Genomic DNA, 53,838 nt, shown 5'->3' with positions numbered 1-53,838 from the left:
TATGCTCATGATATGGCTTGGTGCTATTGAACATCACACAAGCATTGGAAGCTGACATAATATAGTGATTAAGATCTTCAACTGTAGGCTGGAAGTCCTTGCAAAGCACAGTCTTAAGCACACTGGTTGGCTTTAGGGAAACAGCTTAATTTGTAGTGAAGGGATGGTAATGCCACCTAATCTGAAACAATTTCTAGAAAATGAACTGAGAGACTGTATGCAAAGTGTTTCTAGTTTTTATAAGGAAATGGATCCAGAGGAGTTAACTGTGTTAGTCTGTTGCATCTGACAGCTGTGTTTCTCAAAAGCTTATGCTACAATAAGATTTGTTAGCTTTAAAGATGCTGCTGGTCTCTACTATTTTATAAGGAAAGGCTATGTATGAGATGTACCATAACAACATGATTGTCACGGTGGTTCAATAGCATGACAGAAGTGATTTCTTTTCATGGATTCAGGCTTCACTTGTGAAAACAGATCATTTTAATAGAATGGTTGTTTATACATTTCTGTCTTTCTTAAATGGATAGGTTAAAACTGATCCAAAATTTGAAAATGAGGCTAACCATTTTTCAGAACTCTGTAAGAACTGGCAGATTCAAGATATATGGTCAACTGCATATATTCTTTGTCTGAGTTTATTCTTCTTCAATGGAAAATGTGTTTAGGATGAGAGTGGTTATGTGAAGTAGATCTTTATTTCTCTTTCAGACATGTAATGTGGGTACTTTCACATGGCGACTGTTTGCAAGTAGATTTTGCTGTTCTTACACAGTAAAAATCCAGTTGCAAAGCACATTATTTAGTGTGTGTGTGAATGCACCCATTGTCTCCCCTTGAAATGCAGTTTACCCCAATACCTTCTTTATGATGCTGCCAAAAGGGGGAGAGAGAAATTGGAGGGAGGGCAAAGGGTTCAGGTTCTATCCCTCCTGCCATTATTCCTCAGGAACACTTTTATTTTAGAGTTGTCTGAAATATACTGCTTGGGGTTGAATCTTTTTCCTTTTGGGCAACTTAATGTTGAGTAAAAGGGTAGGCATTTGAAAGGTCTTGTGTATCTTTCTTCTCCCCACAGCACCAAAAGTCACCTCAAGTGCAGGTATATACACAGAAGAGCTTCCATGAAAATAATACCGTCAGCTCAGACAGTTTTTTCCGTTATAATTCCCTAAAGACCATTTTCTTCAAAGGAATTCACATTTCTCAGCGCAATGCACAGAATTTTGCATATATGGTTTTCCTTCTCTCCTGAGTCCCCTTCCTCCAATGTTGTGTAGCAAGTCAATTACTTTCTTTTACTGATTTGCATTTGTTTCATGGACAGATGAACATTCACCTTGAAAGGGAGGAAGGAGCTCAAAATCTTAACTCTACTGAGGCATTATAGTAGGATGCAGTCCAGAAAAATGCTATCCAAATCACGCATGATGGATCCCTTTGCATGTATACTTCTATGCATGGTGGGGAGGACTGCACAAATCAAAGAGCACATGGGACATCAGTGTAAAACTGGGTGACCCAATGTTGTTGGGATGGCCTTAGACAGGGCCCCCCAACCTTTTGAACCTGCAGGTACATTTGGAATTCTGACATAGTGTGATGGGCAGAATGGGTGGCATGTAGCACCTCTTCAACATTTCAGGTAGAAGCTTTGTTTAACAGGAAGCCTTTTAATCTGCAAAGCCAAAGCCCTGCCCACTTTTTAAAAGCGGGTATCAAGAAAGGTGTCAGCAGGTACCATGGCATCCACAGGCATTGCACTGCAGACCCCTGCCCTTAGATATCACCACACAGCTGGAATACATACATACTGATTCCTCACTAGCAGTTGCTCCACCCCTGGGCTTCTGCTTTCCCCAGCTCAAGTGATCAATTCCCCACCAGCTGCTGCACAGGTGGATTTTTACCCACAGCTCCCTCCAGTTTCCCCCAGGCTTTCCTGATCTTGTTTTTTAGCGATCCGGAAGCTGTGAGGGAAATTGGAGGGAACCACATGTCAAAATGCACCCACGCAGCAACTGGTGGAGAATCTGTCACTTGAGCCAGGGAAAGCAGAAGCCCAGGGCCATACCCCTGATGTTGCCATTGATTCACACAGAGCTTTTTGGGTAGAAAAAGCCCAGCAGGAACTCATTTGCACATTAGGCTACACCCCTGGTGCCAAGCCAGCTGGAACTGCATTCCTGCTCAAAAAAAGCCCTGGTTCCTTCTCTTAGGGAATTATGAAGTTAATCATGGTACAGAGTGGGTAAGTGGGAAAAGTGAACACATAAATGCTTTCAGGATCAGGACCATGTATGAAACATTTCCAGTAGCAGACTGACAGGCATGCAACCCCAGCCCTCTTAACATATACACATAATTGGTGTACTTGAGAGGAAGCTGATTTGTTCCAGATTTTGCAGAAGCCAGAATCCTCTAGGTTGATTTGCCAGCTGAACTTAGCTTTGCCTAAGGCACTGTGCTTACCCTTCTTGCCCACTGGCAGTTGCAGACTGGCAAAAGTGGAGGTGGTGGCAGACAATGATGGATGGCCTTTTTAATTTTGAATGTTCAAATCCAGATGCCAGCTTCTTAAAAACAAGTTTGTTATTAATCACTTTCCTTGAAGTGTTCTTTTAATGGCTGAATCATTAGAAGTTACATTGTCAAGATCATATCCACAAGCATTGGAGCTAAAAACATAACTTTTTTAAAGCAAAAGCACAGTGCTCCAGATGTTTCTCACAACTTTGCCAGCATACCTTCTGCACTGTTGCAGTTCCAGAAGCTCTCCAGCCCCACCTTCCTTTGACAATCATTTATCATGTTGAAAGATCAGAATCGGGATTTACAGTTGGATGGCCAAAGATTTTGCACTGATATTCTCCGCAGCTTCTTTAAAAAGAAATCTGCAAGAGACAGCAGTCCTTACCTGATCCATTCCCACTTTGGATCTTAAACAATGGTGGCACTGGAAAGGCAAGGGATCCAGCTGCAAACAGCTGGCAGGGGATCCTGGAAGGCAAACAAAGACTTTTCCCCATGGTTGTCTACACTTAGCACCCAAATGGTGTACTGTAGGAGGGGTGCACCCATCTAGCCCAGATACTGCCTTTTACAGTTAGCAGGTACTTTCTGTAGTCCCATCCCTGACACCCAAGACCCTTTTAACTCGAGACCAAAATGTTGAATATTTTGCATGCAAAGGGTGTGCTGTGCCACTAAGCTATGTGCCTCTCTCTGCCAGTTTCTGCTGCCTCCTCTTTTTGCCATGAGATGGAAAGGGAGAGAATCTCTCCATCACCCCAACCAAGAGTAGCAATAAGTGCATCATCACCACCTTTGCTATCACCATCACCTTGAAGGCCAATTCCCAAGACAAGAGAAGAGCACTGAATACAAATAGGGAGTGTTCAAAGGGCAGAAGGAAGTGGGAGGAGACTGGGCAAGGCAGTTGGAGGCAAGAAGAAAAGCCGCACCCTCTTCCAAATGGTGGACAGTATAATACAACAGGAAACAGAGATATGTGCATATACACGGCGACTCAGCATCTCAGCCCCCAGCTGTTTCATGGAGCACATGAAGAACTCATGTGGTGACGTTCACTCCTCTGAGAATCTCTAGTGCCTGTTTTGCAACAACAATTAACTTTAAAACATGATCTGTTCTGGAGAGAAGCTGTACTCAGATCCTGTAATAGGCAGCCAGTGAAAGAGGAGGGGAGAAAACAAGCCAACAAGAAGTGATTAAGACCAGTGAGGAAAGTAGAGGCAAGAATGGATGGGTGTGGACTCAGCCTACAAGATCCACTGATAAAGGAAGATGCTTTCAGTGGTACTTGGGGCAAGAGCTCACAAATGGGAGGGTTTTGGACGGTAGGTTGAAAAGCTTGTCACTCTTCCTGCTGCTTCCTCCTTTTAACCTAAACATGTATTCCTATCCTTACTACCCCACTGTTCCCTGTGTCTCTCTCAAGTTATCGCCCATCATCAGTGGTCTTTTAGATGATCCTATTATGGTCAATGCAAAGTCTCAGATTCTTTCCACAAATTATGGTTCTGTCTGCAACTGTCAGCTGCAGCCCGCTGCAGTTCCCTGTTCACTAACAAAGGAGGGTTTGGGCCCATCTGTTTACCCCTGGAGCCAGCAGCAGCTACCCAAACTGATTGCTGCAGTCATCTGGTGCCAGCCGTAAGACAAGCTCACCTGTCATCTCCTTTATGTAAAACTGCATTTGTGCCTCTCTTTCCTGCTGCTCGAACTCAATAGAATGGTTACAGATCCTTCAGAAATAAAAATTGGTGAGACCAGGGGCAGCCCCCTATAGCCAGGCAGGGCCAGGGGGCATATCTGCACATGGACACAGTTTCAGCTGTAGTACAGACCCGGCAAGGTCAATGCAAATTCATGCAAATTCAACAGCACAGATATGGCTTTTGTGTGGCAGCTAGTTAGTTACTTTCTAATTGCTGCAGTACGCAAGTACACACACACATACAGACTCTCCCTTCAGCTAGTCCACCCCTTCCAGAGAGAAGATGGCTGTTTAAACATGTGACTTACAGGCGATCCTGGAGATCTTCCTTCCATAAAACTCACTGTAACCAGTGGTCCCTCTAAGCTGAGTTAGTATGAGCTAGCTCACAGTTTTTTAGCCTCCAGCTCACACATTTTTGTCTTAGTTCAGGAAAAATGGCCCCAGAGCAAACTAATTTATGCAGTAGCACATGAACTTTAATGCCAGTAGCTCACAAAGTAGAATTTTTGCTAACAAGACTCCACAGCTTAGAGGGAGCACTGACTGTTAAAAATTCTGCATTGTGTCTTTAAGACACAGTTGTCTTTAGCAGAAAGCTGAAGGCAAGTGGCTCTCCAAGAGTCATCATGTCATTTTGCTGGCTGTTTCATCCTTGATTGTGCTTTCTTTTGGAGACCAAGGGTGCTCCAGTCCACTGGGCTTTCTGCCACCTACCGTTGCTTCCTTACCAGACCTCTCCCAGTCCCTGATGCCTCTGTCTCCTGCCTTGCCCCGTTTCCACCTGTCCTGCTGCTCTAAATATCCCCATGTCCCCCACTAACCCCCTCCTCCTTCCCCAGCCCCAGTGGTCACCGTTATAACTTGCACATCCATGCAAATAGCCCCGGGTTGCTGCTCGCTTGGCTTCCATCCTTGGCCCCAGCTGGGCACTTCTTGTTCAGCCCGAGGGCTGCATGCAGTGTGCCAGGCCCCTGGGCAATGGGCCCCAGTTAGTCTCTGTCTTTCTCTCCCTCCGTTGCTGGGCAATAAATAGTTTCATCTGCTTCACTGGGGCTGCCCCGGCTCCTTCAGTGACGGTATCTTCTACAAGTGGTCATATGTGGCGGTGGGGGGCACTGGAGCCCGTGATGGCGAACTGTAATAATACGGGGAACCTGGAGAAAGAGAAATGCCCATTAGCAAAGGACCTGCCAGAGTGAAGCATTCAAAGTGGCTTAACACCTGTGTGTCTGCCACTCTCTGCATCCCTCAATAGGCCTCACATTTCACTTCTCTCAAAATGCTCCTGGGAATGATACCCACCTTGGCCTCCTTCCTTAGGGAACGAGGGGGAAAGGGGTAGCAGCAGCATCCAGCTCAAGGAAAACTGGTTTCCAGTCAGTGTCTCTGCTCAGAGGGCTGGCTTCCCATTCTCCTGCTCCAGCTGAACTAGCCAGGCATCAGCTGAGTTGCATTCTTCCAGCAGGTCACAGCAGGTTGTTCGTTCTTTACATTCTCTGGGGCTGGAGCGGTGGTATAGCCTGGTGACTCGACTGTTGGGGCTTAAACCATGGACACTCTTGTTTCAGTCCATGTGCAGTAAGCCCAAAAGCTCACTAGGTGACCTTGAGCCAGTCTCTCTCTCTCTCTCTCTCTCTCTCTCTCTCTCTCTCTCTCGGCTAAACTACCTCACCAGCAATACTTCCTCTAAGCTGTGGAGTCTTGTGAGCAAAAATTCTACTTCACGGGTAACTGACATTAAAGCTGTGAGCTACTGGTTTGTTCCGGGGCCATTTTTCCTGAGCTAAGACAAAAATGTGTGAGCTGGAGGCTAAAAAATTGTGAACTAGCTCACATTAACTTAGCTTAGAGCAGGGGTGGCCAAACTGTGGCTCGGAAGCCACATGTGGTTCTTTCACACATACCGTGTGGCTCTTGAAGCCCCAACCATCCTGTCGGCCAGCTTGGAGAAGGCATTTGTCTCTTTAAATCACTTCTTCAAGCCAAGACAGTGGCTTGGAGAATGCATTTAAAGTTGCTTTTTTCCCACCTCTTCCTTCCTTGTGGCTCTCAAACATCTGACGTTTATTTTACGTGGCTCTTACGTTAAGCAAGTCTGGCCACCCCTGGCTTAGAGGGAACGCTGCTCCCAAGGTTCTTGTGAAGATGAAAGAGGGGAGCTCTTTAGAAGACAGGCAAAATATAATGTGCAGAAGGTAGCAACATGTCCACTCAGCTTGGGACCAGGATTGATGCCCCTCAAATAATTAGCAAGGGCAGGCAGGATGTTTCAGCTCACACAAGGATAGGCAGAGGTCACATGCTGCTGTCTTCTAGGTAAGAGGTGTCAGACTCTTCAGTGATCATGGTAATTGTGGGAGAGGAAATGAGGCTGAACTCTGAAATCTGGAATCCTACATAAGCAGAATCTCAGGCCATGCAAATCAGGAAGATTTATTTCCTCTGCATATTCCAGAAAAATTGTAGGATGGAAAAAAATGTTTAATATTCAAACTCCTTTGTCATGTTCTAGTGATCTGTTTTTTTTTTTTAACCAACTAGCTGCCAGTGGAATGTTAATTTTCTCCATTTTTCTCTTCCCAAACTTAGGCCCACTGACAGGAAAGGGGAGGGGTTTTATTCTCTTCTCCCTCCAGATTGCAGCCCCCCTCCCATTCCACAAGGTTGATTGTTTAAAAGGGGCTACAGAAGCGTAGAGAAACATGGGAGAAATCTGCATACTTTCCATGGGCAGGTGATTGGCTGAGGGTCCCCCCACCCTAAGCTCCAGCCCTGAGGTAGAAACACATCAGCAGCTGGAGGCAGTTGCTGGATTTCCCTACATGACCTGCTCTAGTGGAGGGCTCAGCACCTGGAAACCTTCCTTCCTTAAGGTCTGACTACCAGTCTGTGATGCGACATCACCCCAGAGTCGGAAATGACTGGTGCTTGCACAGGGGACTACCTTTACCTTTTAACCAGTCTGTAGGGGCCAGACTGAGTCAATGTACTTCACTAGAGAGTGAAGAGACTTGCAGCTTTCAAAAAACAGAAATGGAAGATAATGGGAATAGCCATTTTTGTGTGTCTTTGCATCTGTACATAGGAGGGAAGGTGGTTCAACTGATATAAAAAATGAGGTAATTCTGCTTTCCTGTACCCTATTCAACAAAAAAAATGCTCCTATATTTTCAAGCCAGGGTATCTGAGAAGCCAGTATTTATTCTGGATTCTGATATATATTTGGATATTAATACTGAGTATCCAGTATGTGAGTGGTGTAGCTGTTAGAGTGCTGGTCTAAAATTAGGGAGACCAGAGTTCAAATCCCTGCTTAGTCACAAAGCATATCTGATCTTGGACCAGTCATACACTTTCAGCCTGAGTTAGGAAAAAAAGATCGGGGTGGGTGGGTGGTGGAGTATTTCATACACAAAGGAAATATTCACTCAAATTGTCTCAGTGAAGGATTTCATGACATCTTTCTTCTCCTTTTACAGAGTCCTCTTTCTTTGACTGTAAATTAGACTATTACCATTTTCGCACACAGCTCACCTTGCAGTCACAATCCTGTTCCCTCTGCAGCGTCTGGTCAGATTTCCCACCATCATCTGCGCCGAAGTTACAGGAAGTGCCGCAGCTTTTGCGTAGCAAACGTAAACCACTAAAACCCAGTTTATGTTTGCTACGCAAAAGCCGCGGCACTTCCTGTAACTCCAGTGCAGATGGTGGGAAATCTGACAGATGCTGCGGAGAGAACAGGATTGTGACTGCTTGGTAAGCTGTGTGCGAAAAAGGTTTATTACTAGTGGAAAATATATTTTTCAAACCACACAATTAATTGTTGACGGTATTTTTTTGAAATATAAATAATTTCACATTTAAATAATTTAATATAGTGATCTATTTTACTGGGCCTGGACCAGGTTCAGCCCCATTCCCACCTCCAGGAAACTGAGAAGTCTACACCCCTGCATCAGAACAGCTGAAGTTGGAGCCAGTAGGCAGAAGTTGTTGCTCCTTTGGCCAGGCAAGAGCACCAGCTGAGCTCTCAGTATTTCCTTCAGGCCTTGCTAACCCAAAGGCTTTATATTGGTGAGGAACACAGTGTTTCCCATCCCTATTCCTCTGTGCCTGTGAGGCTTGATCAAAGATACTCAGGAAGTTGATCTGGCTGTCCCAGGGTCATTCGTGAAGTGCCCCAGAGGGGCTGAAACAGTCCTTTTTCTTCCCAGAGCTCTCAGGCAAATCTAGAAATCAAGATTCTCCAATGCCTGTACATTGCACTTCAAGGACACTTACCCAGTAGGCCTGAGTTGGGGAAGCGCCAGGTATCCCCATAGCTTGAATATGGGGTGTGGCTGTATGCAGTCCCAGAATAATCACTTCCTGCTAGTGACAGAGAAAATGCTGAATGAATGCCAGGGTGCAGACTGTTAAAACACTGTTCAGTTTTTGTGCCTTCTTTTGTGATACATATGAGAGCAAGCTTTTCAAAGCAGGACAGAAAGCAAGCAAAGCACTTTAGCTACTTGCTTGAGGTACAGTCACTATATATGCGTATTTTTTAGTAATTGCATACCCTTTTCTTTACAGTACATCACACAAATCAAGTTCTCAAACATTCTAATGTTAACATATCCAGAAATCTTTTGAAACTCAGTGCCAACTTTGCAACCGTAAATCTTGCAAGGTAAATTTGTATGTACTTCAAAGCTGAGTTTCTTTCAAAAGGGTTTTATCCAGGAAACAATAAGCACATGTTCTAGTAGCCAAAGCAGTACAATTGAATGGTGCTTTCCAGTATTAAGTATATGTCAGATGAAGTGCAGGTGGTGAGTGAGATGACCTCATGGAAGTCCAAAGGTCTGTCTGACCCCCAAACTGACCCCAGTCCTGGGCCTCCATGATGGTGGCAGTTGAACCCCCATAGCAGTTAAGAGTTACTAGATCATAACATTTAAACCAAGAGACACTCTGGAACTCTGCTGTCTGAGAAAACGGCTCTCTATCCTGTTCTGTGGAGTACTCAGGCTTTGGACAAAATGGTTCTCTTGCCTTAGGCGATCGAGGAAGGCAACAACCATGCATGTTGATTTTGATGCCTCAGTTCTAGATGTTGCCAGGAGCTTTGGGCAGAAAGTGGCAATCTGAAAGTTTGGAATGCCACAGATCCCAAACTTCTGATTTGGAGTGCTTGGGGTATATTTCTGTCCCTGGTCATACTGCAGCAGCAGCAGTGTTACGCCAACAACTGGATTAGCCTTGGGACGTAAGGGGAAATAGGCAAGGGTCGTTCAAGGTACTGTGTCCCTTCAAGTAAGATACAAGTTTTCAGCCTCCAGTAGAGGTTCATAGAAAATAACTTACAGCATCCTGGGAGGTAATTTTCTTTTCTTTTTAGTGTTTTAAACATTAAATATATAATATTTATAGACATCTAGCAATGAATTAATAGTACCTTGGCAGCGTATATTTTAATGGCTGTTGCAATTGCTCTCCTTCATTATGAACAATCAAAGAGTTTTGTGGTACCTTAAAGACTAGCTGATTTGCTATAGTGTAAATAACTGTTGAATTGGAATTTATCCATATAATTGTATTAACAAGGCATTCAACATAGGCAAAGCATTTTGTACCCTTACAAATATTAGATTAGCTTAACTCTCTCTCTCTCTTCCCCTCCCTCCCTCTTCACCAGCACTATTCCCACATGGAGGTTTTGTTCTGCCTTTGCTTCCTTACTTTAGTGCAGTTTTCAGGAACATCCACGTGATGTTGTCCCCTTGTCCAGCTCCTGTGTTTCCCCCTGCCTTGATTCAGTCTGTCTAAAATCTGATTTGGTTTGATCTTTTTGGAAAGATTGCAGTCAAAACACCTTTGGACACTGTACGGACAACACACACAATGGCATTTTCTTAAACTCCATCCCTGAAGCTGCTGTTTCCACCACACCTCCCCACCCTCACCACCAGAGGTTTTTCTTGGGCTTAAAAAAAAATCAGGAATAGCTAGATCGCAATAATGTTATAACAGTCTATTACAATAATGCACTAGTTCTCAGCTTTCATTTTTAAAAGTCTTCATCCCTTTAAAGGGGATAAAGTTAAAGGGGAAATGTATTGGCTGCACAATTCTCACAACTGCACAACCAAAAGGGCTAGAGATTTAATTTTTAAAGAAATGAAAACTGGAAACGTGTACAGCACTGCAGTAGATTATTATAGCATTATAGCAATAGAGCTGCTACATTTTTTTAAAGTCTAAAAATGGCCTCTGGTGGCAGAAGAAGGGGTAATGACAGCCAAGGAGAGGCGAAGCAAGAACTGTGCTGTGAAAACTTCTGTGTAGATGCTTCATTGCCCCTTTGGGTGCAAAGGCATGTGCAGCTATCATGAGAGCTATGTGGGAATCATCTCTATGTGGAAGAGCCCAGCATTCGGCTGCTAAATCTTAAGGCCAGTCTGCTGTCCCAGAGTAACAACCACAGGCAGATACAGAATACAGACCCAGTTCTGGAGCCTACTACATCCTGGATAACATCCAGTTTTCTCATGTTAGGAATTTGGGGAGAGCAGCAAGTTTCCTTGGCAGAGAATATGACTTCAAGCTCTAGCACCTTCTCATTTGAGAAACTAAGTACAGTATGGACATTTAAACAGTCATTAGCTCCAGTGCAGCTGTTTTGGCCTGCAAGAAAGACCTGGAGGATACACTCAGTCATATCAGGGCAGAGGAGAAAGAAACAAGAGGGAGAAAAATGCATAGAATCAAGAGAAACGCAAAATTACAACTACATCTTTTCACACTTGCTGCTGACCTCAATGTGACTTCCTTACAAGTAAGAATGCACAGGCTTTGGCTACAGGAGAGAAGAGGAAAGGAAGGGGAAATAGGAGTGAATAAAGTGAAAAAAACGTAGGAGAAAAGAGGAAAGGAAGGGGAAATAGGAATGAACGCAGTGAAAAAAACCAAGGGAGATGGAAAGATTTCCTAGGGTAGAGAGAGGGGCTGCTTAGAGTGGAATGTGGGCAGTATGCCTCTGCTTCCTTGCTCCTTCCTTGCGGATGGGCTGAGCAACTTTGGTTGGCATGGGCTCACACCTACACAGCAGCTTCCCATCAGGGAGCAAAATGTTTTGCAGAGAACAGAGCAGGAGAAGCCTTAGGGTGGCCAGACCGTCCCGGTCTCCCGGGAAAGTCCCGGTTCTGGCCCCCAATTCCCGGCTCCCGGGCTGGCTATACCGGGACCATTAGAGGTCCCGGTTTAGCCAGCCAGAGAGCCGGTGGGCCGCGCGGGCGGGGAAGGCGGCGAGTGAGGGAGGGAGCGTCCCTGCGTGTGCGCAGGGCGATTGTGGCGGGCTTTGCGCATGCGCGGGGATGCTCCCTCCCTCACTCGCCGCCTTCCCCGCCCGCGCGCTGGGCCCGGCGGCGGTGGCGGAGGCCGGGGAGGCGGCGGAGAGACCGGCGCTGGTCGCTGGAGGCCCTCCAGAGACTCCGGAGGGCCTCCAGCGACCAGCGCCGACCAGCGGAGGCCAGCGCCGACCAGCCCGCCCGCCCGGAGGGGAGGCCGCCACCCGCCCTGGAAGAAGGTAAGCAGGCAGGGAGGGAGGGGGCCGAAAGCGGGGGGAGGCGGCTGGCGGGAGGGGGCGGCCTTCCTTCCCTCCCTCCCTTCCCTCCCTCCTCCCTTCCTTCCCTCCCTCCTTCCTTCCTCCCTCCTTCCTTTCTTCCTTCCTCCCTCCTTCCCTCCTTCCTTCCCTCCCTCCTTCCCTCCCTCCTTCCTTGCTTCCTTCCTTCCCTCCTTCCTTTCTTCCTCCCTCCTTCCTTCCTTCCCTCCGTCCCTCCTTCCTTCCCTCCCTCCTTCCTCCCTCCCTCCTTCCTTCCTTCCTTCCCAATGGGGTGGGCTCCCGACTCCCTCCGCCGGCTGTTTCTGATAGCCCTGCGCCCCCTCTTTCATTTGATATGTGTCCCATGCAGGTGCCACCCTCCTGCCGGGAGATGCCGCAAAATGAGCCCCCTTGAGGCTTATGGCAGCAGGGCTCGGGGGAAGCGAGCTAGACTGCTGTTCTTTTGAGGGGTTATAATGTTTCGAGCCCGTCCCTGTGGCATCGGCCCCATCATTGTGGGACCCAGGGGGCCGGCGCAGCGGCCGGCTGAAGCAGCCTGTCGGTCACTTCCGGGTTCCTGTCCTGCATCTCGACCTGTGTTATTAGTGACAGGCTGCTTCGGCAGGCTGCTGCGCCGCCCCCCTGGGTCCCACAACGATGGGACCGATGCCACAGGGCCGGGCTCGAAACACTCTATAACCCCTCAAAAGAACAGCAGTCTAGCTCGCTTCCCCCGAGCCCTGCTGCCATAAGCCTCAAGGGGGCTCATTTTGCGGCATCTCCCGGCAGGAGGGTGGCACCCGCACGGGACACATATCAAATGAAAGAGGGGGCGCAGGGCTATCAGAAACAGCCGGCGGAGGGAAATGATGTCATTTGGGGAAAATGATGTCACAGGAAGTGATGTCACTTCCTGTTTCCGGCGGTGGCATGCCGTCTCCGGAAGTGACGTCACCGGAAGTGACATCACTTCCTGTTCCCGGCGGCACCTGCGCGCACGCACTCACATCATTCCCCCCTCAAGGTGTCCCTGGCTGGCCTCCAGCTATTATGGCCACCCTAGGTAGCCAGCTCCAAGTTGGGAAATGCATGGAGATTTTGGGCAGAGTTTGGGGAGGGACATCAATTGGGCATCATGACACCTTCCAATCACTCCATTTTTTGCCAAGGAAATTAAACTCTCACCTGGAGATCAGTTATAACAGCAGCAGATCTCCAGCCACTGCCTGGAGATTGGCAACCCTATGAGAGACCCACACTGGCTCCGTTGAATCCTTTTTAAGCATTAGCCCACCAGGAGAGCACTGCAGCTTAGCAGGCTAAGCAAAAAATTCAAGCAAGAGTGGCTGGATTCCTTGAGAGGCTTCTAGCCATTGTACAGTCTTTCTCTTTGCTCTTCTATGAGAACAAAACAAAGCAGACCTCCTGCTCAACTTTATCCCTCCAAGTTTGACGGTGCCCCTCCCCGCCCCCCCAACCACCATTCAGATATAACCACAAGTTAGAAAATGTTGCTTTAATGTAAGGCTTAATGAAATGTTCCACTCTACAACTACACAAGTCTCAACTGCAAAAATATTTGTCAAAGTAAGAGATTTAATATCAGCTTCTTTGAAGATTAACTGCAGCAACATCTGCTTTGCCACTGCACTAATGATTACACCAAGATACAAACTTCAATTCAAGTAAACTCTGAATGCTAACAAATAGGCGTTCTCCAAAGCTGGGAAAGTGTCACTTTCACTTTCTGGTTCTAGAAAGTGTAATGAGCAGATCAGTAGCAAGGAAGGAGGTGGAGTTTCTGCAATCTAGAGAAGCAGACAACCCTCATTTGCAACCTTTATGCATGGAAGAAGTCAGGAGAGAGAGTGAGAGAGCTGGTACTCTGTAAACTCCAGCAGGAACAAGCAATCACATTTGCAAAATTCACTTTGCATTGTGCAGAGTAGAAAGTGCTAGTTGTCTGTGAAATCCAACAGCGGCAAAACTCATTTGCAAATCTGTGCTGGGTTTAGCAGGAGACAAAACATCCATTCCATATACAAGCATGACCCAAAAACATGCTTATCTTTATATGTAAGTTAAATGCAGTACTAGCAGGTAGGGATGAAAACATTTAGATATTTAAAGTTTGTATATTGCTGGGGGTGAATCTGAGAAAAAGGTAAAGCTCGGAAAGGGCATAATTAACTTTTACTTGTATTCTGCTACTCCTCTATTCCAGTTGCCACAAGGACAGCTCTTGCATCAACAGGTCAAAAATCCACTGCTTGAATATATTTTAATCACAATTTCCCTGACTTTCCCTGACCAATTTTCATTTCCCCGACTTTCCAAAAAGTGGCAACCCTATTATCCTAAAGTGTTCTACATACAGCATCCTTACTAAGTAGGCCAGTATCATTATCTTGAAGGCACAGCTGTGGCAGCCAGGGGAGGGAGTAGTTTATTGATGGTGGCATGGCTCAAGCTAGCTAGCTTGTTGAGGTCCTGGAACTCCTTCCAGGAAGCTTTTCTTATCTGCAAAGCTGGCAAGGGTTTGCTTGCAGTTCTGGGAAATGTTTATATCTGCTGGCTGTTAACTGTGTTGGTTTCTGGTTTTTGTAATTTTTTTTCAGACTCTCCTACGATGTTTTCTTTTTAGCCATACATATCCAGTAAACCACAAGAATATTGTGCATACTGGATCAGCCTGTGTGGTGTCAGGACAGCCAGTGTGATGAAGTGCATAGCGTATTGTACTGTATTCTTGGGGCCACCTGGGCTCAAATCTGCAAGAACAACATCCAGGTTATACCTTTTTTCAGGACCAATCAAACTGACACAAACCATTGTGAAAGCTTTTGAGCTCACTAGAACTCTTCCTTGGGTGAATGTTCTAAAATTGTAAATGCTGCAAGGGCGGAGAGTACCCTTTTCCAGGCCATGACCTTACAGGCATCCTCTGTGAAATCCATCCTGAGCGACGATGTCCCTCTCTCTCTGAGCCTAGCCTACCTCGCTGGGTTGTTGTCAGCATACAATACTGGAAGAGAGAACTGAGGACACTGCTACAGGCTCCACAAAGGACAGATAAGGAATGGTAGGGTAAAAAGTAATAAAGCAGTGAGGGAGAAGGAAGGAATATGTACAGGTATGAGAGCTGCTTATACAAACATTTGTCTCCTAGAGAGGGGTGGGGTGGGGGAGAGGCAGAAGCTTCCATGGGGGAGGGGGATTGGATTTCAAGGGGCATTTGATTGAGTGTCCTCATTACAAGCAGTACAAAAACAACCCCCAATCTCTCCTTTCTTCTCCTGACCAATCTCATTTCACGGTTGAGGGGAGGGAGCGCACAGGGGGAGAAGATTCTGTATTCTCAACGCTGCATTAAGCACATCTCCAAGGTAACACAGCAACACGCCAGCTCAGCACGTCCCAGCCCAAGGGAACTGCGCCCGCCTGTGTGCCAGCTTCTCCTCACCCACCTGGCATGGTGCCATTGCCAACAGGAAAAAAAATCCAACCTTCCTGGGGGAGCCAAGTTAAACCCTCTTCCCCAGAGAGCTATAGTGGGGCCTTAATGAAAAGTAGTAGGTATGGTCCAAGACAGACGACCAGCTTCAGATTCAGTAGTGCCACCAATAAACTGTGAGTCTGGGGGGAGGGAATGGACTGTGCTCTCACAAGGCTGTCAAGGAGGATGAGGGGCAGCAGCGCTCCAGCCCAGGCTTGCATGGACGCCCCACCATCTGTCCTCTCCAAAACTTCTACGAGTTCGGGAGGGCGTCGCAGTTTCACAGCGGGGAGGGGTAGACAGTCTCTGTCATGCTCAGAAGTAGCTTTTTTATTATATAATATTTCATATTCTTCTTTTAAAGAAGTAGAACGGCCAGAGGTGAAGGGGTGATGCTAAATTGTACAGCTAAAGGAAGAGAGGGGAGGCTATAAGGTCAATTGCTCCCGTGAATAGATTTGTTCCTGCTGCCTCAGCTGGCCTGGGACTGGGCTGGGTTGCAACTGTACTGTGGGACCTAAACTCTTGTTTGAAGCACCTGCTGAAAACACGGAGCATTATTTTGGGTGGATTAAGTGCCTACAGCTGCACTGGGCTCAGAATCCGGGTGCCCAAGGCGAGCAAAACAGAGTGGGAATTTCAGAGCACAATTAGATGTGGATGAGAGAATCCAGTCAGTGTGAAACAAATATATGCTCACAGGAGGGACTTGTTAATAATTCCAGGCCAGCTAATCTAGGGTCAGCAAGCCTGGTCTTGCTCCTAGGGATGCTGCCTTAAGCTTTTGTTGACAAAACTGCTGGAGCCAAAGGGCATGCCTGGTTATTTGTCAAGGCTATTTTGGCTCTGGTGTGTTGTTGTAGTAACAGAAGGAACAAGACAGCAGTAAAGATTATATTTTCTCCTAACAGCAAGTGGTGGCTTTCGTTCTTGATCTAACACTGGCATGAATACTGTATTTTTTAAAAAAACATATTTGGCTGCTTCCAGATGGCCAGGATTCTCTGTGTTGCTCTTATAACCTGTGCAAGTGCAGAAGCAAGCACGTCAGCAACGGAGCATTCACACTCGAGTTTTCTGCACAGTTTCCCACTGTCAACTGGAGTGCCACTGGAGGATTTTTTGAGGGCCTTTTTAAAAATGATAAATGCTATAGCACTGTAGCACCACCACATTGTGGCCATTGCTGGGTTTTGTTTTTAAAAGCCCCCCACAACCCTCTAGTGATGCAGTGTGGGGAAAAGGCAGCCACGAGGGGCTGGCAGCAGGAAAACAGCACTGATGCAGGCAGGACTTTCCAAAATGTACACCATCTCATTCAGGCAGCATGAGAGTATGCTTTGAAAGTATGAAAGAGTGTACTAAGGATGGGGGAAACTTGGAAAGGCAGCAATTAAAGGACAGGTCAAATGGATGTTTTAATCATCTCCACCCCCCCCTCCCCCCAAACAGTGTTCCAGTTTGGAAATGGAGGTGGAGAAAAAACCTCTATGAAGAAGCAACCTTTGTTGTTGAAATGTCCATAACAAGCACAAAAATATTAATTTAATGGATTAAAGAATCAGCTTAAAGGCAGTGAAAACCCACTACAAATTCATAAATGGTTGACAGCCTTAAGCTCTACATTTTGTTTGTGCTTTTTTTCTCTCCTCCATTTTGGTAGCATCTTCCCTTACCCTAAAAGGAAGTCATCTTGCTTGTTTAATCTGTCCCTATTCTAATTGATGGTATATTATTTGAGCCTCATTTATGCTGCTTTTATAAGCAACCTTTTTGACTGCATCTCCCTTTTAACTAATTTTTGAGAAATTGGAGTGGTGGTAGAGGTTTTTGGTTGATTGCAAAACACAGGCAACTGGAGCTCTTTGGAAAGCTGATCTGGAGAAAAATAGGAGGTGTAAAGTATAGATTGCTTCACTCCTCCCATGAAGATGTCATCCTATGCTCCCCTATGTTTTTGTAGGTTTAATTAATATAATACTTAATGGATTAATTGTCTCACTATAAAATGACTAATTCCTTCCTCAAATAGAATATGTATTGCGCTATCATCACAAAAGAGAGAAATTAGTGACCTTTACTGAAGAAAAGAGTTTCCTTTGAATAAGCAGTAGACATATATTGTTATTTTCTGATCCCCCAACCACAATGTGGGATTAGAAGAAATTCAAAAGCTGTTGTCAAAGACAGTCCTTTCTGATCTCACAGCCTTCTACATCTTCTCCAGGAGTGCCTTACCTGCCACCATGCCAGCAATTGCAGAAGAGCCGTAGCTTCCCTGACCATTGGTTGGGATGTGGGGAGGGTAGCCAGGCAGGGTGGAGCCAACCACTTCACGCCCTGCAAGGGGAAGAAACGCAATTGAGAAACACCAAAAGACACCAGCAGTGGCACAGTCAGATGCCCCACCTAAACCATTTCTGCCTGACTTATACAGGAAAGAGTGAACAAGTAACCTTTTGCCTATAGGAGAGCCAGTAAGGGAGATATCGTAAGGATCTGAGATAAATGGGGACCTGCTAGGGATCCAAACCTTGCCTGTGCTGGGAGAATGAGCACCTACCAGGCTCTTATACTGTGTGGAAATCTACCATTCTACAGTCTATCTGATGAAAAATTTTGAAACCCGCTTGTTTCAAAACTACAATTTAAGGCTAGGCCAAAAAGGTTTTTCTTCTGAAACCTCTTCACTGATATTTCTATGTTGAATTTCCTGGTGTCAAAAACCCTCACTTCTGTCATTTAAAATGCTGTATAAATATCTCTTTTTGCCTTTCATAATTAGTACCTTTTTCTTTTTTTCTGACTGTCAAGGAAACGGCAGGGATGGCAGCTGGAGCAATAGTGTCCAAAACTTCAGAACAAGTCAGACTGGAGCCTAGAGCTCCTCCATGGCTGAGATGGTGGCAAAGTATGTGCGCCATGCTCTCAAACAGCCTTTCCAGCCTGTTACAACTGGGTCTGCAGAAGGAGAGGGAGGAACCCTCAGTGCCCCTTTTCAGGTAGGGACTGATTTTTCTCTCAAGATTTTGTCTTGTTCTGTTTTAGTTTCTGGAGGTTGTGGAGAGGATCCTTGCAGAAGTAAAGCCCAATTGCACATTTTGCCTCTTGGTGTTCCTGGCTGCCAAATGATGCTGGGTGGGGTGGGGTGGCAGAGGCAGCACAAATAGGGGTGCTTCCTGAAGCCCTTGCCTCTGGCCACTGCCCTTGAAGCTGCCTGCCCTGCCCTGCCCTGTTCCACCACCCATCCACCCCACTGCTTCTCACCCCCCTGTCCCTGCCTTCCTAGCTTCAAGACGTCTTTCAAGACTAGATGACCCTGGAGGTCCCTTCCAGCTCTATGATTCTATGAAACATTGTTTGCAGCTGTAATTGCAGGACACCAAGTGTGTTTTTGTTTTCCTTGCTCAAAGGAACTAGAGTGCAATCTGACATCAAAGGTACCATCAATGTATCCCTACTTGCCCACCTGCAATCAGCACAGAGACGATGGAGCGAATAGGCCTTTACAGCCACAGCCTGAAACAGCTTCTTTTTCCTCCACATTAATTAACTCTTGTACCTTCCATCCTGAGGGAGAGTTCTGATGAACTTGGAAGCTTGCAGACTGTTTTGTGTCGTTGTACCTGGTCCTGTAAAAGGCTATACATGGTTCATGGTTTGTTTTTGTCTTGAAAGGCAGCCCAGTGAGGCTTCTTGAACTCATGGCACAGTCTTTAAAGATGCCTTGACTGCCACTTGGGTGGGGGGGGGGGGTTAGATGTTTTTGCTCCTTGGTGGGTGGCAGGGTGGGGCAGCAACTGTGGTGGAGGTGGGTCTATCATCCCCTACATTCAGCTGTTTGAGGCACCTCCTCATCTTGCCTCATTGCAGAGACAGCCACAGGGGTTGGTCTTTGAGGGAGGGAGGGGTCACCACCTGAAAGAAGCTGTGGTGAGGCCATTTGGGAAATACTGCCTCAACCCTTTCAATTGTGACAACTGTGGAGTGGCCTCGCCAGCATTCAGTATTTGGCCTTGACGTTCAAGCATGAGGTGAAAACACAGCTCATGAAATTCCTCGGTGATATTGCTCGGTAGATCGATATCCAGCTGGATTCCTACCTTCTTCTAAAAGAGAGAGCAAAGCTTGGTATCCCTCAGCTGACAACCTGCATTGGGAGATGGACTGGTGGAAAGCATCTCGCTCAGTTCTCCTTGATCTCTAAGCAGCATTTGCTATTATTGACTGTGGTATTCTTCTGGGCTTCCCTAATTGGGACTGGGTGGCCGCTGTCCTTCCTGGAGAGCTGGTCACAGAAGGTGACGTGATGAGACTGATACTCCACCCTGTTGCTTTTGGAATGTGGAGGGCTGCAAGGTCCCATCTTGACTCAATTTGGGCACTGTGATTCCTCCTCATTGGTATTTCAGTACGTTAAAAAGCCACATTGGAAGCAATTTGGAAGATTAATTGTGCTTTTTATTGTTACTGTATCTGTTCTGTTCTTGGCTTTGTGGTTGTGCTTTTTATCTTGCTGTTTTACCATTGTGGATTGTTTTTTGTGGTTTTAAACACTGCCGGAGCCACTCCATGGATCCCATATACGATGGAAGGTTGGGATATAAATCAACTTTCTTACGGTTGGAAAGAACTGGGAACTGGTGGATTCAGCCCTGGGGATTCTGTTAGTGCACTGCTAACCCTTGTGCCTAAGGGATTATCTGGCTGCACTGACTTACAATTTTGACCTTCCAGGCTTCCTCCAGATCTTAGTATTTACACCACATGTTGGAAAGTCATGACTTCCTGGCCTCCAGGACAGACATAGGACAATGGCAATTTATCATCAATCTCACATGCATAGAAGGGGACTGACACTTCAGCCATTGGCCTGTAAATAGGGGGTTTCATGTAAGATTTTAACCTGATATTTAAGACTGTGGTCTGCCATCCTTGCCCACCCCAGGGTTGCTATGCAAGGTAGTACTCCCTTCATGCTCATCATTTTACCAGTCTCTGAGGCATTCACTTGCTGAGAATGACAGACTGCTGCTTCTTAACCTGGCAGATCTCTGGAATAATTTCCTCTATACAAAACCTAGACATTTATAGCAACCTTGTTTCAGACACCAGCTAACTGTTACGGGTGCCCAGCTGTCCATCCCATCTTGCATTTCTGCAACCTATCCCACAATGCATTCGCTGTATCATCATACCTGAGACAAAGGCCTGGCCTGTGAGCTGGCCATAGGCAGAGTTCGTGTGAGAAAAGGCATTGCAAGGCAGGACAGAGACTCCGGTGCCAGTTTGCTGATAGTCCAAAAATGCAGGGCTAGATAAGGAGGAAGGGGTGGAGCGAGTACTGCAGACTTCAGGGGGTTCCTGCTTCACAAGGAAGGGCAAAGAGGGGTCTGATGGGACTAAGATGGGGTAGAGGAAGAAGAATGGGAAAGGGAGACATGAAATGAAAATGAGCAGAAATCTATGACAATGCCTGTGACCCTGGTGGGGAATGGGATTGAAAAGGCTGAAACATTTAGGGTGAGGCTTTGCAGAGACCATTTCAGGATCTGCAGGCCCTTGTCTGCCTAGAACTGGTCCAGGGGATCCCACTTTCCTTTTTTTGGCCCAAGGTTCTGTGCATTGGTAATCTGCAACTTCCTTCTAGTCTGACACATGGAATGTAACACATCTGGGAGGAGGCCTAGGGATTCCAGAAAAGGGCAGCCCTTACCTGTCACAGCAGAGTATGTCTGGTGGGCAGCCAGGGATTCCAGAAAAGGGCAGCCCTTACCTGTTACAGCAGAGTATGTCTGGTGGGCAGCCAGGGATTCCAGAAAAGGGCAGCCCTTACCTGTCACAGCAGAGTATGTCTGGTGGGCAGCCAGGTTGCGGCTAAGTGGTGTGTTGGAAGGCGTCAGCATGGCTTTGCCATCATCCATGGAACTGTTCAGCAGAGGCAAGGCATAAATACCCTGAGAGAAGAGGAATGTGAGAGCTCAGTGCCTCTTCCAACCTCTCCTGCTTCTCCACCTATCTCCTAGACATACAGCCATTCATAAGCCATCATCTCTTAAACCACCTGCCTGCTTATTCCCCTAGATCAGGGGTGTCAAACATGTGACCCGGGGGCCAAATCAGGCCCCTGGAGGACTCCTATCAGGTCCCTGAGCAACTGGCTGGCATCTACTTCCTTCTCTCTCTCTCTCTTGCTTCCTTCTGCAGCACAGCTTGCTTTGCCAGGCTTGCTCAGTTGCACAGGAACTACATTGGCTGAGGCTCCTCTCTTGGGGAGGAAGAGGGGGAGGGAGAGATTGCTTTGCCAGGCTCTCTCAAACGCACAGCAAAGTTACTGAGCCAGGCCTCTCTTGCTTCTATTGGCTGAGAATCCTCCCCCTTCTGGTCCCCCTGGGGAAAGAAGGAAAGAGCCAGAGCTTCTTTTGCCCAGTTCCCTGGATCCCAAGGAAGAAATACAAAAAAAGCACTGGGAGGTACTCATCTTTTAAGCATGGTTTAAGTTTGTTTTTTTGTTTTTTTAAAAACAATCTTTAATTGTGTTTGTCCGTGTCCTTTATAAAGTTTATATCTCTTGAATAGGTACACACATGTCCCAGCCCAACATGGCCTGGCCCCACAAGGTCTCATTTATGTCAGATTTGACCCTTATAACAAATGAGTTCAACACCCCTGCCCTAGATCCCTCTGGTATCGACCAGAACTGAATCCCCTTGATGAAACTGAGATACCCAAGCCCCTGACTCAGCCTCATTGCCTACTCCTCCAACCACCAGTTTGCCTGTTACTGCCCCCTTCCTCACCAAATACCCCTTAAAAAACAGAGAGAAGCCAAATGAACGAATACACACCTGCTCTCCCTTGGTGTGGCTGGGGGAAGCATAGGCCTCCGGGCAGTGCTGTCTTTCAAAGGGGCACTCCAGCAGGTGCTGCCCGTAGGTTTCACTGCGCAGGTGCTTGTGGGAGGAGCTGCTGCTGCCTTGAGAGTCTGTGCTGAGCCGACAGCTTTCTTGGTCACCTGCCAAAAGGTTATTGATCTATGCATTTATATCCCACTTTGTCTCCAAAAAGGGTCCAAAGCAGCTTACATCTTCTAGATAAAGATGTAACTAGTCCAAAGCACAACAAATGAACAAAACACAAACAGAATAAGTGCATGTCAGGCTGGTCCTGGAATCACTGGCTGGCTTGAATGAAGATACGCTGCAAGCCACAGGCTATGAGCCAAAAGGCAAGAGCCCTTTAGTTCTTGCCTTTTGGTTTACATTGAAGGGCTTGTGCCTCTGGTCGCACCTAAGCTTTATAAAGTTCCTGAGACAGAAAGGGAAAAAGCAATCCTCTGTGGATATGTTATACAGCTGGCAAAGGGCTCCACCTCTTACTCCTTTCCTTCCTTCTTGCCTAGGTCAAACCAGTCTGTGCCTGGCTAAGCACGCCACAGAGCACAGCATAAGCCCTCCTGCTGGGATTTGAATCTGTATGAAAGGTCACCCTCCCGTATCTGTTGCTGTTTCACACAACAGTCTGTTGTTGATGCAGCATCTCTGCAAGGGCACATTCTTTGCAATGGTTCAGGCTGTGTTTTTATTCTGCCCTCTCCTGCCAGGTCATGCCCTCATAATATAAAGCTATAGGAGGGTGGTGGTTTCATTACCAAGGTGTCTTTGTTGATCCCACACCCCATTTCCCCCATCTCTGCTCATCATAATGAATGTATGTAGTATCCTGTTGCTCAGTGATGCTCACTTCCAGGGTTTCTTTTTCTTTTTTTAGCAGGAACGCAGTTCTGGCTGGCTTGGCATCAGGGGTTGTGGCCTAATATGCAAATGAGTCCCTGCTGGGCTTTTTCTACAAAAAAGCCCTGCTCATTTCTATAAATGTGCTGGTTTTATGTTCTCTTGTTAGCTCTGCTCAACCCCTTCAAATGCTTTTTTCAAAAGCCCAACAATTGTTCACCAGGGTGGAAGAGACAATGTATTCCTGCAACACTGTTCCCAACTGCTGGAAAATTTGTGCACAGATTCCCACAGGCCAAACCCATGCACACTCAAGTATACATTTGCTGCCAAGAGGGCTGGAAACTTGATCTGACCTTTCAGACAATGATGAGGTTCTCAGATAGTTGCATTCTGCCCCCTGGCTGTGCTGGCATACCTGGAATGATGGTGGAGGAACTACTATAGTTCATGCCTGCCAAACTCTTAGACTTGCCTGTTTTGACTTCAAATGTCTAGGTGCATTCATGCGAGACTAGAATAGCAGCCACATCAGTAAGTAAATAACATACCAAAGTCAAAGTGCAAAGGAGAAAGGGAGAGGCCTTGGGAAAGTTATGGGCTCCATCGACATGACAAGTGGGAAATATATATGTATACTTCTCCATGCACCTCTACTATCCTCAAATGCCCCATATAGGACCCAAATGGCTAAGTCCATTGACTTCAGCAGACTCAGAATGGTATATTTCTGTTTAGAATTGCACCAGTTGTTTTTAAACATGGTTTTGCTGTCATTTAAAGTTGTACTTTTGTCTTTAAAAATAATAATTAAGCTCTAGAATTATCATATATTGCTTGGATATAATTCACAAATGTTCTTGTCTGCTTTTTGTATATTAGGGATACCCTCTGCATCAAGCCCGGAATCTCCCTGAGAGTGAAGAGGTATTCGAACATCCAATACATTAACTTAACAAAGGATCTTTCAGCATATCTAAAACAGTGTTATAAAAGTACAGCCCACATATTGCATATTTTATCTAACAAACTTCTCTGGAACAAATTTTAATTACTTTCCCTAAAGAGAGTTGAGAGAGGTCATTTAATAGTTTTCTGTCAATCCTTTGTAACTAGTTACCCATTCTACCCTGAGCTTCAAATTAATCAACCAAATATATCTATGAATATGGCTTGGACTTCCATATGTCAATGAACTAATAGCGCAAACCTACATAGAGTTACTCCAGTTTAAGCCCATAGAACTCTATGGGCTTAGCCTTTAATAATTGCACAAGATCACATTATAAGCCCTGATCTGGATAGCCCAGGAAAGCCTGATCTCATCAGATCTCAGAAGCTAAGCAGGGTTGACTTTGGCAAGTATTTGGATGGGAGACCTCCTTGGAATACCAGAGCCAGAGGCAAGGGCAGGCTTCATTCAGTCACTCTGATTATTCTCCATGCCCCCAGTAGGGGTCAGACACCAGAGGCTGCCATGACTTCCAGGGGCACACACACACACTCACACACATAAAAATACAAAAAGATTGCATCATAAAATAGATGCCAATTGTTTGTAAAGTATTACTCAATTCAAGAATAAACACCATTTCTGTAATGAAAAAATAATTACAGAACAGCAAAGAAAATGTTGACTTGACAAAAACTCCAATAATTGTTGTACAACATCAAAAATAGCTATCACAAGGAGTTACTGTGTAATGCTCAGGATAATCATCAGTGTAGCAAGAGGAAATGGAGTGGGGGGACTATTCTAAAGGTAAACTACATTTGGCTGTAAGGGAAAACTGAGTAGCAGTGCAAAAAAGGCTATTTCATAAGCCTTCACATAAATATAATATTAACAGCCAAACCCCTCCCCTTGTTACACAGTCTCCAGAGAGAACATCACAAATTATTTATGCAATCTGCAACATAACCCCCAAACTACAGGGGGTAGAAAAATCACATTGTTCCTCAAGTAAGTACCAGTTTAACAGCAACAGAACATTTATCAGCCCCTAAAAGAACTATTTCACAATTCCAAAGGTAAAACCAATAATAGGAGAGCCAGTTTGATGTAGTGGTTAAGTGTGCGGACTCTTATCTGGGAGAACCGGGTTTGATTCCCCACTCCTCCCCTTGCACCTGCTGGAATGGCCTTGGGTTAGCCATAGCTATCACAGAGGTTGTCCTTGAAAAGGCAGCTGCTGTGAGAGCCCTCTCAGCCCCACCCTCCCCACATGGTATCTGTTGTGGCGGGAGAAGATATAGGAGATTGTAAGCTGCTCTGAGTCTCTGATTCAGAGAGAAGGGCGGGGTATAAATCTGCAATTATTCTTCTTCTTCTAGCAGAAAGGGGGAGTTATTCCATTTCCCCATACATAATACTTGGCAAGGCTGACAACAATTTGACAGCTTAAAAAAATACCAACCTCCTCCTCCCCGCCCCCAACAAAATGTAACCATCTTACATCTAAGGGACAAAAGGGTTTTAATTAGAGAAAAGACCAGATCAAAGTCTCTGATGGCCTCAGAATATTAAAATACAAAGGGTGCCCTCGCCTTCAGCAGAATCTCATGTTATGATCAGGGGCTCACAGATGGGAAAAGTTCCTTCAACTACACCCCTCTGGCAATGCTGTGCTAGCAGCATGCCACCAGGCAGTGATCTTCTAAAACAGCTGCCTGGTGCCAGGGGATTTGGGGTCAGCAATGGCCACTAGGGGGGCAGGGTTAGTTTCAAAAACTCAAGAATGTTGTTGGGGTGTTCTTTTAATTGGTGTGATGAAAATCTGTTTTGTAACTTTAAAATTAAACATTAAAAAGTTGCCATTTTAGTCAACAGGGAATACAGTCCAGGCAACTTAGGCCAAGCAAGCAATTTCTAGCCAATGAGGCAAAACCAGTAAGAGTGAGAAGAGTCGGCACTGTCTTCTTAAAGTCACTAAAATTCTATTATAAAATAGAGAGGATTTGCCTTACCAGTATTAAATTTGGTATAGAGTAACTCCTGAATGAAAAAGAAGACATTTCAGACAAACTGAATGAAAAATGCTTCAGTTATCTCAATATTGACTGCTTTTTATTTCATGTACCATAATAGTACAAAATAAAATAAAATAAGAATTATTGCAAAGCTATGTTTCACTTTCCATTTAAACACTACCCTATGTAAGATGGGAGCACAGAACATGGTGGTGGGAAGTACCATCAAGTCACAGCTAACTTATGGCAACCCCACAGGGTTTTCAAGGCAAGAGACATTCAGAGGGGGTTTGCTTGCCATTGCTTGCCTCTGTGTAGCAACTCTGGTATCTTTGGTGGTCTCCCATCAAAATACTAACTGGAACCAACCCTGGTTAGCTTCTGAGAGCTGAAGAAATCAGGATAGCCTAGGCCATTTAGGTCAGGGCACAGCATATCATAATATTCAAATAGAAATCAGAACTTGGCATCTTTTTTAAACCTCTCTGGTACATGAAGGTAACTTAAAAAAAATTATTCAAAATTTAAACTGCTATAACTCAAGCATTTTTCATCTGAATTCTCTGAAGTCAGGATTGTTCCTATTCAGTTGCCAAAGAGATCCACCATATCAAATTTCCAACTGAGAGGACAAATGGTTGTAATATAAAATCCCCAATGCACTGGAGTAAATCTCTGGACAGAAGTGTAATACAGCAATGGAACAATGAATGTTCAGGGAGAAATCCAGCAGATGAAACAGAGCTGGTGGGTTTCTGCTTGACAGAAGACAGCCAGCATGAGCCAGTGTGTAGGTGATCATTGCAGGGGTAAGTGGTCTGGAGTGTTTTAACAGGCCAAAGTTATCAGCAGCAGCAATTTATAAAGACAGGAAGAAGTAAGAAAGTCCCACCTTTATGAGTAAACATACATAGGCTAACCCTGTTTGAAGTGAATCAATTAAATATTTCGAGTTTACAGCCAGAGTAGAGCAAATCTGCAAGTCTGATGTTCTGATCAGCTTGAACGGTTACTTTGTTGGTTTTCCTGCTGGTTAAACATGTGCAAAATTGAATTCTGCAGCTGAAGATAAGCTTTGCATTGGGCTGGCTCTGATAATTCAAAGTGTAGAATTTCCAAGCATATGTTTTGTTAAACCCAGTTATGCCACTGCACCAATCATCAGGCAACTAAGGTTGAAAGAGAAGTATGGGGGCCCTGAGGAAGTGAGGCTGTTTATATGTGGAAGTTAACATCCAGTGTCTACACATTTTAGTAGATTTGCCTCAGGCCAGATTGGTGTTGGTGGTGGTGTTGTTTTTTAATTCAGACTATACTATCAAAACCTGAATAAGAACAAAGTCTGAGTCCAGTGGTACCTTTAAGACCAACTTTGTTCAATTGCTTTAGACCAACACAGCTACCCACCTGAATATAACCTGAAAAAACATCATAATAACTGAACACTGAACAGTAATAACTGTACACTGAACAGTAACAGCCCATCCCAATACCTTCCCATGGTCCAGCACTACTTACTGTCATCAATTTTCCGCTTGTTGTCACTGCTAGGCACAGCAATCCCCAGAAGACCATTGATGGAGTAGGTGGAGCCCAGAGAATCTGACTGAGGGGACTCTGGTGGAGTCACAGTGGAGCTAGGAACTAAAGGGCACAGCAGAGGGAAATCAGGTGAGCAGCATCAGAATGTTTCAGAGAAAACCATCTCTCCCAGAACAGGTCCCACAGACCTGAGGAATGGTATGGGAGAATGAAACGAGCAATGAAAGCCTAACCAGGCCCTGATGCAGAGAGACCTGTGAATACATTTTCCTAGTAGAACAAAATAGGAGTCGATTGCACCTTTAAGACCAACGAAGTTTTATTCAGAACGTAAGCTTTCGTGTGCATGCACGCTTCTTTAGACGAGGAATGAGGTACAGTAAGCAGAGCCACATATAGCTGGTGGGGTTTGGAATGCAAAGTGGTACAAAGTTAAAATCCAATAACAGAATAGTAAAATTAACAAATTCAGAAAACCTTTGATCTGGGTTGCATTAGCGTGGGAAACCTTAAAACAGTAACATGTCAGAATGTGAGACTGCCTGTTAATTATTCTATTGCTAATAAACCTGGGTCAAAATGAGGACATTTCTTTCCCAGAAGTTTTTCCTGTCCAACTAATTTACCTTTTAACATGTAACATACATACATACATATATATATATATATATATATATATATATATATATATATAATGAATATATTTATGTTACACATAATTTTATATATATTTATGTTACATGTTAAAAGGTAAATTAGTTGAACAGGAAAAACCTCTGGGAAAGAAATGCCCTCATTTTGACTCAGGTTTATTAGCAATAGAATAATTAACAGGCAGTCTCACATTCTGACATGTTACTGTTTTAAGGTTTCCCACGCTAATGCAACCCAGATCAAAGGTTTTCTGAATTTGTTAATTTTACTATTCTGCATTGGATTTTAACTTTGTACCACTTCGCATTCCAAACCCCACCAGCTATATGTGGCTCTGCTTACTGTGCCTCATTCCTCATCTGAAGAAGTGTGCATGCACACGAAAGTTTACGTTCTGAATAAAAATAAGTTGGTCTTAAAAGTGCAATCGACTCCTATTTTGTTCTACTACTTCAAACCAACACGGCTGCCTACTTGGATCTATCTACATTTTCCTAGTGCTTTTCAAAGCACAGTAGCAGCCATGAAGAGTTCCAGTTTAGATTAGAGAAAGTGTGGGGGTGGGGAGAGGGTTTATCTCTCTTCCCCATACCCATACCATTACAGTAACTGAAACTGACCCCACTCCCCAAGGCTGTGATTGCTCTGGAAAGACAAAAGGCAGCAACTCAAAGAGAGTAATAAGATGTAAGATGTTTTAGCCTAAATTCTTTTTATTGGTTTTAAATTTATGTATTTCCATATTACTGATGAACATCACCCATCACGCAATTAATAAACCAAAACAACAACAGCAGCAGCAGCAGTCCAGGAACCTCAGGGGGTTGGACTAGATGGCCTGTATGGCCCCTTTCAACTCTGTACTTCTATGATTTTTGAAACAATAAGGATGGAGCCAAGGGTTAAACCCTCTCTGTCCCTGCCCTCATGGGAATCCACATAGCTGCTGTTTCTTTTTGAACAGTGCTGGAATTTATGGCTCTCTCAGGGCGTTTTCGCACTGACCTTAATCAGCAGCGACGCCCCTCTTCACCGCGCAGGATTGGCACGGATTTCGCACTAATTGCTGCGGAGCACCCGGAAGAGCCGGAAAGTCCTGCGGCTTTTGCGGCACAAATGGAAACTGGTTTTTGGCGGTTTCCGTTTGCGCCGCAAAAGCCGCGGGACTTTCCAGCTCTTCCGGGTGCTCCGCAGCAATTAGTGCGAAATCCGCGCCGATCCTGCGCAGTGAAGAGGGGCGTCGCTGCTGATTAAGGTCAGTGCGAAAACGCCCTCAGTGTCACTTCTAGTTTGACCATGAGTTTAAGTGTGTTTACAGAAAGAACAGTATAAGCAGTGGAACCCAATGACACCATGAAACTTAGGACACAGTGAATTCTGGACCCAAATACACAACACTAGTCCTCAAGACAAGAACTGGGGTCCTTATTTCTCTGTTGACTTCCAGATTTGACAGCAATGGAGGAATCTCCCTGTTGCCAAAGAACATAGCCTCTGATTTCTGGGAACCCCAGGCTGGCAGATCCAGTGCCAGGAAAGGACAATCTGCAGTCTATCAAAGGAGTCTCTTCTTCCAGCATGCTGACTTGGAAGAAACCTCGCTCACCTAACAAGTGATATGACTTTAGTATCCGGTATCATCTGCGGCCTAACCCTGATGACTCCCTTCACATTAGTTCCTCAATCCAGCAGTAATCTAGCGAGGGTGATGCCCTCTGAATTTAGACTGATAACTTAATGCAGCTCTGCAGGGCTTACAAAATGGGAGATGTTCTGCCAGGCCTGCGGTTGAGGTGGTGGAGATCTAATTGTTCTGGCTTCCCCCTCCCTGAACTGCTTGTTTGCTTGCTGTGTGCAATCTATTTTGTCCTCATCTGCCCCATCAGCACTAATTGTCATCCATCTGCACATATGAGAGGAACCTACACAGGAGCAATCAGATATAGTATTACTGTTGATGACATCAATTGTTATTACTGCTGTTTATTGATGTCTTAATGTTGTTTAATGCTTGGGTTGAAGTTTTAGAAGCAGGATTATATATTCATTATTATTGTGGTAACTCACCCTGAGCCTGTTTGTGGGGTAGGGTGAGCTAGAAGTCCAATGATAAATAGATAAATGAACCTGGGGCAGAGTAGAGGCAGATCAGGCAGTTCACAGAGGAGGCACTTACTGAGGTTATGACCAGGGCTCAAGGTTTTTGACATCACACAGTTGTCCAGTGGGAGATTGAATGGCTGTTGCACTTTGGTGCGAATGATCCTGGAAAGAGAAAGAAAGAAGAAGAGGCAACTAGTTGTGCATGCCTTGGGAAGAGCACGAAACCTTGTGTCTACTCTCAGCACTGCTGCGATACTGGAAGAACTTGTTATGGGTAATGCTCTGGAGAAGGTCGCCTCTCAGGCTCTCACCTGTTGATGGAGCTCACACTGGGAACAGTGTCATTGTCACAGACACCTTCTGCCAAGAGGCGGTCCCGGATTTCCCAAGCAAACATGGTTGGATTTTGCCGTTTGTAGTCACCAATCTTCTCCACCACCTTGGGTGTGGCCACCTTGGGCTTGGAGCCCCCAATCACACCTGGCCGTATACTGCCAGTCTCGTAGTACCTACTCCAATAGAGAAAGCAATAGGATTACCACACCAGTAAGGAAAAAAAGCCTGGGATGTTACTGAGAGGCTTTTAACATTGGAAGAAGACCACTTAATAGTGTGGGCAAGTGGCCAGAATATTGGACTAAGATCTGGAAGACTCAGATTTGAATCAGGGGACCTAGGTTCAAATGCCAAGTCTACTCTGGCAGATTGCTAGGTGATTTTGGGCCTCACCTATCTGACAGGGTTGTTGTGTGGATAAAATAGGGAGACAATGTTGTAAGCTGCTCTGGTTCTCCACTGGGGAGAAAAGCATAGTTAACAATAACAACATCTCCTGCTAAGATTTGAAATTTCAAAATTGATTCATGCCGATTAGAATTACCAGCCATTACCCAGACATTCCAATCTCACCCTGTCTTTCCTCCCATAAAACTTGCTCAACAATCTATCCTATATTTTCAGGGGAAATGATATGATCTACAATCTACCTTTTACAATATCTTATTTATCTCACATTCTTAAAAGCAAATTACACTGGATAAAAAGGCTCAAATAAAATGTCCTTAGTCCTTGAGGAACAGCTAATTTGAGAAAAGAAATTAGCTACTAGAAAGTGCATTGGTTTCTGCCTTGGGATAAGAAGATGCAATTGTTAACTGGCAGCCTTGGGAGGTCTACCTGATTATCACTGGCTCCCAGGTGACTGCTTTGAGTACCATATAGCCTCAAAACTGTATCATTATCATTGCTCCTTCTTTGCATCCCAGCGGGCAAGGGCAGCCATAGGAAGATGTTGCCTCTCTTGCAAATAGGAAACCTGGAAGTCTCTAGGAGCAGACTAGCCCATCATCTTCACATACAAAAAATTACAGATATGGCCAGTTTCTGAATCCCCCAAGGGCTAAAATAATAATAATAATAATAAATTTATTTTTGTATCCCACCCTCCCCCCGCCAAAAGCAGGCTCAGGGCGGCTAACAAGGCATGGTAAGTACCATGGTTACAATAAAATACAATCATTACTATAGACAGTTAAAATAGATTAAGTTACGTTCATAAGTTAAACTAGAAATTAGATACAAGAGTAAACCATTATGATTTATCAATTAAGGTGCTACAATTCAGAGTATGTATAGGATGGCTAGCTGTCATATCCCGGGCTTCATCCTAAAAGCGAGCTGAAAGAGGGCGGTTTTGCAAGCCCCGAGAAACTGATTTAGGTCTCGCAGGGCTTGCACCTCCTCTGGTAGTTGATTCCACCATTGGGGAGCCATTGTTGAGAAAGCTTGCTCCCTCGTTGATTTCAATCTAGCCTCCCTTGGTCCAGGGATTTTTAAAAGGTTTTGAGAACTAGATCTCAGTGCTCTCTGAAGAACATATGGAGAGAGGCGGTCCCTAAGGTAGGCAGGTCCTCGGCCATATAGGGCTTTAAAGGTAATAACCAGCACCTTGTAGCGAACTCGGAACACAATTGGCAGCCAGTGCAGTTCCCGCAGCCGAGGCCGTATGTGTTCCCACCGAGGTAGTCCCACTAACAGCCTGGCCGCCGCATTCTGCACTAGCTGCAACTTCCGGGTTCGGTACAGGGGCAGCCCCATGTAGAGGGCATTACAGTAGTCTGTTAAAGAACCCAACCAGCTCAAACTGGTTAGTCTCTTTAATACAATTGGGATTGGGATGAGGGATTTATGCAGATGGCATGAAGACGCTCCCTGGTGGAAGCAGATCAGGAATGAGGAATGAATGGGCTTCCCCAAAAACCCCTTGAAGAGATGCAGAAACATTTTCAGAAGTGCACTGAGAGCAATACAATTGAATGTGTGTGGGAAAACACAGGGAGACAAGGAAAACAGAGAAATGTTTTATCCTGTGCTTAAAACTGGGGCTCGGTAAAGTTGTTTCCTACAGGCTTTCAATTAGCCATCCGTGACAGTGCCTGCTTAGCCCCCAGTACAATGCCTTAATTTCAGGAAAGGTACACATTACTCTTTGTCTGTGTGAGCCTGGCAAGATGGCAAGTTGGATTCTCGGAAGAGAAATAAACTGCTGCTTGGATCTAAGTTGCCACCTTCATGCTTACCTGCCCAGGATTTTGCTGACGCAGCCGTGGCTGACCCGTAGCTGTCTGGAGATGTCACAGGGCCTCACGCCCTGGTGTGCCAAGTCCACAATGCGTTGCCGCACCACCTCTGGCAGGGGTCGACCGTTCACAAAGGCTCCACCCAGCTGGTTCAATCCTCCGTGTCCTGCTAAGAGACAAACCCAGTCCCATGCGGGCAACAGGAGACCTGATTTCATTTAGGAACTGAATGACACATTTGCAAAACAGAAAACACAGCTCTGCTAACACAAAGTGTGGAACTTAATTGCTGTGATATTATATATATTTTTTAAAAAAACTTTTGTGGTGGGGGATGTCACATTCCTTAAATTGGGTTGAAAGAAAAGTGTTAAAATATCACAAGCAGGGATTGGGGGGGGGGCAGGATTTAAGAAATATAGATGCAGTGTAGCTTCCTCTGTTTTTTGGCAGTGCCATCCTAAACTAAGTTCCACCATTGGTTTCAATGGGCTCAGAATGGTTTAACTCCACTGAGGACTGCACTGTAGAAGTGCTAGGTAAATGCAAAGTATTATTATAATATATAAACAAGATCTACACCCCAGAGATATGAAAGAACACTGGATACTGCTTGATCTTAAGAACAAGGGAAGATCTTTGGCAAAGACATTAAGAAGATGATACTCTCTTGAGATATGTATTTTCTGAATTCTGCTGTCATGTCATCAGATCCAGGCTGTGGCTTTATCCCATCCTGTAATCTGTCTTTGACTTCTCCCACTTTCTTTCTCTCCCACTTTTTATCTTTTCATCTTTGTATACATTTTTATAGCTCCCTATTTATGAACTGAAAGAGCTTGTTTTTTTTTTGTATCTTGAATTTAAAAGTGCAACATCATAACTATTTGTGTTTCAGCTACTCGCAGTCAGTTCAAGACTGACCCGTTGATGTTCTCAACCAGTTGCCATGCAAATCCTCCAATCTGCTTGCTATACATAGGGTTGCCAACTTCCAGGGAGAGACTGAAGATCTACTGGAATTATAACTGATGCCCAGACTATATAGTTCCCTTGGAGACAATAACAGTTTTTGAAGGTGGTCTGTATGGCATCACAGACCTCCTGAGCTCCCTTCTCCAAAATCCATTCTCTGCAGGCCCCACCTCCAAATCTCCAGGAATTTCCCAACACAGAGTTGACAACCCCTTGTAGTGTTAAGAGCTTCAGACTGTTCTCTGGGAGACTAAGGACCCTTAACCACTACACCAAAATGGCTCTCTATTTATTCCAACAGTGGAAATTTTCTCTATAGAAGGTCACTCTCTTAGAAAAAAACATCCAACCTACTTTGCTGCAAGTTAAACCCTCCCAGCTGCTTCCCCTACCACCTCCCTGCCTACCTTTCAGCACGTTCTTCATATTAAAAAGCACAGTGTTTTCACTATGGCTCAAGATATGAAGTGGCTCCATGTTCCTTATGACAGTCTAATTTAGAGTTTGTCAATGACAAAGGCGGGCAAATTGTCCAGTGGTGGATGGATTGTGCATTGCCTCATGAGAACTGTAGTTTCTCTCCTCCTCTGTCTCTACCAAATTCTTATTGATAAAACCTTGTTCCACTAACAAAAGAAGTGTTCCAGGGCTGCATGATTTCTGTTCTTGGGCTGTAATACGCACATGACTTTAGCAGGAAAGGCAGGCAAACTGTTCAGATATAGGAATATTTCATGCATGCGCACTGCCTTATGGGAGATTTAGTTATTTTGAGCGAAATGACCATAATTTCTTGGGCAATTACATGATAGTCATTTTACATCACCACAAAGAGCTGTTCTGATTGGCTGCCTTCACATGGTCCTGACCCTGTAGCACATGAAGCCATTAATGGCATCCTATTCAAACCCTGGAGAGAAGCTCCATTCTGGAGAGAAGCTCATTTTACGCACAAACAATTTAATCACTGTAAATTCACATATTACTCAGGTTCATTTTTAATCTCTCAACATCTCTTTAACTGAGCCTTAATGCAGTCCAAGCCCTCATTTCATGAATATGCAAGACAAAATAGCTCACCTGACACACCCCACTACGTGGCCAATCCCAAACACTGCACAGAGTTGCCAAAGGTGAGAGGCATGGTCTGAACTTTCAAACATCCCTGTCCCACAGAACAGGAGGAAACCCCAGATATATTCCCTCCTCCACCTATCGTTAGTAATTTCAATTTCAGTTTCCTCCTGCCCCATCCTGAAAGTCCATCTGAGCAAACAATAACATTAAAAGTTCCCTGAGTTAAACACTAACCAGTTTTATCCTCACCCACACAAGCATCTGGTCACTAATTCCTGTCTCCTAGTCCTACAATAAGTGCCAGTCTTAATAACTTCTCACCTGAATGGAAACATAACACTGAATCACTCCGTTTCCATAAGTGCCCAGAGGAAGGCGGGAGAAAGGGCAATGATGTCTTCCTTCCTTCTGCATTATATCACTTAATGCCGAGCCCAGTTTCTCAGTTGAAGAAATCTCACAATTGCAAGACAGTCCGTCATAAGGCTCCTAGATTGTGGGCTGCTTGACTTTTAAGTCATGCATGGTAAAACTGGGAAATACTTTCTGTAATATGCCTAGCTAGTCACTGGCTACCTGCTATGGAGCTCTTCCATAGAAAGCCAGTTCGGTGTAGTGGTTAAGTGCGTGGACTCTTATCTGGGAGAACCGGGTTTGATTCCCCACTCCTCCACTTGCAGCTGCTGGAATGGCCTTGGGTTAGCCATAGCTCTGGCAGAGGTTGTCCTTGAAAGGGCAGCTGCTTTGAGAGCCCTCTCAGCCCCACCCACCTCACAGGGGGGTCTGTTGTGGGGGGAGAAGATAAAGGAGATTGTAAACTGCTCTGAGTCTCTGATTCAGAGAGAAGGGTGGGGTATAAATCTGCAATTCTTCTTCTTCCATGCCAAGTATGGAATATTCTTAGAGAGAACTAGGGCCTTAGTCATTGTCCATGTCATTAAAGTTTAACATAATGCAAGTTGGCGGGAATTTAGGGGGAGGTGTTTGTGAATTTCTTGCATTGTGCAGGGGGTTGGACTAGATGACCCTAGAGGTTCCTTCCAACTCTATGATTCTAAGTTCTTGGCAATCTTTATACCAATTCATTCTGAGTTGCCGTCCTTCCTATCTTCTCCAAAATAAAAGAGCCTCCCCCAGTGCCCCTTACCTGTACATATGTGTTGAGACGAAAATGTGTCCCTGAGCCACTCAAAAGTTTTGCAAAAATGGACATTAGCATGTTATAAAATTTATTTAGTGCACATTACTGAGGCTGCTTCCACATGAGGGATTTACTCCAGTTTTGTGCCTGGAGTAAATTTGAGTATTTTTTTTTAAAAAAACATCCACATGACTGCCCCTGTAATTGTTAACTTTCTGTGTTTCCACCCACTTTGCTGTGATCTTTTCCAAACCTGGTTTAGAAACATAGAAACTGGAAGGGACCTCAGGGGTCATCTAGTCCAACTCTGCACAATGCAGGAAATCACAACTGCCTCCTCCCATTCCTCAATTACCCTGGCTCTATGTCCAGAAGAAATGGGGAAAAACCCTCTATGATCCCTGGGCCACTCTGCTCTGGAAGAAAAGTCCTACCTGATCCCAAAATGGTGATCAGCATTACCCTGGGCATGTAAGAAAGAGCTATGAGACCCAAGCACTGACTCATCCCTTCCTGCCCTCCCTTTCATAATCTGCCTAAATTCACAAAGTCACCATTGTTGTTAGATGGCCATCTAGCCTCTGCTTAAAAACTTCCAAAGAAGGAGAAATCACCTCCCAAAAAAGTCTGTTCCATTGAGGAAATGCTCTAGGAAATTTTTTCTAATGTTTAGCTCGGGGTGGCCAAACTTGCTTAACTTAAGAGCCACATAGAATAAATAGCAGATTTTTGAGAGCTGCAAGACATGAACAAATATTTCACATTTTTTATTGAAACTCTTACTACTTTCTGCACAGAAAGATAAAATATATATGTATGCACTTGACAACATGACCATGCTAGAAGGAGACTTAAAAAAAAATAGCTGAAATACCAGTCACCATAACACCAGGGAATGGTTAGGGAATTTTTTTTTTTTGCACCAGTGGAAGAAGGAAACACACATGTACCATATAAACGACCACTGTTTGCATCATGATGCATCTCTCTTTGCCTTGACACCAAGGTTAATAAAGAGCTATGAAACCAAGAGGGAACCCTGCGCAGCCCTCTTTAATTCCATCCTTACTTCCAGAGTCTCCCTCTGCTATTGCACTCTCTTTCCCTGCTCTAGGTTTCCGGGCAACCTCTGTGGTGGAGAAGAGCTTACAAATCTGACTATTTCCCCCTTCTTCCTCACTTCACACATGGTGGAAATAGTTGCCTACGTATGGGTCAGTGCTCAGAAGCCGACTGAGGTCCCAATGCTAAGAACACTTATTTGAAAGTAAGCCTGCATTAAGTTACTCCTCGACCTCCAGAAGCCACATAATATGTGTGGAGCTGCATGTGGCTCCTGAGGCACAGTTTGGGCACCCCTGGTTTTGCTGAAAACTCTTTTGATTTAATTTCGATCCATCGGTTCTGGTCCAACTATCTGGGATAACAGAAAACAACTCTGCTCCATCCTCTATATGACAACCCTTCAGATACATAAAGATGGCTATCATATCACATCTCACTTGTCTCCTCTCCAGGATGAACATACCCAGCACCTTCAACTTTCCTCATAGGACTTGTTCTCCAGACTCCTCATCATCCTCACTGCCCTCCTTTCGACCGTTTCCAGCTTGTCAACATCCTTCTTACACTGCATTGCAGTGCTCTAACCAGAACAGAGTTTGATACAATCTTTTGGGAATGATTGCAGCCAGAGAACCTTAAGGAAAACTGGGCAAATATACAAGCCTACTTGTAGGACAGAGGATTGGATGCATGGCCTTTGGAGCTGCCTCAAGCCTTTCTAGGTAGGTATGACAATTGCTTAGTTTAGTTATGAGCCAACAGTGTGACAGCCAGCCTATTCTCAGCAGGTGGACTATATACATCCCCATCCTCCCTGGCTCAGGTTTGGGGCTACACACATACTTTGCTGAACCTGAGTATGGGAAAGAAAAAAATATAACTACCTCTGCTGACATGTTTATTTTGTCTGATAAACAGCATTGGTGTAACATTTAAAGAGCAATGACAAAGTGCGGGGGTAGGGGGAAACAACACTTTTAATTTATTTTCTGATTCTCTTCATACTGTGATTGAAAATCTGAGATGCTTTGGGTATTATATCATCCACCACGGGCAGACAAAAACGTAATTCAAAAGATATGTCAAACCCTGTGTTGTAAAACCAAAAGTATACACTAAGACATTTGTCAACCTTTGAAAAAGGCTAGGGTCAATTGATTCTCAATTCTCTTTCTCTTCTTCATTGGACTCAAGAGAGGCTGTGGGTGTTCTAAACTGGTTGGCGCCTGGGGGAAATAATGGGCTGGAAGACAACCAAGAAACTGAAGCACAGTCCAGGTAAAACTGAGGCCTGATCTACACATGCAAGTGAATGAGGTGGAAATTAGCTGGCAAGTACTAGAATAGACTCCACTGCTTCATACTGAGGTATTATGGTGTTCAGAGTGCCACATACAAAGTCCCCTTCAGTGGAAATCCTCACTCTGCTCTGGAAGCTTGACCTTGGGGACAGTCACAACCATTCAGCCCAATCTACCTCATAGGGATGTTGTAAGACAGAAAAATGGATGAGAAAAGTACAATGTAAACTTAGTACAATGTAAACCTGCCAACCTCCAGGTGGTAAAACAACCTATCACAGTTCATGTTACAGGAAATACAGACAAACACTGAGATATGCTAGCTGACACTTTTAGTAAAACTCTTTTAAAAGTCATGTAAAGCTTTGGACACATTATAAAGAAGTACAGCTTCACAATATTACAAAGAAAAGTCCATCCAATGCGCACCTGGATATAGGCTCATTTTGTCAAAAGTCTTCTTCAGGAGTATTCCTATTTTCTTCCAAGTTACCAGCCTCTTATTACAATTCAGTGTTGATACTGGGAGCAAGCCAGTACCTCTTCTCTAAACAGGTACAAAAGCTTTCTGAATTTGGCTGGCAAATGCTCTCTGCAACCTCTTTATTTTCTTCAGAATTTATCATCCTTTCAATGGCTTTTGCATCTGGTTACAGAAGGGGTTCAGGACTGGCTTCCTCCTACATTAAACACTTAAGTGATATTGATAACTTTTTTTGCTGAGAGCATTTTGCCAGCCAAATTCAGAAGGCTTTTGCATCTGTTTAGAGAAGAGGTTAAGGCTTGGTTTGCTCCCAGTATCGACACTGAATTGTAACAAGAGGCTGGTAATTTTGAAGAAAATAGGAATACTCCTGAGGAAGACTTTTGATGAAATGAGCTTATGTCCAGGTGCTCATTGGATGGACTTTTCTTTGTAATATTGTGAACTTGTACTTTATAATGTGTACAAAAGCTTTACATGACTTTTAAAAGAGTTTTACTAAAAGTGTTAGCCAGCATATCTCAGTGTTTGTCTGTTTGAACCTCCAGGTGATGGCTGGAGATCTCCTGGAATTACAACTGCTCCAAGCAACAGTTCACCTGGAGAAAAAGGTTGCTTTGGAAGGTGAACTCTATAGCATTATACCCAAATGAAGTCCCTCACTTCCCCAAACTCCGTCCTCCTCAGGCTCCACTCCCCCCAATCTCCAAGTCTTTCCCAATCCAGAGCTGGCAACCTTATGTAAATTGTTTTGGATCTCCGTTGGGGAGAAAGTAAATAAATGGACAAGATTTAGCGATCCAACATCTAGTGATACTGCCTTTAAAGATAGTTCAGAAGCTTCAATTATTTCAAAATGAATTTGCTGCCAGGTACTGATTACAGGCAACATAGTTTACCAGTGGTTGCCTGTTTCTGGGCCAAATGAAAAATGGTCTAGGACTAAGATACCTCAGCAAACACCTCCTGTAATATCAACCTTCATCACAGAGCCTGCTCAGATATCCCCATCTTCAGAGGAGAGGAGAGTGGCAACAATAACAAGGCCTTTTGGTTGTGGAACATCGCCTATGAAATGCCCTGTGCTTGGTGCCAAATTTGTCAACATGTTAACTTCATTTATATCCCACTCCCCCGCCCCCCAGCATGAACCCAAAGCAGTTGGCATCATTCTCTCCCATTTTATACTCACAACAACCCTGTGAGGTAGGTTAGACTGCAAGTGTGTGACTGGTCCATTTCAGAGTGGAGATTTGAACTTGGGTCTTCCAGGTCATAAGCCAGCACTCTAGGTGCTACACCACATTAATGATCTTTTGATTGTAAGCCAGCCTAGCTTTAACTGTAAGCCTATGTCTCAGCTGGATTTCACCTACTGATGTTCCCATTACTATCTTGTTTTAATAGCTACTGTAACTTTATAGTTAGTTCACAGTTTTAATTGCGTTTAGTGGTTTCTACTGTCAGATTTTAATCCTATATGTGATTTCAGTTACTCTGCTGTTTTATTGTGGAACCCACAACAGATGAGTTTTGTAGAGTGTTGTGGTATTTAAATATGTTAAATACAGTACGAACAAGATGGTGCTCCCCCTCACCTTGTTTTTATTGACAGAGCTCTAAGACAATTTCTTTAGGGTAAATAATATCAAATATGGGCTCTCAGGACGGAAGCCATAGGTGACTCCCCGGCCCAACATTTCTGGGAAATGATAGAAGTTTCCTGCACATCTTCATATTGGTAAATGTTCTCTCGAAAAGGGAAAGAAAAAAACCCAAAGGGGTAGTCATTTTAATCTGTGGCAGCCACAGACTAGCTTAAAGACTGGCAAGTTTATTGAAGCAGAAGCTGTCATAAGACTAAAGCCCGGATGCATGGAATAAAAGAACAAAATTTGAGTCTAGTGGCACCTTTAAGACCAACAAAGTTTAATTCTGGGGATAAGCTTTTGGTGTGCATCCACACTTCATCAGATACCAAATGGAACATTACTGCCTCTTGGCAGAAATTTAGATATACAGTAGGCTCAGGCAGGAGAAAAGTAGAGTTATGACAGGAGATGTAATCATAAAAGTGAGGCTGGAAAGCCCAAAATTCAGGCTTTATTTTGCAGAACACAGAAAAGGTGTGGGGGTGGGATTCTAGTCCAAAGGAAAAAACCAAACCCATCAGAGTGGATATGCACCACTCTCAACTGGTAATAAACTGACAAAGCAATGGTCTGATATAAGCACTGCAGGGTGTTTCTGTGGTGAGCTAGCTGCTCTAGGAATCCCCACTGAGCCCAAGTTTAATAGCATCAAATCTACATGTGTTCCAACTCAGCAGCCGCAAGCTTTGGAGCTTTTTGGCCAAGGTATGACAACTTTCAAAATTGAAAGTCCAAAGACATTTCTCATTTTCTTACTTAGCAGGCAGGAAGTTACCACTACATAGGCAAAGGAAGGTACTATAAGGTCTCTGTGTGTGTACCTTTGTAAAAATTCTAAAGAACTTAAATGAGTGTGTGGTGTGTGTCTGAAGGACCTCTACCTGGGACCTTGGAGAGCTGTACAGACAATGTCGACCTTTTCAGACCTCAATGGCCTCACTTAATATGAGGCAGCTACAATTATTCAAATGAATAGCTTTTTTGAGCTTTGCCTCCCTCTTTTTGCTCTGAAAAGGTGGTGCTGTTCTCTTGTCCGTGATTCAGCAGGTGGGAATAATCATATGTGTCCTTGCCACCCAAACCCTGACCCAGTTTTATGATTATGTGGTAAAGATTAATTCAGTCCTCCTCACCCATTCCTCCCCCCCATCACCCCGTGAACATGATTTTGAGCCCTGAGAGTGTAGCTTCTGGTATCCTAACTATACTTCTTGGGAGCTATATCTCTCACCAGCCAGCATATCAGAATTTGTCACTGTGCAGCTTATCCAGGTGCATGCCCCAACCACATTTCCCCAAGACTCTCACCAGTCCTCTGTAGTGAACTATTCAGACCACATATTTTTGCTTCCTATTGAGAAAGGGTGGGTTGGGGAAAGGAGCTTCTAAAATCACATTTATCTGGAATAATGTACTGAAGATTGGGACTAGGAAAATGGAACACCCCAAGCAAGAGAGAGCTATCTGTTGGGAAGATATCTGGATTTTCATGCAACAAACGGATAACAGCTGGACCTCAGGCACACAAAAGGAAATATCATCTGGAAAAACCTGGACTGGCAATGGCCCAACCTGGGTGAGGACGTCCCATTCTCAGCTTAGATGCCCAAATGCTTTTGTGTGTTGCTTGGAGGTACCCATAGTCTTTTTCATGAAGCTGCTGGGGAGCCCCACAAAGCACAACACCCAAATACTGCCCGAACACTGGGGTCTGAGTGGTGGGAGGAGGGAAGTCAGGAGCTAATATGATTTGGAGGATGGGAAAAGGGAAGGTGATACCATTAATAGAGAAAGGGGGAGGGAGAGACCTATTAGGAAGACAAAAAGAAAATCAGGATAGAGCAATAGAGAAGCAAATCTAATATCAACTAGGGAAAAATAAATGGAGATTAGGGTGAACAAATTAGCTTTAATGGGTTCAGCACTAATACAAGAATAACAGCAGAATTGAGAATGCCTCTGAGGGGAGATGGAATATGAGGCCAGAGCAATCATGCAAGCAATAACAATTATGTCGGAAAGAGAGAGAGAAAGAAGAGAGAGACAGGGAGAAAGAGACATGGAAATATCAAGAAATTATTACAATTGTTTTGTCACTGTTTGTTTTTTGAAATAATTTTTCCAACACACTCACATTGTTTCCCATTGAATATTAAGATTTGATGTGCTTATCAGAGTGTTCCTACTTTCCATAATATTTGTGAAATGTGCCCTGCCTATTGTGTGTGAGTGTAAGAGACACACATATAGAACACACAATAAATAATTTTTCAAAGTCCATAGACTGAACTTGTTCTGTGTTTCCTATGAAATTCTCTGCCCCAAGTGTCCCCAACCTTGTCCAACTTGTGGACACTTTAGTATTTTAAGAACATGTAGGGGACACCACAACAAAATGGCTGCCACTGGGGAAATGAGACCAATCCCAAAATGGCTGCCATGGAGGGTGGGTCAAATCGCAAAACATAAGAGATTCCACAAAATGTTAAGAGGTTCTTAGCCATGAAGGCAACTATTTCAAAATGAGTGCTCCCTGAAGACACAAAGGTGGTCTTCTGAAGCACCTTCTACACCAAAGAGATGGAGGAATCCAGGATTGGTTGTCTATTTTGAGGAAGAAATGCTTCAGGGAAGAAGCATCAGGAAATACATTGGCAATGCTGTAGCACCCACAAGCACCACACTGGGAATCTAGTCTATCCCTGGTACCCTAGCCCATCAGGTTCTTAAAACCAAAATGCAACTTTGGAAAGAATCAAGAAGCTAAACTGACACGGCTTGGCCATTACCAAAATAAATTTGAAAGCAGCAATTCTGACTATAAAGAACTCTGAATGTTTTCTCTCAGCATAGTAGAACTCTGGCTGGCTAGATACAGAACAGGTGAAATGGCTGCATTTTTTACTGGACCAGCTTCTGTTGGTTTAAGATGGTGAAAGCTTTTAAATCATAAAAGGCAGGCACAGAAACCCAAAATCAGTGTGGTCAAAATCACTTCACACAGGCTAGTTGCACTGTTACATTTTTAACCCATTTATACCTCAGTCAGGATAGGTAACTAACCCCGCCCCCCACACCATCTCCCTTCAGTGCATACCTTCTTTGAGATATGGATTGTATTCCATAGATTGCAAGAGGTGGGAGTTATTCTGGATGAATTAATCTTTAGTCAACAAAGGCAATCTCTTGCATGGGCCAGGCAGAGTGACCTGGGTCTGACAAAGTATTTATATATTGTGTGGGAGATGCAGAGAAAGATGTCAGGCACTCAAGATTGGAGCGCAGGGAGCAAAGAACTGGAATAATCTTGATCAGTCACAGCACACGTCAGGGGCACTGCAGCAGCACAGCGAGCCATAGCCAGGAAATGGCAAGTGGATCAGTGATCCGTGTCTTTCCCGTACCCAAAGCAGAAGGCATGATACACCCGCAGGGGGAGGAAGTGTTCTGCCTGGCCCGGCCCCAGAGCCCCAGCCAGCCTAGTTCTTCGACTCCAGTTTGATTGTGCCTCTGATGAAAGTGAGCTTATCATGCAAGTTTATCGGGGCCTAAATGTTGGTAGTCTTGGAGGGAGCACTGGGCTCCAGTTTAATTCTGTGGGAAACTAGACTGCCTCGCCTTCCTGCAGGGGACCCTGGGAACTGTATGAGGAAAGCACCCTCTTTCACCAAAGGAGCAACTGCTTGCCGAATCCCCGATCCTGGACCCCATCCTCAGGGGTGCGCCTCCCAAGCTGCCTCCCCAGAACCCGTGACCAGAGCTCAGATCCCTTTGCTCATAGAAACTCTTCATTTCTCTCGCCCCCTCTTAAAGCCTTTAATGAAAAGTAAAAGGTCCCACTGGTGGCAAACTTTCGCTATTCCGTCGCACTTGTCTCCTCTCCCGCCTCGTTCCCACGTGACAGGTAGGCCAAAAGAATGGCTGGAACTTCGCAGTGCGTCTGAATGGCTGGCAGGAAAGCTGTCCTTCGTAATCAAAGCTGGGGCGTCGCGACGCGCTCAGCGGACCCTTCGGCCCACTCTCGGGCCTGAGACCAGGCGCCTTTTTGTAGTTTGGAATGTCGTGGATTCAAACCGCCATCTTACTAAGGCTGTGATCACACACATTAAATAAATGCTCTTCCTATCCACTTTCAGTGCTCTTCCCAGCTGGATTTTGGCAGTTCACCCAGTAAAATCCAGCTGTAAAGTGCACTGAAAGTGGTTTGAAAGTGCATTATTGTGTGTGAGTGTGATCGCAGCCTAAATAACCAAGACCTGGCATTGCTAGGAAGGGCCGCTAACTCGCTCGCCCAGCAAACCGATCTGGCTTGCCATAAACAGCCGCGGCCGGCTGCAACCCCACAGGCCGCTCTGGCTAAAGCAGAGCAAAGCCGCGAATTGGAGGGGCGGGGGAAAGCGTATCCCTCCCGGAGGCCGCCACCCTCCCCTCCAAGTCCCCTCTACCCCCGACTCAGTGGGGTTTCTGTCCGGGGCAGCTCACTCGGTCATGCACCAGAAATAGATGCGCCCCGGACTTCAGCGCTGCACTGGCTCTGCGGCCGAGGTGGCGTTCCGGGTGGAGAGCAATCAAGCCCCTCTCAATAGCCCGCTCTTTGGACAGCCCAGGCTCGACGCCCGCGGTCGGCTCCTCCGGCAAAGGTGCCTTCCAAGTCGCCCACCAAGCCAGGGGCGGAACTCGCGGTCTCCCTCCATAGGCGGCGGCTAGAACTGTGCTCTTCGCCATTATCAAGACATAAAACCAAGGGTACCAGATTCGGCGGGTAGGTGGGTGGGGGGCCGGGCGAAGGGAAGCGCGACATAATCGGAGCCTTCTTTGCGCAAAACTCGCCATGAGGCAAATCACAAGGGGCGTTTTGAATTCAGCTCGATTGGAAGATGCGATCCTTTGTCGATTACGGACGAGTTTTGGGGTTCGCGAAAAACATCTGGAGAGCTACCGTTGGGCACCCCATTTCAAAGAGGATCGTTGCTTCCCAACTGCATGTAAGGGGCGAGGAGCGAGAATAAGCACATCAAGATATCGAGGTCAAGTAGTGTCAAAGATCCGTTTTCACTAATACAGCCTGAAAACGTTAGGTGGTCATAAACGTCTACTTGTGAGTAGGTCCTACTCAACCAAGTCGAATTTGCTTCCAAGTTATCATGGACTGCTAAAACTTAAAACGGGCACAACGAAATTCACACGCTTCTGAGACAGGATCATCAATCAAATCCGAACATCCTGGAACAGCCCACATCACTTTCAATTTGCCTGGTGAAATTGACTTGTCGGAAATCCGATTCCCTTAAAGTCAAGCTACATTGAATGGGGGACCCCTCTGAAACTATTCTGCTTTTTAATTAGTTTTGGTGCCCCCCCTTTTAACTAAAATACAAAGAAAAATTGATTATCGGCAGCGACAAAAATATAACGAATTGATTCTCTGAGCAAGGAAGACCTAATTGTTATATGGCTATCCTACCAGTTGCGGCTGTGTTATTAGAAAAAATTAATAATAATCTGGACTTTTATTAGGGAAAAATAAAAAAATGTAATATCTGGAATGCACATATTATTCAAAATTCAGATTATTATTGATAATCGCGCAATATCGTCACAAATAGGATCAAGGAAACAGGGGAAAGACTACCTCCCTTTGTTTTTTTTACCCACATTCCAATTTTTAAATTGTAAGAAACGATTTTCGGCAAGAAAATATAATAATCACGGAAGAGATTTACTAATGGAGATCTCAGGGCTCTGCTTCCCCTCCCCGCGGTTAGCGGAACTGGAATTCATATTTCCTCGTAATTAAGCCGAAATATTGATTTTGGTTTTATTTTGTTGACCATGGATCAATAGACCTGACCGTCCACTGGCTCTCTGCCTTATCTTAACATCCATTATCCTGAGCTGGCTGGTCAAATAAACGAGAGGATCCTCTGAAACACACACACAAAGCAGACCTCCCCCCCCAAATCAGGAAAATTCAGCGAAGTTGCAAAGAGCGATTCTAGCAGGCTTCCCCAGGTTTAAGCCCCAGGAGCGAACCACTGCCTTGGTCAGAGCCCTCCCCCCCCCCCCCACATAGCACAGACCTCCTCCGGACCCCTTTGCCTGAGAGGAGGCTGCCTCGCTTGAACTGAGAACGGCGCAGGGGTTGGACTGGATGATCTCTGTAGCCTCCCTCTTGGGAGCAGAGTTGACGGCGAGGCTCCGCAGCTTGGACCTCGCCAGAGGCGCTGCTGGGGCTGGGGCTGGGGCCATGACCTGGTGCGGGGTAGGGAGCGAGGGTGGCGCTTAGTTTTTACACACTCAGGGCGGCCAAGAGCGCGCCCTCCTCCGAGAAGGGAACTGCACTCCAGGCCTCGACGGGGCGCGGGAAAGCCACCCCTCCGCCTGCGGCCCCCGGCCTCTAGGCCCTGTTTTCAGGTCCCGCCCGCTGGAAGTCCAGGCCGGCCGAGGCCCGCGTTTAGCAGCCAAGCCGGCCAGGCTCTTTCGAGTCGCGCCTCCGACCTCAACGTGGTGGTGGTGGTGGGGGGGCGGTTCCTGGGCCCAAGGAAGGGCGCGTCGAGGGGCCTTTGGCCTCCACCGGCGCTGGCGTCCCGCTCTGCGCAAAAGCAGGCGAGCCTCTCCGGGCCCCACCTGAGCCGCCAGGAAGGCAGCGAATGGCTCCGGGGGCGAGGGCGCCACTCTCCGTCCGGCCACTCCCCCAGGCCAGGCTGCCGGCTCTTCTCCCTTCCCTGACACCCCCCCCCCCCCGGGTCGGCCAACCCCGAGCAGGATCTGCTGTGCCCCGCCGGCGAGAGCTTACCTGAGCGGATGGAGTTATGGGGCATGGCTCTCTTAGCGGGAGGCCGGGGAGGGGGGCTCTTTTGCCGAACGCACGAACCCTTTTAGGCCGACAGGCGTCTGTCCTCGGGTGGGGGGGAATGGCGAGCCCCCCAACTTGTGCTCCTGGGGAAGAAAGAGGCGCATGACCAAGAGTCCCGGCGGGGGGGGGGGGCTTCGAAATACAGACACATCCCCCCGCCCAAGACCTGCGACTGGCTGACACCTGCTGAGGTGTGGGGCACGGCAGAACCAGAGGTTCGTGTGAGCAAGGAAGGCAGGCTTGCGGCCCCCCCCCCCATTCCGTCTAGCAAGGGCTGCTCTCCATCAACACGAAGGTCCCCCGCAAGCCCCCTCCCCCTGCCCAGGTGTTGCTGTGGGGCCCTGGGCGCCCTTTACCTGATCGGCGCTCTCCGCCGTCCCTGTCAGATTGTCCTGGGGAAGAAGACCAGGGCGATCCCGAATTGCCTTGGACAGCTTAGGAAGTTTTGTCCCCAGCGAGAGAAGCATTTCAAGCGGGTTTTATCCCATGCCGTCCCCTCTAAGCGCTGCCTGGTAAAGCTAAGAGGCACTGGATTGGCTGCCTGGGGTTTTGGAGGGGGAGGGAAAGCAGGGGGGTCATGGCTGAGTGCCTTTAAGAGTTAAAAAGAATTGCTCAGGAGCTGCTGTTTCATAAACCAGGCAGGCAAGCGGGAAGGCCCATCCAGAGAGGACTTTATTAATCTGGGTTAGTGACTGCTGGATTGCCCGGCCCACTCTGCAGTTCTGGCAACCTTGCTCAGTTCCAGACCAGCAGCTGAAGGCCACCAGTATGCCAGCCCAGGGGGCCTGCTGGATTTAATAGATATATGCGCAGGATCCACTGCGCCTGAAGCCCTAATCCATATAGGACCAAAGTGGAAAATTCCCATTTGGAGCAGATGTTCCAGACCCATCTTAGCAGAGGTGTAAAAACAGCCAGCATGTGCAATCTCCCCATGCATTTTGATGGGTGCACACGGACAAGTCTGCATCATTGTCTTGCATGTGTGTCTTTTCTGTATGTATCCCTTGATTTGCATGTTGTTGTTCCATTAATTTCCCTTTATATGTTTGTGGGGGGGGGGGGGAATCTCAGCATACAGTCATGCATGTAGAAGAATTAGCTCTGGGACCAATAGAGTTTTATCTCAAAGAGGAAAACATCAGCTTCTTTTGTACAATAACTTGCTTTGAAAATGCCAGGTGAAATTTGGAGAAGTGTCTGCTCTGAATGGTTATAGAGCCATTGAAAAGGAGGACAGCCAAGCCTTAAAAAGGATTCTACAAACTGAAAACTTCACTCCAGAACCCAGAAGATCACATCATATTTTCACTGTGCCATCCACTGTTTATTAGATTTTTATCCTGTCTTTCCTCCAAGAAGCTCAGGATGCCATATAGGATTGCCCTTTTCCCCAATTTGTCCTCATGGCAATCCCATGAGGTAGGTGACTGGACTGGAGCAAGATCAGCTAGTGAGCTTCACATCAGAGTGTGAATTTGAAACTTGGCATCAGACATTACTATTGTTGTTGCTTCATAAAAGTACAGAGTACAGTTAGAGTAACAGAAGCAAAAAACAAACAAGTCCCTGCCCTGAAGACTATTCAAGCTAAATTGAGATGGAGTGAAAAATGCAAGAATAACAGTTCAGTGGAGAGATGAGGAAGAGGAGAGGCTGTTTGTTTAAGAAGTCAAAGCAGTGGCCAGTAAAAGGACCTAGGGAATATAGTCATACAGGCTGTGGAGTCTCTTGATGGAAATGTACTCAATGTGCTCTCTGCTTTAAAGATTGCAATTTGTGGCCTGGAAGCGGAATGGCTTCCACATGAAATATATCAAACTGATTCAAAAACAGTTCCCCTGTATTCCAGTGGGTTTCTGAGCCTACTCCAAAATGTTGTTTTTAACCTTTAAAGCCCTGTGGGTCCAAAATAACTTCAGAGCCTGCCTTTTCTGTTATGAACTTACTCAAACACATTGCCTACAAAGGCTCAAGCATCAGATGTGCTCAAAGACAGGGCCTTTTTGTTGGCAGCGCCAAGACAATGTTATTCTGGAAAGCAATCTCAGCCCTTTGTTGTTGATCTGTAGGAAACAATTCTATAGAACTTTTGGCTTAAATTGACAATTGCATGCTTGTGAGTGGGGTGCATCTGTGGAAGCTGTCTTGTGCTGAGTCATTTGTATTGTGTCCATTCAGTTGCTGGTTTATGTTCTCTTGGTTAGCTAGGCAAACTGCTTTGTAGATCTCAGCAGTCAGAAAAACCAGGATGCTAAAATATTTTAAGTCTCCAAGAAAACAGCAGTTAAAAGTTAAAAAAACCCCACTCAGCCAAATGCTTTCATAAATTATAAGTTGCCACAAAGAAAGCACAGCTCAGGGAAGTCGTTCCTACTCTTATGGCTTTATGCATTGAAGGAAATTGGAGGAGGGCCCAGCCTGCTCAACACAGACAGCGTCTAGGTTCATACAGGGACAGGGCTGTAGGTGGAACCCAGGAAGTTCTGCTTATGAAATATCCCAGTGCAGATAAGATCTGTTTGTTTTAGGGTATAAAATCTAAGTGCTGGTTCTTACCTTTAAAGTCCTGAATGGCTTGGGGGCCAAGTTACTTTCTCCCCTATGGTCTAGTCTGCCAATTAAGATCTGCCCTGCTCTCCATGCCCCTGCCATCAGAGGTGAGGTGGGTGGCAAGTAAGCTGAATTAGTGTGAGCTCACTCACAGTTTTTTACCCTCCAGCTCACACATTTTTGTCTTAGCTCAGGAAAAATGGCCCCAGAGCAGCTCACAAAATAGAACTTTTGCTCACAAGACTCCACAGCTTAGAGGGAGTATTGGTGGTAACCACAGGGCTTTTTAGTAAGGGCACTTACTGAATGGAATGCCCTTCCCTTTGAAGCTGGCTTGGCTGCTACAGTTGCTTTCTTTTAGGAGCCAGGCCAAGGTGCTTCTGCTCACCCAGGCTTATAATTAAGGGGCTGATCTTTTTTTTTTTTAAACCCATTATTTTATTCTGGAAACTGTTATTTTAAGCTATCAGTGGTCTGCTTTATGGTCTATGATTTTATGCTGGGCTGGAGTTTTTTAATGCTGGATTTTAATTAATCTTTTAAAACGTTTTTCTAAAGCCAGCTTGGTGGGTTCCCGGACAGGCAGCATTTAAAAAAAAACTAAACAAACAGACAAATAGATGGGATGTAGATTCTTGATGGACAAAAGGAAGTCCTCTTGTCAAAGATTAATTATCTCATGGAATTGACTGCCACAGGGTGTAGCGATAGCCATTAGTTTAGCTGATTTTAAAAGGAGATTCGGCGACTTCATGGAGGGCAGGTCCATCAGTAGCCACCATAATGACTAAATTGAACATCCATGTTCAGAGGCAGTAACATCTGAACATGTAACTGAATGCTTAAATCTGTAGAGAATGAGTTTTGGATGGTGCGTATTTAAAAATAGTATAGAATAACAGATTTATTCTGTTCCTTGTTGTCATTTAACTGATGTTGCATTCATCTCTGGAGGTCCACTGAGGAAGACATTTCGGAATGGGTTTTATATCTAGAATTCCTGTGTAAACTTTGGACTTGGAATGGATTGAAGTGAATCTTGTCAAATTAGTTTTGGGAATATTGTATTGAATGTTTTGTGAAGACTATTGATGCATGTGATGTCTTTGTAATTTGGTAAACTAGGTACATTTGGATGTATGTCTGTCTATATATGTAAGAATTGTAGATGCAAGTATTGAACTCCTACACATAAGAATTTGCATTAAATTTTATTTTAGTGCTATTACAGCAAAATTTTTCGTTTTAAACAATTTATTGGTAGCATATGGTTACAAAACTTATCTATTTCTTAATTTTTTTTCCTTTTTTCACATTAACCCACATGACATTTCCACCACCCCTCCCTCCAATGTTGACTTCCCCGAGGTTATAAGTTCAAATCCATACTAAAGGCACTTCTGACTGCTCAAAGTTCCATATATATATTCTTACAACTAAAAAATTGTCCAATATTTCTTTACTTTCCAAGTTTTCTCCATATATCCTTTAAATTTTCTCCACTCCCTTTTGAATATCTCTAGATCATAGTCTCTTAATGTTCTGGTTAATTTGTCCATTTCACACCACGATAAAACTTTCATGGTCCATTCCCATTTCTCTGGTATTTTTTCTTGCTTCCAAAGCTGCGCGTACAAAGTCCTAGCAGCTGATAACAGGTACCAAATTAAAGTCCTATCTTCTTTTGGGTATTTTTCTAATTGTAATCCAAGTAGAAATGTCTCTGCAATTTTCTTAAAATCATAACCCAAAATTTTGGTGATTTCTTGTTGTATCATCTTCCAAAATTCTTTCGCTTTTTCACATGTCCACCACATATGGAAGAAAGAACCTTCATGTTTTTTACATTTCCAACATCTATCCGACATTTTCTTACTTATCTTAGCCAATTTTTTCGGAGTCATATACCACCTATACATCATTTTAAAACAGTTCTCCTTAATGCTTTGACAAGTTGATATCTTCATTGAGTTCTTCCAGAGGTGCTCCCATGTTTCCATTTGTATTTCTCTATTCACATTAATTGCCCATTTGACCATTTGAGACTTTACTACTTCTTCTTCTGTAGACCATTTCAATAATAACTTATATACTCTTGATATCAATTTTTCATTGTCACCTAACAGGACCCTTTCCAGTTCTGTTTGTTCTCGTCTAATTCCCTCTGATTTTATGTCGTTTTCCATCAAACTTTTAATTTGTTGCATTTGAAACCAGTCGTAATTGTTATTTAACTCTTCTGAGGTTTTTAATTCAATTTTATCTCCTTGAATCTTAAGCAGTTGGTTATATGACATTTCTCTTTTTTCTTCAGAATCAGCTATTACAGCAAAATTTTTATTTAGTTTCACTGCTTATAGCCCTGCCAGGGGGATGTGGTGGGCCAGTGTGTGAACAGGTAGTTGGTCCAGAATGATCCTGCAACAAGGCTGTTGTTACATTCTCATGAACTAGCACTGATTGGAGTGAGGAAGGCAACCAGCAGTCAGTGAAACTGACACAAAACCAGATTTAATGTTTTTACTTGTTTGAAGCACATTTTTCACCCCAGTGGGGTTCCCAAGCAGTTTACCCTGTTCTCCTCTTCTCCATTTTGTTCTTACAACAACCATGTAAAGTAGATTAGACTGAGAGTTTGTGACTAACCCAAGGTCACCTTGTGTGCTTCCAAGGCAGAGTGCTGATTCGAACCTGGGTCTCCCAGTTCCTAGAATTCCCCAACAGACACTTTGACTACTATACTGCTCTAGCTGCTGCTTCCAAGTTGCCTTTGGGGGCAGCTCCATATAAAGTCCATTGCAACTCTCATCGTGAGAGATGTCTTTTCTCCTGAAAAGACAGGCGCCTGGGCAAGACAAGATCAGCGGCTAGATGTTCCCAGGGATAAAAAGGTAAAGGTAGTCCCCTGTGCAAGCACCAGTAGTTTTTGTTTTCACAGCAGACTTTTTATGGGGTGGTTTGCCATTGCCTTCCCCAGACATCTACACTTCCCCACCCCCCAGGAAGCTGAGTACTCATTTTACCGACCTCAGAAGAATGGAAGGCTGAGTCAACCTGGAGCCGGCTACTTGAACCCAGCTTCCGCTGGGATCAAACTCAGATCGTGAGCAGAGCTTAGGACTGCAGTACTGCAGCTTTACCACTCTGCACCACAGGGCTCTTCCCTTCCCAGGGATACCCTCTATTTATTAAAGGCTTCATAGACTTCTCAAGGATTTCTGAATTCCCTACCTCATCTCTTCTGCCTGGATGCAGCTGCAGCCTGTTTAACCTCACTCACTTGACCCCTGCCTCTTGGCACTGGCTTAGAATGGAGACAGCCAACCCTACTAGTTGCTTGGTGATCAAAATACAGATCATTGGCATATTGATGCAAGCACATGATTTTGGTTTGTCTCAGCTTGGAATGAGATGTTTAGCCAAAGGTTCACAGGAGGCAATAGACAAGAGTTTGAAGGTTGATTAGAACAAAGTGGTTCTTCAGAGATGTTCTGGCTGGGAGGGAGTTTCATGCATAAAGAGCAGCCAGCAAGGAAGAATGGGTGGGATCATTTGGGAGAGACCTTGCTCTAGTCAACACAGGCCTTTAGGGCCAGCCATGTTCCTTCTGATGCGGAGGTACATGTTGTGCTTCAGTGGCAACCCAGATTTTTACATCACCATATTTGAGCTTTCTGAAACCCTTCTTCAGGTTCCAGTTTAAATGTTTATATGGCAGCTTTTTAAAATAACAAGGGCAAAGACAGTGAGATTTATTTAGTACTTAAATATACATTGGGTTGGATCCAGGCTAAATTTTTCAACTGCAGAAAGGAAATTTCCTGTCTCT

General features: G+C 45.0%; 1 protein-coding gene across 8 annotated transcripts; it reads right to left on the bottom strand.

The window, feature by feature from the left end:
* Window positions 1-5,083: 5,083 nt before the first annotated feature.
* On the bottom strand, window positions 5,084-47,508 carry PAX8 (paired box 8). 8 transcript variants are annotated; one of them, XM_060251425.1, is made up of 11 exons: window positions 47,397-47,508; window positions 32,906-33,113; window positions 30,638-30,838; window positions 30,400-30,488; window positions 27,546-27,671; window positions 22,173-22,339; window positions 21,161-21,281; window positions 20,523-20,726; window positions 17,563-17,664; window positions 8,525-8,614; window positions 5,084-5,397 (listed from the first exon to the last, which is right to left on the bottom strand). In XM_060251425.1, exons 1-11 carry the CDS (start codon window positions 47,419-47,421, stop codon window positions 5,327-5,329), a joined length of 1,404 nt encoding a protein of 467 aa, XP_060107408.1. In that variant the 5' UTR covers window positions 47,422-47,508; the 3' UTR covers window positions 5,084-5,326. The 8 variants fall into 8 exon arrangements, with proteins under 8 accessions (XP_060107408.1, XP_060107410.1, XP_060107409.1 ...); XM_060251427.1 differs by having other exon boundaries at window positions 8,525-8,611; XM_060251426.1 differs by having other exon boundaries at window positions 30,638-30,835.
* Window positions 47,509-53,838: the final 6,330 nt, after the last annotated feature.

The sequence above is a fragment of the Heteronotia binoei genome, chromosome 12, assembly GCF_032191835.1.
Source record: "Heteronotia binoei isolate CCM8104 ecotype False Entrance Well chromosome 12, APGP_CSIRO_Hbin_v1, whole genome shotgun sequence".
NCBI lineage: Eukaryota > Metazoa > Chordata > Lepidosauria > Squamata > Gekkonidae > Heteronotia > Heteronotia binoei.
This window is presented reverse-complemented; position numbering and strand designations above follow the sequence as displayed.

What these genes read in the sequence shown, in the direction of transcription:
- PAX8 (XM_060251425.1), bottom strand. Translation starts at nt 47,421, where the DNA reads ATGCCCCATAACTCCATCCGCTCAG. An exon ending in GTCAGCAAAATCCTGGGCAG is followed by an intron (nt 30,839 to 32,905) that starts GTAAGCATGAAG and finishes TCTCTATTGGAG; the next exon opens with TAGGTACTACGAGACTGGCA. An exon ending in GAGCCCTGGTCATAACCTCA is followed by an intron (nt 27,672 to 30,399) that starts GTAAGTGCCTCC and finishes TGTGCCCTTTAG; the next exon opens with TTCCTAGCTCCACTGTGACT.